The following is a 72,089-nucleotide window of genomic DNA, read 5'->3' as shown; positions in this document are numbered from 1 at the left end:
CTCCGGATCGTCTAGAAGATCTGCGGAGAGCAGTCACAGATCTACTACAACAAGGAGTGGTAGTCCACGTTCCTTGGACAGAACGGTTTCAAGGGTTTTATTCAAACCTGTTTACAATACCCAGGAAAGAGGGCAAAGTGCGTCCAATTCTGGACTTAAGAGCACTCAACTTTCGTCAACATAAGAAGATTCAGAATGGAGTCCATTCGCACGGTAGCAGCCTTCCTGCATCCAGGGGATGTCTTAGCGTCCATAGACATCAAGGACGCCTATCTTCACATTCCCATTTTCGCAGGACATCAGCGTTTTCTACGCTTTTCCGTAGAGGAGAACCACTATCAGTTTGTGGCGTTACCTTTCGGTCTCGCCACGGCTCCGCGGGTCTTCACAAAAGTGTTGGCCCCTATGTTGGCACTTCTGCGCCAAAGAGGTATATCGATTCTAGGTTACCTAGACGATCTTCTGCTTCATGCAGAGTCTCCTCAGACCTTGCTACAAAACATAGAAATTACTATGATTTCTTTACAGGAATTCGGGTGGCTGGTGAACCAGCAAAAGTATTTTCTGGTTCCCACCCAGAGGCTCGAATATCTGGGTCTAATTCTAGACACAGTCAGGACAAGAGTGTTTCTTCCGGTAGGGAAACTTCGAAAGATTCAATCAGCAGTCCAGTTGTTACTGTCCAACAGCTGGTCTTCCCTTCGGACTTGCATGAGGGTTCTGGGGTTGATGGTGGCTTCATTCGAAGCAGTCCCATTTGCCCAGTCCCATACCCGAATTCTTCAGCAAGAGATTCTCCTCAGATGGAATCGGAATCCGGAATCCCTGGACAATCAGATACGATTGAGCAAACAGACCAGAGAGTCTCTGGTTTGGTGGCTTCGGTCTCCAATGCTCAGCCAGGGAAAGTCATTTCTGCCAATATATTGGATGATAGTGACCACGGATGCCAGCCTATCCGGATGGGGAGGAATTCTCGGTCAATTATCTGCCCAGGGACTTTGGTCCCCGGAAGAATCCAGATTACCGATAAATGTATTGGAACTGAGAGCGATCAGACTTTGTCTGATTCACTGGACCGAGCAGCTCCAGGGCAGCCCGGTTCGGATCCAGTCGGACAATGCCACGGCCGTGGCTTATGTCAATCACCAGGGGGGCACCAAGAGTGTCCGAGCGGCCAAAGAAGTGGCTTGCATTCTTCGCTGGGCGGAACGATTTGTTCCAGCAATCTCTGCGGTGTTCATTCCGGGGGTGGAGAATTGGCAGGCAGATTATCTCAGCCGTCAGACTCTGGATCAGGGGGAATGGTCCCTCCATCCAGACATTTTCCACCAGTTGTGCCTACGGTGGGGCACACCGGATGTGGATCTGTTGGCATCACGATTCAACAGGAAAATTCAGAGATTCGTGGCTCGCTCCCGCGATCCTCTAGCAGAAACCGCAGACGCACTGATCGCCCCGTGGGGGCAATACCAGCTAATATATGCCTTCCCTCCTCTCGCGTTACTGCCAAGACTTCTTCGCAGGGTAGAGGAGGAAGGAATCCCAGTAATCCTGGTAGCTCCGGACTGGCCTCGTCGAGCTTGGTATGCCGACATGGTCAGACTGGTGGCGGACGTCCCGTGGAGACTTCCTCTCAGAGAGGATCTACTGTCTCAGGGACCGATCTTCCATCCTGCTTTACGATCGCTGGCTTTAACGGCCTGGCTATTGAGACCCAGGTGCTGAAGGACAAGGGATTGTCAGCTTCAGTTATTCCTACTCTAGTTGAAGCAAGGAAAGCGACTTCCAGAAAAATTTATCATCGCACATGGAAGGCCTACATTGCATGGTGTGAACCTTTGGGGTTCCGTCCTCGGTCTTATTCGGTTAGTCGAATATTAGCTTTTCTGCAACAAGGGGTTGAGCAGAAACTGGCCTTGAGTACTATCAAGGGTCAGGTCTCAGCATTAGCCATCTTCTTTCAGAAGCCTTTGGCTACTCATTCCTTGGTGCGGAATTTCATCCAGGGGGTGCGACATCTGGCTCCGCCAGTGCACGCGCCGTTACCCCCCTGGGATCTTAATTTAGTGTTGTCGGTTCTTCAGAAACCTCCCTTTGAAGATATTAGGGAGATTCCTCTACCCACGTTGTCCCAGAAGGTGGCCTTCTTGGTGGCTATTACTTCTGCACGCAGGGTGTCAGAACTGGCCGCATTATCTTGTCGTTCACCATATCTGGTGGTTCATAGAGATAAGGTGGTTCTTCGTCCGAATCCATCCTTCCTACCAAAAGTGGTTTCAGAATTTCATCTGAATGAAGAAATTGTATTACCTTCCCTGTGCCCTAAGCCCAGTCATCCTCGGGAATTTGCTTTGCACTCCTTGGATGTGGTCCGGGCGATCAGGGTATACTTGAAAACGACAGACTCGTTTCGCAAGACGGATTCACTTTTTGTGATCCCAGATGGACCCAAAAAGGGGTTGCCTGCATCTGCCGCGACCATTTCCAGATGGATCAGACAGACGGTAGTGCAGGCTTATTCTATTAAGGGTCGGGAGCCCCCGTTCCCTGTTAAGGCGCACTCCACTCGGGCACTTAGTGCGTCATGGGCCTTTCGCCATCAGGCGTCAGTGGTCCAGGTGTGCAAGGCGGCTACCTGGTCGTCGGTGCATACCTTCTCTAAACATTATAAAGTTGATGTAATGGCATCGTCTGATGCCTCATTTGGCCGCAAGGTTTTGCAGGCCGCAATTTGAGGAGACCAGTGGTCTACCTCGAGGGTTTTTTCCGTTGGAAAATTTTTCTTTAGTCTCATTCTTTGTTTATAATGAGCCTTTAAAACTTCTAGTTTGGCACCGGTTGGGCCTTCTAGATTGGATTTGATTTAGTCAATCCCACCCCTCATTTGTGGCACTGCTTCTGGATGTCCCAGCTCTTGAGAATCAAGAAGACTACGTCTGTCAATGAGCGATAGAGAAAAATGGATTTTTGTAAGAACTTACCGTAAAATCCTTTTCTCTTAAGCTCATTGACAGACGTAGTACCCGCCCCTCTATCATTGAGTTGGGTTGGGTTAATTTCTCTGTACTGCTTTAAACAGAACTGATTCCCTGTAGCAGAGAGAGGGAGGATATACCCTCAGGGACTGCCCCCTAGGGTGGAGCCAGAACGTTTTGTCATTCTGCCTAGTCCTACTCCTGCGGAGACAACATAACCCAGCTCTTGAGAATCAAGAAGACTACGTCTGTCAATGAGCTTAAGAGAAAAGGATTTTACGGTAAGTTCTTACAAAAATCCATTTTTTTTCTCTTATTAAAACATGGATAATGATGTTTTTGTAAGTCAAACTAAAAACCATGAAACATGCATACTGGCCAAATCATTCACATAGCAACAGAAGACATTAAAAAATATTATTTAACCACTTCCATTCAGGGCAGTTACACCCCCTTCCTGCCCAGACCAATTTCCAGCTTTCAATACTCTCACACTTTGAATGACAATTGCTCAGTCATGCTACACTGTAACCAAACCAAATTTGTATCATTTTTTCACACAAATAGAGCTTTCTTTTGGTGGTATATGATCACAACTATTTTTTTTTTTTTTTTCGTGATATAAGCAAAAAAAAAAAAAAGCAAAGATTTTGAAAAAAAAACACTTTTTTTTAGTTTCTATTATAAAATTTTGCAAAAAATTAATTTTTCTTCATACATTTGGACCAAAATGTATACTGCTACATATCTCTGGTGAAAAATAACCCAAATTAGTGTATATTATTTAGTCTGTGTGAAAGTTATTGAGTCTAGAAGCTATGGTACCAATTACTGAAAATTGATCACACCGGATGTACTGACTGACTATCTCCTTTCTTGAGGCCCTGAAATGTCAGGACAGTACAAATACCCCCCAAATGACCCCTTTTGGAAAGTAGACAGTCCAAGGTATTTAGTAAGAGGCATAGTAAGTTTTTTGAAGTTGTAATTTTTTCCCACAATACTTGGGAAAATTAAGAAAAACATTTTTTTTCTTTTTTTTTTCCCCACAAAGTTGTCAATTTATAAGCTATTCTCTAACATATAGCATGTACATAGCAAAAATGACACCCCAAAATACATTCTGCTACTCCTCCTGAGTATGGTGATACCACATGTGTGAAACTTTTACACAGCCTGGCCACCTAAAGAGACACAACAACCAAGTAGAACCTTCAGGCTTTTTAGGAACATAAATTACACACATCGTTTTCTGACTAACTATCACACTTTTGAAGGCCCTAGAGCACCAAGACAATAGAAACACCCACAAAATGAACCCATTTTGGAAAGCAAACACTCCAACGTATATTCTATGAGGCATTATGAGTCTTTTGAACATGTCATTTTTTTTCCACAAGTTTTTGGAAAATGTGGGAAAAAAATGAAAACCTATTTTTTTTTTTTTAACCGCTTCCATACAGAGCAGTTAGACCCCCTTCCTGCCCAGACCAATTTTCAGCTTTCAGCACTCTCACACTTTGAATGACAATTGCTCAGTCATGCTACACTGTAACCAAACAAAATTTTTATCATTTTTTTCCACACAAATAGAGCTTTCTTTTGGTGGTATTTGATCACAACTGGGGTTTTTTTTTCCGTGATATAAGCAAAAAAAGAGCAACAATTTTGCAAAAAAAACACTTTTTTTTAGTTTCTATTATAAAATTTTGCAAAAAATTAATTTTTCTTCATACATTTGGGCCAAAATTTATACTGCTACATATCTCTGGTAGAAATTAACCCAAATTAGTGTATATTATTTAGTCTGTGTGAAAGTTATTGAGTCTAGAAGCTATGGTACCAATTACTGAAAATTGATCACACCAGATGTACTGATGGCCTATCTCCTTTCTTGAGGCCCTGAAATGTCAGGACAGTACAAATACCCCCCAAATGACCCTTTTTTGTAAAGTAGACAGTCCAAGGTATTTAGTAAGAGGCATGGTGAGTTTTTTGAAGTTATAATTTTTTCCCACAATTCTTGGGAAAATGAAGAAAACATTTTTTTTTCTTTTTTTTTCCCAAAACGTTGTCAATTTATAAGCTATTTCTAACACATAGCATGTACACAGCAAAAATGACACCCCAAAATTCATTCTGCTACTCCTTCTGAGTATGGTGATACCACATGTGTGAGACTTTTACACAGCCTGGCCACAAAAAGAGACTCCACGTCCAAGTAGCACCATAAGGCGTTTTAGGAGCATAAATACACATAAAACTTTCTTACTACCTATCACACTTTTCAAGGCCCTAGAGCACCAATACAATGGAAAAGTCCACAAAATGACCCCATTTTGGAAAGCAAACACTCCAACGTATATTCTATGAGGCATTATGGGTCCTTTGAACATGTCATTTTTTTCCACAAGTTTTTGGAAAATGTGGGAAAAAAATAAAAACTTTTTTTTTTTTACACAAAGTTGTAAATTTATAGAATATTCCTAACACATAGCATGTACATAGCAAAAATGACACCCCAAAATACATTCTGCCACTCCTCCTGAGTATGGCAATACCACATGTGTGAGACTTTTTCACAGCCTAGCCATATAGAGGGGCCTAAACATCCAAGGAGCATCATCATGCATCCTAGCCACTTGCCTAGGCCTATTTTTGACATTTGGTGTTTACAAGCTAAAATCAGTTGTTTTTGCTAGAAAACTACTTAGAACCCCAAAACATTATATATTTTTTTTTAGCAGAGACCCTAGAGAATAAAATGGAGATTATTGCAATATTTTTTATCACACCGTATTTGCGCAGCGGTCTTCCAAACGCAATTTTTTGGGAAAAAAATCACTTTTTTTAATTAAAAAATAAGAAAACAGTAAAGTTAGCCCAATTGTTTTCCATAATGTGAAAGATAATGTTACGCCGAGTAAATAGATACCCAACATGTCATGCTTCAAAATTGCGCACGCTCACAGAATGGTGACAAACTTTGGTACTTAAAAATCCCCATAGGCGACATTTTAAAAATTTCTACAGGTTGCTATCTTAGAGTTACAGAGGAGGTCTAGGGCTCAAATTATTGCTCTTGCTCTAACGATCGCGACGATACCTCACATGTGTAGTTTGAACACTGTTTACATATGTGGGCGGGGTTTCTGTATGCGTTCGCTTCTGCGCGCGAGCTCGCGGGGACAGGGCGCTTTAATTTTTTTTTTTTTTTTTTTTACTATTTATTTTATTTATTATTTTTTATTTTTACACTGTTTTTTAAAAAAAAAAAAAAATGATCATTTTTATTTCTATTACAAGAAATGTAAACATTACTTGTAATAGAAAAAGGCAAGACAGGACCTCTTTTTTGTGAGATCTGGGGTCAAAAAGTCCTCAGATCTCACAAGTACACTAAAAGATAGAAAAAATAAAAAAAAAAATTAAAAAAAAATTAAATAAAATGAAAAAAAAAAGGGACCTTTAAACTGGTTGCTAGGCAATGACATTTGCCGTAGCTCCGGTCCTCCAAGACCATAGAGTCAAGTGAGGGCAAGCTTGCCCTCACTCGACATCCTGTCTGTGAGGATCTGGGACCGGATCGTTTTCCCCGCTGCCGGCGGGTCCGGTAAACGGGGAAAAGGACCAGAATGCAGCGGGAGGGGGGGGGGGGCACCTCTTCCGCCACCCCGGAAGGGTGATCCCGCGGCGAATCCGCCGCTGGGACCACCCTTATCGGAAAGCCAACCGTCCACCGTTTAAAAAAATACCAGGGTTATGGCAGCTATCTGCTGCCATAACACCGGTATTTAGGTTTAAACGGACGACGTATATAAACCTTTTTGGACTTGGACATGGTGGCTGTATGAAGGGTGACAGGTACTCGGGTACTTTGCTGGGCAGGTGACAGGTACTCTGGTACTGATGAGCAAGTGGCAGGTACTCGAGTACTCCGATAGGCAGGTGACAGGTACTCGGGTACTCTTATGGGCAGGTGACAGGCAGGTGATAGGTACTGATGAGTAGTACTGATACTGATAGGTGATACTGATACTGTACTGATGATGGGTACGGATGATCAGTACTGATACTAATAGGTGATAGGTAATGATGGGTACTGATGAGTACTGATGAGTAGTGATGGGTAATGATGAGCAGGTGGCAAGTACTCGGGTACTTCAGGTGTCAGGTACTCTGATGAGCAGGTGGAAGGTACTCGGGTACTCTGTTGGGTAGGTGACAGGTACTTGGGTACCCTGATGGGTAGGTGACAGGTACTCGGGTACTCCGATGACGGGTACTCAAAGTACCAGAGTACCTGTCGTCAGAGTACCCGAGTACCTGCCATCAGAGTACCCGAGTACCTGTCATCAGAGTACCCGAGTACCCGTCATCAGAGTATCCGAGTAGCCGTCATCAGCGTACCCGAGTACCTGTCATCAGAGTACCCGAGTACCTGTCATCAGAGTACCCGAGTACCTGTCATCAGAGTACCCGAGTACCCATCATCAGAGTACCCGAGTACCTGTCACCAGCCCATCAGAGTACCTGTCATCAGAGTACCCGAGTACCTGTCACCAGCCCATCAGAGTACCTGTCATCAGAGTACCCGAGTACCTGTCATCAGAGTACCCGAGTACCTGTCATCAGAGTACCCGAGTACCTGTCATCAGCCCTTCAGAGTACCCGAGTACCTGTCATCAGCCCATCAGAGTACCCGAGTACCTGTCATCAGAGTACCTGATGGGCTGGTGACAGGTACTCGGGTACTTTGATGGGCTAGTGACAGGTGCTCTTTATTGGGGGGGGGGGGGCAATCAGTGTGTTTGGGGTGCACTGTACTTGGTAACTAGCTGTTACCACAATCTCCTCCTCACACAGGATCAGTGTGTGAGGAGGAGAACACGGTGACAGCTAGTTACTGTGTTCTCTGATGACATTTGTGACCGGCTGTGATTGGACACAGCCGGTCACGTGGTAAAGAGCCAATTTCATTGGCTCTTTACCTAGATCGGGGATCGACTCTGTCCGAGGGACGAGCCTCGTCCCCGATCGCCGCGCTGCGCGCCCCCGGGGGCGCGCATTAAGGAAGTAACGAGCGGCTCGCGCTGGAGCCGCTCATGTGATCGGCTGTGATTGACACAGCCGATCACGTGGTAAACAGCCAATTTCATTGGCTGTTTACCTTGATCGGGGTTGGGCTCAGTCCGAGGGACGAGCCTCACCCCCGATCGCCGCGCTGCGCGCCCCCGGGGGCGCGCAGTAGCGGGGAGATCCGGGCGCCGTCATATGACGTCCGCCCGGATCGAGAAAGGATTTGTGCCGACGTCATTTGACATGACGCGGTACGGAAGGGGTTAAACAAAGTTGTCAATTTATAGGATATTCCTAACACACAGCATGTACACAGCAAAAATGACAACCCAAAATACATTCTGCCACTTCTCCTGAGTATGGCAATACCACACGTGTAAGACTTTTTCACAGCCCAGCCACAAAGAGGGGCCCAGCATCCAACAAGCACCATCATGCGTTCTGGGGACATAAATCCCACAGAAAACTCAGGTGACAGGTACTCGGGTACTGATGAGCAGGCGGCAAGTACTCGGGTACTTTGATAGGCAGGCAGCAGGTACTCTGATGAGCAGGTGGAAGATACTTGGGTACTTTGATAGGCAGACGGCAGGTACTCCGATGAGCAGGTGGAAGGTACTCAGGTACTCTGATGGGCAGGTGACAGGTACTCGGGTACTCTGATAGGCAGGTAGAAGGTACTCGGGTACTCTGATGGGCAGGTGACAGGTACTCAGATGGGAAGGTGACAGTTACTCTGAGGGGCTCACAGATACAGTAGGTACTAGGATCAGCTGGTGACAGGTCCTCTTTATTTGGTGGGGCAATCAGGGCACAGTAGTACAGGGTAACTCACTGATTCCAGATCTCCTCCGCACACTGGACCAGTGTGTGAGGAGGAGAACCTGGTAACAGTGAGTTACCCTGTCTTTGTTGACATTTGTGACCGGCTGTGATTGGACACAGTCGATCACGTGGTAAAAAGGCAATTTCATTGGCCCTTTACCTTGATCGGAGATGGGCTCTGTCTGAGGGACGAGCCTCATCCCCGATCGCCGCGTCATATGATGGCCACCAGGATCGACAGAGTGTTCCTGCCAGCATCATTTGACTATTGCCCGGTAAGGAACTGGTTAAAAAGACGTATCCTCATTATCACCAGCAGCAGTTTCGTTATTGCCACATTAAACAAGATGCTAATGTTCACTGTATATAGAGCTTGAATTAGCTGCGAAATGAATGTTCTTTCTTGAATACATTTGCTGTTTTTCGTACCCAACTTCTTCTGGGTAGTTCTTTGAGTCCGATCATGCGTGTTTGTAGATTTTATTATAACAAAGGGAAATCCTCGCGTTTATGGATAAATAAAGTGCTAATAATGTGTATAATTAAATAATAAATGAAGCTGCTGCTGACAAATAAGGTGCAAGTGCCTTTAAATTGACAGTGTGTGAAAGTCAGCGCTGCTAAATAAAACCACTTATTACAATGAATCACTTATTAATCATCAAATAAATAACTATATAGTGCTCAATGCAATTCGTGCCAAATATAGTGCATAGTTGTCCTCCAGAAAAAATGAATAAATGTCCTCAAAAAATTCAGTATGTGTTGTTCATAAGTGCAAACTGTGCCACAAAAGTGCTTCTGTGCTCCAATCAGAAGAAAGTGCTTGTGCTCATCCTCTGCTTCCCTACTCAGGTAACAGTATGAAATCCAAGCCTGTAAGACACTACAAGACTGTGCGGGGCTGCTATGCCCTCTTTGGGATGTCCTTTGATCCAGAATCTCTGTCCCAAACGCTGTTCCTGTATAGATGTGTGGAAGTCTGCTAATGGGTAGTGCTGGCCGTGATCCTCCTCAGTGACACATGAAAATAAAGCTTGCCATGGTGAAGTATGTAAGCTGGAATTGTAATTGGAGCTACAGATGACGCCCAGGGGGAGGGTGAAACGTGTCTAGCGAGGCAGAGCGCACAACGTCACATCCGGCCGATGGAACGCACGCTGCGGGAGCAGTAACCACCGGGCTGCATAACGCTGTTTACTAGATTCTTATTGTAAGTGGATTTTTTATAATTCAATAAAGATTTGCTTTACATACTTCACCATGACAAGCTTTATTTTCATGTGTACAGGCAGGCTTCACCAAAGGCCACTCGGCAACAGCTAATATCCGCAAGGTTCTGGCTGTTCTTTCCCAACAACAAATGAATCCAAACTTCCTCTCTCCTTCCAGGGTAGATGTCACCTATTTGATATGGTCAGCTTTCCCAAATGAATGTATCTTATGAAAACGCTACCATTACTTATCAAGCACATCGACATAAAACGACAACAAAAATCTCTCTCTGTGTTTCTCTGGTCTGCCAAAAAGCCCAGAATTGCCCTCCATAAATTGTTCCCCTCCCAACACAATGGAGGTGTTAACCTCCCCGATATCAGATTGTACAATATCTGTTGTCTGCTAAGAGTGGGTATGGATTGGATCAATGGCACCTCCGTATTCTCGGACTACTCGATGGAATCTCAATTGGCTCATCCTTTTGATCTGGCAGCCATTCTCCATTGCAAGCAAAAAGACCTGCCTCTTACAATGCGCCAAAATATTCTGCTGAGAGACACTCGAGTAGCCTGGAGAGAAAAAATTGTGATATCCCCAACTTTTATCATACCGTTTACCTATCAAGGGTAACCCAGCTCTCCAACCACTGGGCCTGGAGCCAATATATGCCTTATGGGCTTCCAGGGGCCTTAAAAACTTTGCTCAATTGTACGATCCTGCATTAGGAACTCCTCTATCATTCCAGACTCTTCAAGAATGGTACAAAATCCCATCTAGCCACTATATCTACATATACAAACTCACTGCCCATATAAATTCACTGTGTTCGAATGACTCCACTCGCTTTGCCTCCAATGCTTTGGGCTTAATCATCCGGAAAGAACCCCGCTCACTCTCTTACCTCTACCGTCCCGTACAAACTTTGCTTGAATCCATCACGAAAGATTCCTTGCATACCTCATGAGACAAAGCACTATCCTGTACTGGATCAAAACCATTTAAAATAGCGGGCTACAACTCTACCTGTATGTTTATCTGCAACGAATTCTGGAGGGAGCAGCAGCCAAAGATAATGCACCATGCTTATGCACCTTTCTCCTCCTCACCTATGCATTCGCCGTTTCAAGGATGCTCGTAGTGCTTGCAACAGCGCCCCACACTCTATCACCGCACACAATATATATGTTTTTGATTGTATATAGGATTGTTGGCATCTGATATGGCATTAAAAAAACATGATATCTTGGCATTCATATAATTTGGTGGTTCTGTGCCCACTTTGTCAGGAGTAGGATGTAATAGAGATTGCTAAAGATATAATAAAAACAATATTAGAAAAAATTCCCTATGCCACAGGGGATGACAATAGCTCCCTAAAAATAGGTAGGAGGGGGATAAAAAGGAACAAGAAAAAAAAAATATTTACCTACAGGTCAGCTCAGAAAAGCAACCAGCTCCAGGAAGAATGGGGGCGTCAAGCATATGTCTCACCCGGGGCTGAGGTGGGAGAGACCAGCCCCAGCCATAGAGAAACAAGCCAAGGAAAGGCCAGGTCAGTGAGACACCATTTCCCAAGTAAGGATATGTAGAAACTAGTATCATCCACGTTTGTCTAAGAATATATAAATTTATATGAAATGTATGTCAAGCTTTAAATTATGCACTATGAGATAAAGAAAGTGACTGCAAATACTAGATGAATAGTAAGAAACACAGGGGTACAAACGGGGACCATGAAAAGAAAAACACACCGATCCGACAACAGATGGGTCAAGCATGCAAGCATGACGCCGATGCACTGAAAGATAACCTCACCACCACCCAAGGTGCCATTGGCAAGGATGGGGAGGGCACGTCCAGCCATGCATCGCAACCCTGGGATTGGACAAGCTCAAAACACCCAAATCATCCCTAGTGCTGAATGCTTTTCCTGACTCATGTAAAATTACAATGTAACACTTATAAACAACATATTAATGGATAATAAACAATATTTAACAAATCATTTGATGAACGCAGTTTGTGCATGACAGAACATGTAGAACCCAGGTGTCTTCCACCCAATATCTGCATAAATAGAGAATATTATGTCCTGCAGCACACCTACATATTGGAAAAACAGGCCTCCATCCCTATTTGTATACAAAAATACTTTTCATAGGTTAGCGGGACTTTAAATGTGGCAAATTGATCCTTGATTATATGAAACAAACATTTTAATGTTTTAATAAAAATAGACCATTATTGGCCATCCATTGTAACAGTAGATTATAAACCAGGAGAAAAGGTCTACTTCAATTCATAATAAATAAATATACAAAAAAAAGGGGAATAGAAAATAATAATGATTATACATTATAAGGAATACACCATAATTTAGGTAAGTCAAATTACAATTAAAACAGGTAGATATGCCGAGAAGAGCTGACATGTTAGAGAATTCATTCCTGCATCACACACAATATATATTTTATATGTAGAAACTAGTCTCATCCACGTTTGTCTAAGAATTTATAAAATTATATGAAATGTATGTCAAGCTTTAACCACTTTACGTCTGCTCACAGTAATACTACTGCGGCAGAGTGGCTCGTTATCGTCTGACGACGTAGTATTAACGTCGTCAGACACTCCCCCTTCTGGGCGGCGCTTGCGCGCCGCCGGAGGCTCGCTCCCGCTGTTTTCATTCACAGCGGGAGTCGGGCCAGGGGAGGAGCAGCGGCGATCGTCGCTGCTCTTACCCGATCGTCGGGGATCGAGTCTGGAGATCCGCCCGCTGTGTGTAAACACAGCGGGCGGATCTCCATAGTGACAGGGAGTGACAGATCGGACTGTTCAGCATAGCTGGACATCCGATCTGTCCATGACTCACTCAGTCACCTCCCCCCCTACACGTCAGTAAGCACCAGGCATACATTAACCCCTCCCTCTCCAATAAAATTAACCCCTTCCCTGCCAGTGTCATTTTTACAGTAACAGTGCATATATATAGCACTGATTACTGCAGTAATGTCACTGGTACCCCCAAAAGTGTCAAAAATGTCAGTCAAGGGTCCAATCTGTCCGCCGCAATGTCGCAGTCCCGCAAAAAAGATCGCAGATCGCCGCCATTACGCGTTAAAAAAAAACACCAAAAATGACAGAAATCTTTCCCTTTGTTAGTAAACGCAATAACTTTTGCGCAAACCAATCAAAATACGCTTATTGCGATTTTTTTTACCAAACATATGTAGCATAAAACAAATTGGCCAAAATTTTTTAAAAAAATTGGTTTTTACATCTTTTTTGGGGGGAATTTCATATAAAAAAATGTTAAAAATATTGTTATTTTTTCAAAATAAACGCTCTTTTTTTGTTTATAGCGCAAAAAGTAAAAATCGCACAGGTGATCAAATACCACCAAATGAAATCTCTGTTTGTGGGAAAAAAAGGACGTAAATTTCGTTTGGGTACGGCGTCGCACGACCGCGCAATTGTCAGTTGAAGTCGCACAGCGCCGAATCGCAAAAGGTGGCCTGGACGGAACACAGCAAAATCCTCCGGTGGTAAAGTGGTTAAATGATGCACTATGGGATAAAGAAAGTGACTGCAAATACTAGGTGAATAGTAAGAAACACAGGGGTCCAAAGGTGGACCATTAGTAAACAGAAACCAAAACTTGGATACCAAAGACAAACACCAAGACCAAGAAACCCAGTGTTAGAAATGAAAAGACAAGAACCTTACTTGGGAAATGGTGTCTCGCTGACCTGGCCTTTCCTTGGCTGGGGGTGTGTAGCTGTGGTCAGTCAGACTCTATTTCTATTTAGCTCTTGGCAGGGCTCCGCCCTTGTCCTCTGGGGCTATTTAGCTGCGGTCAATCAGGCTCTCATTCTGGACAGCTCTTCGTGTGGTGTGGATTTTGGGAGCACCTACAGCAAACTCTTTACACAACTGGTAAGATCTTTGTGGGGTTTTTGTCACCCTCATTGCACTATATTTTTGCACTTTGTTCCCATTTCCTGATCATATTTTTTGGTCTTCCAGGTTAGGTTTTGTTTGTGTTTTTTTTTCACCATGCACCATGGTCTTTACCTCCATTTCATCCTTTGGTCACTGAGCACTGTTTGGTGTCTTTCACGGATCTCCCTCAGTACCTTTTGAATTTCCCATGGCTTTGGTGAACACACTATTAGACACTAATCTCTACCTTTTTACTTATTAGCATATACTTTTCACTTTTTAATGCTTATATATATGTAGCAGGATTTCCAGGCATTGGGCCTGATATGGGTCTGCCAGGCTTACTGGTAACGCCAACAGCCCCTTTAAGCTGATTCCCCAAGTGTAATATCTGAGGCGATGAACAGTCCGGCATCTTTGGTTTGTTTTGTTTATTTTGTATAGGGATAAGAGAAAGGAATGAGTGGGATACTCCTCTGGCTCAAATAGGTACAACTTGGGACACTCTGTGAAAAATGCCTGCAAGCGCTGCTTTGACGCTGGCAGAATGCCGGTCAATGCCCGCTTGGAAAACTGACTTGCTGTCTGTGAACTTGAATCCGTCTTCTGATACTTCCTCTCAGCTCAAAAGTCTTTCAAAAAGAGCGCCCTGTAGTCTTCACTGACTGAGGTAGCCTTCTGTACTGTTACTGCTGCTGCAAAACTCACCTCTGTGCACCTTGCACTGCACACTCTGCACTGTACACACTGTACTTCAGGGCCCAACCACTGGCACCACCTCTTACTCTTCAGGGTCAAACTCTGGCACCCTCTTTACTCTTTTCTCTGCACTGGCTAGCTAGCTCCAGGATCCCTCTGACCTTCTCTGGAGTGGTCCCCTCTGCTAGGCAGATCCCCCAGGGACAGTTCACAGTACTCACTACTCAGAATGCTTTCCTGGAACTCGACCCCCACAGCTCCGCTGGTCCTCAGCACACTGGATCCTTCCTGCGCCTCAGTTTAGCCCTGTATCCCCTCAGGCAAGCCATCTTGGGTACCCGATTCTTCCTGACAGGAGGAGAGACAGCCGCATCCTCCTTCCTGGGACTCTGCTTCCCGCCAAAGACCCCCTGTCATGTGCTCCCCACAGACCTATACCCCCTCCCAGAATGCTCTGCGGCAGAATCTGCCCTTCCAGGATGGATACAAGCCCTGGTGTGCTATTGGTTAGGTTTCCTCCACTGCCCAATGAAAGCTCTCATTGGGACACAGTGGGGAGACTCCCCAACACAACCAGCACACCTGGAAACACATGACAGCCTGCTGAAAACATGGCCTTACTGTTAAGCAGACATGGCCCAACTATAGTTTACCTAGCACCTACCCTGGAGGGTGCTACATATATACATTTTGTTTTAGATTAGCACCTGTCTACATGTATGTTCACTTCTCTTGGAATGGTTCCTCATGTCCTGGTGTGCCCTCCAGCTGCCTTCCCATCTCTTCCCTCCCCTCCCCCTTTGGACTGGGTGGTTCATTCTTGCCACGGCCCCGGATCAGACGTCTGCCTTGGTGCATTCATTTTTGTCCCCCCCCCCCCCAGATGCTGGGCTTATTTTTGATCCTGACATGTGTAAGTGATGCGGCATTACAGTTTTTTTTTTTATTCTTTTTTTTTTTTCCAGTTTTTTTTTTTTGTGGAGATTTTGTGTATTTCTATACAAACCTACATATTATACATTTACTGGTAACCCTTTGGTTTTAAGCTCCTGATGAGTGGACAGGGTTCCATGAAACACGTAGCGCTACTTAAATGCATAGATGCAACATTTAGTGATGACCATGTACTTTTTTACTGAATATATCTTACTATTATAACAATGTTTTTGTTATATGCATTTTTTGTGTCAGCCTTTTCTGCATACATGTCTGCATCATATTTGTTACTGATGTCAACATTTGTATCAATGACTGTATGTACAATAAATTATTACATTTATAATCTTATTTTGTATATCTTAGTTTGTGACCTGCCTCATTCAAAGTCCCACGACCTCTGTTTTCTGTTTGCTTTAACCAATAGGGATGGAGGCATGTCAATGTGTTTGCTTGGATCATATTCCTCTATACTTACATCTCTCCGTCACCCCTTCAAGCTGTAGTGTGTCTAGGACAGTGAATGAGAGGAGCTGTTTTGGACCCTCATTCAGTAGAAATCAGCTGACATACGTCACAGGACAGGAAGGGAGAAGCGGGTCCAACAACGGTATAAGGAAGTCGGATTCAGTAGCGGTATTCAGCAGCTATATTATAATGTTGTCGGCCAGAGAGAGGAAATAGTACAGAGCTGGGCAGAATGGAAGAAAAAAGGTGAGTTTGAGTGACACACACAAGAATGAATGTGATTCGTTCTTCATTCATTCAATCACAAAAGGTGATTCATTGGCTCATAGACACAAATGCGAAATTTAAGATTTTGATTGGAATTCCACTTTAACTAGGTCTTCTAGTAAAGTTGCTATTTCCTGTTGTGAAGTTGTTGCCCTGCTTATTTTTTTAATCATTAGCATACACTGAGAATGAACTATTAATTCCAACCTCTATATTGTTCATGAACAAGTTAAACAGAATTTTTCCTCGGACCAAGGTCCTTTTCCACAAAAAAACGAAATATTATGTTGCCAATCCTTTGAAGAAGATGATTCATTTTAAGCTTTTCCTTTTTAGTAAGCATGTTCACAGTGTTAAACAAATAGCACTGTGCAAGCCAGCGTGTACTTGCCCTGATTTTGCTTGCAGCCAGCTTCAGCCTTCCCAGACCACCACCAGCTCCTGAAATGTGGCATGGACATTCTCTTTAAGCACCGGTTCACACTACTTCAGCACAATCCCAAAGCCACACATCAGTGCAATTTGCACTGCCAATTTCATTGCGGCTTGTGACTTTATACAGCAGAAGTCATGAAGCAGATATCCTACAGAATGACCTGGACAAAATTACAGAGTGGGCAACGACATGGCAAATGAGGTTTAACGTGGAGAAGTGTAAGGTTTTGCACTTGGGGACTAAAAACATAAAAACACAATACACGTTAGGAGGGGAACCCTTGGGGGAATCGAAAATGGAGAAGGATCTGGGAGTCTTGGTTGATGATAGATTAGGCAACAGCATGCAATGTCAAGCGGCAGCTGCCAAAGCCAGCAGAATATATTAGCATGCATAAAGAAAGGGATGTATTCCAGAGATAAGACTATAATCCTTCCACTTTATAAAACTCTGGTCCGACCGCATCTGGAGTATTCTGTCCAGTTCTGGTCGCCAGTCCTCAGGAGGGATGTGTTGGAGCTGGAGAGAGTCCAGAGAAGGGCAACTAAACTAATTAGGGGATTGGAGGACCTTGACTATGAAGAGCGTCTACAATCGCTTGATTTATTCTCCCTGGAGAAGAGACGTCTGAGGGGGGACATGATAGCAATTTATAAATATCTTAATGGGGATCCCAGCTTAGAAAAAAAGCTGTTCATTCGAAGGGATTGCATGAGGACTCGAGGGCATACAATGCGATTAGAGGAGAAGCGTTTTAACCACAGGCAACGTGGGGGGTTCTTTACTGTTAGGGCTACAAGATTGTGGAATTCTCTACCACAAGAGGTGGTTTCTGCGGGTAGTATGGTGGCTTTCAAAAGACTCTTAGACTTACATCTCAAGGATCAGAACATTCAGGGGTATGTGAGATGAGTACAGCCACACACACCTACACAGGTTGAACTGGATGGACTATTGTCTTTATTCAACCTCACTTAATATGTAACTATGTAACTATGTAAGTCTATGCAAGTCGCAATGAAATCTGCAAAAAGTAGTGCAGGAACCTTTTTCTGAGTCGCAGCTATTTAAACCGTTCCATTGCTGACAATGGGGTGCAATTTTGAACTGTCAAATGGCATTAAAAATCACACCAGTGTAAACGGGGGCTTATTGCATGGTTGATGAAGTCCCACCCATTCTGGACGTAACCCGTACGGGGGACGTCACGTGACCCGCGGCCATTTTGAGACTCCTTCCTGCTTGGATACCGACACGCATGCACGCTTGCAGGTTCTGCAATAATGCTATGCTTTAACATCACAAACCTGAGTGTATTACCTATATTAATAAAGCATATTCAAGTATATACAGAGAGCATTAGATCTTCTTTCTCTTTACCATGTATGCTATGGAGACGCCTTTAGGAAGATCTTTCCAAGTTTATTGAGGACTCCAGCTATTATTGGTGATTTGAGGTCTGCAATCTATATGCTTTGAGTGCTGTGTATTAAGGAGAGAAGCAGTGGAGGTGGAATATATTTGCTCCTTTGGATACTACATGCTGGTTTGACCCTGTAGGGTCACAAAGATAAGGTGAGAGGCAGAGAATGACAGGTGGTGGGATCTTTTGAGCACCTTTTTGTCACATCAAAGGATTGAATGATTCGCTCTAGGAGTATTACCATCGACCACTTGGACAGTTGTCTTTCTCTATCTGCACCTGCACCTGAGCTTTTTGGGACTTATCTTGAGCATGCCTATATGAGATATTATTAGGATTGCCCTGCACTATTATTATTTATGTAAAATTATTGTAAAGACACATCATATACTGTAATGTGTATTTGAAATCTTCTTACATAACCTAAAGTTATATACTGCTAACCTATTTATCATGACTGCTAAGGGTAATTGTTGTGAGAGATGTTAGGCAAGTTTTTCATTTTTCAATTTAAAACCAAGGTCATGTGAATTACATTAGGTAGCGTGTTCAAATTATAGTACAATAACTTTTACTGAAAGCTTCAGATGTAATCCTTCCCAAATAATAAACCCATCATATCCTAAATATTCTGGGTAAAGATAACACTGCACACAATTCATTTGATTGAATAAAGTTTATTGATTAGAGAATAAAGTTAGAGTTAAGAGTTTTGTGGCACATGGAAATGTAAGAAAATCAGAAAGAAATTAATAATTTGATTTTATATTTTTTTTGTATTTTTCATTCTTGCTGTCCTATTCGCTACGTTTGAAGTTCAAAATGCACCTAGAAAAAAAAATAAAAATCAGTCATATCAATAAACAAGTAAATATAATGCATTTAGTACTGCAACATTAGGAATATTTTGTGTGCATCTCTTATCTGCACATAAACACATGACAAAAAGTGTATATAGATTTAGAGATGTGACTCTGGGAAGTGTTTTGATCAGTAATTAGATTAAATTCAATGCATTTAAAAGTGGAGGTCTTGTTAACAATATACAGTAATATGTATAATGAGAAAGAACCTCTTAGTCCTATAACACTGCTTCTATTCATATGGAGGCAATGGAGTCTATGCATTTTTGTTGGCAACCACAAGTGTGATGTGTCTGATGTGTTGTGTACCTGAGCTTATAAAAGACAAGAAACTGAAAATCTTTATGGTCAATGGCAACACTAATGGTATCCAAGAAGAAAATCATGAATATTTAGTGTCCTCCTCCATCCTCCATCTCTGCTCTACTCATCCCTTGCTGTGGTTCTCCTATTCTGACCACCACATACTCATCAGATTTGTGTCATTTTCTCTATCCTATGAAATTACCAGGCCTTTCTGCCTCCCTGTTCCTTTCTTTTATCATGTAAATTGCTGTACACTCTTCCTTTTTACCCCCCCCCAAATGTCTCCTCTTACTCCTCCATACCATGAAGCATTTCCCAGACATTATTAATTTTCTCATATTTTGTGCCGCCCTGATTAGAAACCAAATCTGATACACCAAGTAAGGTTACCCTGTTTGCCCAGGTGCAATCCTCCCACCCAAATCCAGCACATCCCCAAGTCCTGCGACACTGGAATCACCCAGAGGAATGAAGGATTTTTTTGCTTTCTGGTTTCAAATGTCTCTTTCTTTGAAACCTGCCCTGGCCTGATGTCACAATGTCATAGTCTGGTGGCTTTCCTGCAACTTCAAGCACAAATGTATGATGTTCTCAATGAAGATGACTATTGTGGAAGTATGAGACCAGAATAAGAGGGAAGAGAGCCACCATGTGCTGCATATGCAGTCTGCTCACCAATACTGCTGCCACTACTTCCCTCACCATGTTTGGACATTTGGATTGTAAGTAGTGTGAACATTGGCTCTACCTCTGTTGTGGTCATTTAAAAAATATATTTTTGGGCAGCATAGTAACTAGCACCGATCTCACAAACAGAACAATGAGTGCAAAGTGTTTTAAAGAAATTCTCAGAACCTGGACCTAAAACAGTCACATAGGGTTGATTTACTAAAACTGGAGAGTTCAGAATCTGGTGCAGCCAATCAGCTTCTAACTTTAGCTTGTTCAATTAAGCTTTGAAAAAAATGGAAGCTGATTGGTTTCTTTGCAAGTTTGTAGAAATAAAGAACACTTTTTATCAATCAGTGCTGTTTCAAATATACTGGGTTCTCATGCAAAGTGTCAGCAATGGGCTCTAATACAGCAAGCAATGATAGAGGAACAACTATTTTTGCACGAATAGTTGCTTCTTTTAAAGCAATAAGTTTAAAAAGATTATGTCAGCTTTTAACCATAAAACAACCAGTTCATGACAGCCCTTGGTGGTAGAATATGAGAGTACTGGCTGGGTGCACTGCTGAGTGTCAGACTGGAACTCAGCTGGCTGGGAGAAATACCAGAAATCAACAGTCTAGATCACCAATACTAACTCAGACATCTAAGTCATGCACCTAAAGATGTCACTTTAAATAAAAAGTTGTTTGCACTAAGTTAATGCGTTGCTAACTGCATACAAATACCAATAACATTTGACATTTATTGATGGAATCTGAGGGTAAGCATTCATTGAAATAAAGTTTCAAACCTTGTCATGTTCTGATATTGGAATTTATGCCTGCAATACTTACCTCTGCTCCAATGTTGTCCAGGAACTCCCTCATCGGCGCTGACATATTCACCTGGTCTTCTACAAGGTTTGTCATCTATAAATACTTTGATTGGCTGGGCCAGGATGATGCACAGGAATGAATTCATTTCAGCACTGAGGAATGCTGGGTGAGTACACTGAGCTGTGCATTCAAAGGAAGTTTGTGAACAGGCAGGTAAGAATGTTTTATAGAAGAAGAGACATAGTGGGGGAGATTTACTAAAACTGCTATACACAGAGTCTGGTGCAGCTGTGCATAGTAACCAATCAGCTTCTAGGTTTTATTCTCAAAGTTTCAAGAGTAACTCTACATTTGTTGAGGAAAAAACATTCCCCTCTAACTTTGTTGCAGTTTCCTACCTTTTGTTGTTCTGAGGAAAATGATGTTTGTTTGTCTGTGTCCATGTGTACAGTGAATCTGTATGGGAGTGGTTTTATAATTATCAATCAGCTGCTGCATCTGCAGGGCTCTAATGTGGAGGGCTGCAGGGCCCGCATCCCTTTAGACGTGATTTCCCTTTGAGAGTATTACACCAAAAATGACATATTTGTTACAGGGGATGCTCAAAATCTAAGTTGTGTCTTAGTGCAGACTTCTGGGTAAATCAGTAAGCCAATCACACAAGCTGGAAATTACATTTCTGGGGGAGCGTTGTGTGCACCATCTGTGCACAGAACGCCTCCAGGTAGCCATATTGCATTGAATTTTACAGAAAATGTCAGTGCTGCAGTTTGAAAAGGAAAGGTAATTTTTAATAGCATTCAATTCCAATATGACTTGTGTCACAACTGTATATGCTATATTATTATTTATATTATTTGCTATTTTTTCCCCACAAAAGTGGAGTTACCCTTTCATTGAACACACTGAAATTAGAAGCTGATTGGTTCCTATGCACAGCTGCACCAGATTATGTGTACCTCAGTTTTAGTAAATCTCTCCCAGTATGTCTCTGCAATAAAATTCTGGCTGCTGGACAGAAAATACCCCGTGCTTCAGGTACGAGGGAGCATGTGACCTTCTACCAAGTGACAGTGCTTGGGTCTAGCAATGAATCATTATAGAGGGAGTGATGTCACTGCTCCCCCTAGTGTCTGACATGGAGGATTCTGGAGCCGGCTGTGATGGAGGAAGAAGTGGAGAGGGAGGGAAGGTGAGTATCTGTGTGTCAGGGAAGTCCCTTTGCACAGACATTGTCACTGTGTCCTGAATGGATATGGTGACAGTTTCTCTTTAAGTAGTATTTTTATTTTTATTTATTTTTTTACAGTTTGAGGGGAACAATTAGATGATAGTTCCATTCTAATATAAAATATTTAATATAACATATCAATAAATTTTGTCTGTAAAGATAATAGTACAGAAGCGGTCATTACTGATATGGGTTTAAAGGAACAGGCTCTGAAGTAGTCACACATTTGAATAAACATCCAACCGGTGTATTTTTAAAAGACAAAACTCAGTTCCGGCTTGTGTGCCCAAGGATAGAAATTCAATGGGTAGAGACTCAGGATAACTGCCCTGGAGCCTGCAGCTTAAATACCAAGCCAGCAGTGGCAATCCCCGTATTTCTGACCTCACAGGTTCCCTTAAGATGAAATGTCTGATTTTATTATAAGTCATTTCTTTTATTTTCTTGAAGTGAAATCCTGGTAGATGTATTAAAGAAAATAAATATAATAATAAACTTACCACATGGATATTAATGCAGTCAGTTGTTTCCAGCCTAAAATCACCCTATTGTATTTATACCTGGAACACCTGGAAGACCAGGGTTAGTCTTGGGAAGAAAAAAAATATATATACATTAGCTGTAGATAGAAAGCAAGGAACCATATTGCTTCATGTCAGGGTTGCAATATATGGACTGTTAAAATATACACAGTTACAGCAAACTGTTTTTTTTCCCTTTGGGATAAAGGTTTTACATAAATAAATAAAAGGTGATCATTGCATGCACCCCTGTCAGTGTTTTATGGGTTGTCTCAACCCTCTAACTGCTACATCTGTAGGACAGCTTTTTCTGTTGAAAAGCAACTTTCTTACTGGCAGGATCACTTGATGAAAATAAAGGAAAGAAAGTCTAAAAAAGAAAGCAAATGCAGCCATCACATCTAAGAATTGGTAAGCTGCAATACAATAAATGTTTTCTTTTGTGTTTATAACCATTTTAAGTCAGAGTACTAGATAGTGGCAGGCATGTTACTGAAAGATTTTGGCAGAATGATAGCACGGGCAGTTACATGACAAATTCATGTTATTATAGCATTAAGCAGATAAACCAAGGGAATGGCATTGCCTGTCATTGATTAAGGCAGTAGCTATGATTTATGGTTACATACAGAGGCAGGCAACAAAATGCTTGAGGCGTCTTTCACACTGGTGGCAGTGCATACTGCCCTCTGAAAAGCAACTTGCAGTGGATCACCTTTCAGAGGGTGGTATAGCAGTGACTGGCAGGCAATCCTGCTACCTCCTGAATGTCTGTCTGTTTTTGTATGCTAAACCTGAACAGAAACCTCATGTCAAGCATTGGGCCCATGATTGCAGAGGGCTCACATTGACCTCAACAAGAGAGTTTCACAGGTGGTGTCACCTGACAAACCCTGCAAGCTTAAAATTGCCACAGCCACAACATGTGTACATCCCCAATATGGCTGCAATGTTAGAATTTAGGTGGGGCTGGGAGAGTGGTTAAACGGCAGTTCAACAGTCTATTTTTACTGCTGCTCCTGTGAAAGAGCTATAAAAGACATGGAAATTCTTACAGTGAAAGATTGGACACTTGAGTATATTGGTATGAAAAAAAATTTAGAAGTAATTTAAATAAAACATTTAAATATTATAAAAGTAAAAAAAAAAAAAAAATGTGAATTGCCTTTTTATTATAAGGACTGTAGAAAGTACGAGGGGACATCTGCTGTGTATGGAGGAAAGGAGATTTTACCATCAGTTTAGACAGAATTTCTTTACAGTAAGGGTGTAAGCTGTGGAATGCTTTACTGCATGATTAATAATGACATGGAAAATGGAATTTAACCACTTCAATGCTGGGCCCTTTCACCCCCTTCCTTTTTGCTTTCAGCGCTGTCACACTTTGAATGACAATTGCGCGGTCATGCTACACTGTACCCATATGAAATTCAAATTATTTCTTTCATACAAATAGAGCTTTCTTTTGGTTATATTTAATCACTGCTGTGTTATTTATTTCTTTTTTTTTTTTTCAATAAAAGCTTTATTGAACAGCTATAATAACATGTACAGTATTAACAATGGCAGTATGACATTTGGGTATAACTGTACAACAGGTACATAAATTACAACATCATGTCATGTTGAATCAAAAATTAGTGCAACAACATTAAATATCTAAGTCAACTCAAGAGGTACAGTGAGGGTATCTAAACTAGATACCCTCCCTCAAATGAGACAGGACCAAAGACTGATGCCTGTCTCAAAGAAGGCCACTAGGGGGCAGGGAAGGAAGCGAAGATAGGAATTAAAGAAGATGAGTAGAAAGGAGAGAAGAAGGAGAAGGAAATGGAAAAAAGAGGGGGGAGGGGGAGGTAATGGAGTACTATTGACAAGTGGTACTTGATCAAGTAGCTCATTGTAGAAACGTAAACTAAAGGTCCAGGTGGGATATGAGAGTTGGTTATTACTAAAAGAAAAAAAAGACAGAAAATTTTGAAAAAAAAAGTTTTTCTTATTTTCTGTCAGTAAATTTTGAAAATAAGTAATTTTCCTCCTTCACTGATGTGCGCTGATAAGGGCGGCACTGATGGGCACTGATAAGCTGCACTGATGGGCACTGATGAGGTGACATTTATGGGCACTGATGAGGTGGCACTTATGAGGAGGTAATAATATGCTGCACTGATGAGCACTGATAGGCAGCACTGATGAGCACTGATAGGTGGCACTGATAGGCGGCACTGATTAGCACTGATAGGCGGCACTAATGGGCACTGAAAGGCAGCACTGTTGGGCACAAACAGGCGGCACTGATGGGCACTGATAGGCGGCACTGTTGGGCACAGACAGACGGAACTTATGGGCACTGATGGGTGGCACTGATGGGCGGCACTGACGGGCATTGATGGACACTAATGGGCAGCAGGGATGAGCAGGCACTGATGGACACTGACTGGCAGCACTATAGGCACTGATTGTGGGCACTAATTGTGAGCACTGATTGTGAGCACTGTGGACACTGATTGTGGGCACTGATGGGCACTGTTTTTTTACTTTACTGTAATCAGGGCACTAAAAATCATTGCCCTAATTACCTTTCCTAGACTCCCCTTTGAGGAGGAGCCGCTGATCGGCTCTCCTCGCCACACATTCTCACAGTGTGAGGAGAGGGGAGCCGGTAAACGGCACTTCCTCATTTACATGTGACCGGCTGTGATTGGACACAGTCGATCACATGGGTAAAGAGCCAAGTCATTGGCTCTTTTTCAAGATCAGGGTCGCGCCGTGTCCTAGGAACACGACGGGGCCACGGTCGCCGCAGTGCATGCCCTCGCGGGTACGCGAGTGCGGCCGTTCTGGGGGGCCATCATATGACGTCATCCCATAACGAGAGCTGCGCCGCTCCACCGTCATTTGACGGTGGGCCGGCAGCAAGTGGTTAAAAAAGGGATGAATGATATTTTTGCAATTACGAAAGTCCTAAAACTAAGGCCAGTAGAGCAGTATTTTGGTCCAGGGATTTGATCCAACTGCCCTTGGTGCATCAAGAGACTTTTTTCCTCCTCTGTGGGAATAACAACCGTTTCCCAAGGGGTTTTATTTTGCCTAATCTGAACCAAATCTGCAGGAGCTAAAAAAAACTTTGTATTTGATAGGTATCGGTATTGTTTCATTTAATTCATGGCCAGAGCTGTTTTTGCATTTTTTTGCACACATTCAAATCATTTTAGGCCTCAAGATTAGTTAAAACCCACAAAGAGTATATATTTTTTATAAACAGAGACCCTGGAGAATAAAATATTGGTAGTTCCAATTTTTTTTATGTCACTCAATATTAGCACAAAGGTTTATCAAATGCAAATTTTCTGTAAAAATACACTAAAGTTAATGTGGTTGTAAACGCTAAAGATTTTTCTACCTTAAAGAGGTTGTAAACCCTCTTGTATAACTTTTACCTATAGGTAAGCCTATATTAAGGCTTACCTATAGGTGCTATAAATATCTCCCAAACTAGCACCGTTTAGGAGATATTTACAGCGCAAACTGCCGATGACGTCATCGGCGCAGGCGCTCTGAGGGAACGGCCACCCGTGCCGTTCCTTCAGAGCTCAGTGCCGTGAACGGCGGCTTCAGCGCGCATGCGCGGGAGTGATGTAATCGCGCCTCCGGCCAATCAGATGGCCGGAGGACGCGAACCCGGAAGCGGGACGGCAGGACATGTCGCCGTCCTGTCGCTGAGGTGGCGGCACGGCGGGGGCTTCGTTTTAAGGTAAGTACTGCATAATGAGCTAGTATGCGATGCATACTAGCTCATTATGCCTTTCTCTTTACAGGGCTTTTTTTTTCTCGGATTTTTTTTTTGAGTTTACTTCCTCTTTAATGAATTCTCTGCTCTAAGGTAAAGGGCCTTTCATGATCATCTCCCCCCAGCCCTCTCTAAATACTTACCTGAGTCCATTCTTAATCCAGCGCTGCTCTCTATCTCTCTCTGCTCACAGGACTCAGAGGTAGCACCGGAAGCCTGTGAGGAGGGAGCGGGGAGCGGGCCAAGCTCTTCTGTGTATCTATAGATGTACACAGCATGGCTAGTTGCTGAGAGAACCGGCGGGGGGACCCCAGAAGAGGAGGTTTTGGCTGCTATGTGCAAAACCATTGCACAGAGCAAGTAAGTATACAGTAACAACTTTTTTATTTTAGGAAAAAAATTAACCTTTGCAACCCAATTTAATTTTAGGGCACACAAATGCAATATATTAGCCAATCTTTTAGCAAAATATAAAATATTTGATGTGTGTGCACACAAAACCCCCTGCTGATACTGACATATGCCCCATGTCGTTGGCAATAAAGTGATAAAACATGAATATAAAATGAATCTGAATTTTTATATTGAACGCTGTCATTATGTATATTAAAGCCAAACTTTAGCCTTCTGTCACTTTAAATCAGGTTGGTTCAAACAAATTACCTTCACTAACAGAAGGGCCAGCTAAAAGTCCTGTATAAACTGTATGTAGCATCAGATTCATGCAGTATACAGTGCTGTGTTTGGGCAGCGGGACAGGGACTTCCCATCAAGCTCCTGGAACAAAATTGAGTTGGGCTGAGAACTTCTTTGTGTTTTCTGATTGAGTACAAAGCTCCCTGTGATTGGTTGGGATCATTACATCATTGGCCTTACTCTCCACCTCTGGCAATTAGAGAAAGCTTTCTATTCATTTAAAAAATACAAAGCTTCCTGTGAATAGCTGAGCAGCACTCATCCCAACTCAATTTTGTTCCGGGAGTGGGATGGGAAGTCCCTGTACTGCTGCTGGAACACAGCGAGTGAATCTGTTAGTGAAGCTAATGGTTTGATTAGAGCTTCCTGGTGATGACCTGTTTAAAGGTTGAAACGCGTTAAAGGCTTGAATGCATCATCACAACGACACTTCCGCCTATGCCACTCCCAGGGACCATGCCTAGCCGTGATAGAATGTGAGTGTACAAATTTTACCTTCTCTTCTCTGTAATAAATCATATGGTTTTATGCTATGAGGTTTCCCTCTGTCATCTGTCTCCCCCCTTTATATCTGAGGAGTAATCAGAAACCAGCCAGGGGATATTTCCCCAACAAGCGCAAGAGACCACACTAGAGATATAGGCGGTCAGATTTCAGGGTGAGTGTACATCCATGTGGGGCACTTGTTTTGAGCCAAAATACTGTTTTAGAGCATCGTTTGTTTAAAATACAAGAGCACGAGCACTTTATAAAACACAGCACTACGGAATTTTTATCTATTCATTATAAGCTGTCACAGTTATGGACTATTGCTGATATTTTATCAACCAAACACTAAACATGGAGTATTTTTCTATACATGTTCATGTTATATTGCAAGTAAGCTTACAGCAGCACTGCAGCTGGTGGAAAATTGCTTACACATTGATTCACTAAATATTATTTTTTCTTGACGCTAAGTTATATTTTTACAATGGTTTGCTTAGGCCTGCTTGATCCAAACAAACTATTTTAAAGTGAGAGAAACTGGAGTTAAGCTTTAACGCTTAGCTGTTATCACTATAGTCATTTTCATGGCAGTATTCTTTTCATGACCCAAATGCAGGGCAGACACAGACAATAAACCCTTGTGAGGAGTCTGGTTTAGGAGATCAGCATATTTGTGTATTAGTAGATAGCACAGCTTTAGAAATTAGAATTATTGACAGCTTAACTTCCAACTTAACTTCTAACTTAACCATAACTTCTACAGAGTTATGGAGAAAATTTGGTTTAGACCAGAGAAGTTATGTGTAGGTGTAGTGGAATGTAATAGTTAACATAAAGGTTGGACATTATTATTTTTTCACCCTCATTAACAATGAAGCTATGATTGTTAGAGGAGTGAACTTTGTCTTTGATCATATACTGTTGCTGTACATAAACTGTACTTAAAGAAATGATTATACTTTTATATATGATTTAGCCAAACCCAATGCAGAATCTCAAAATAATATTATTTGAAAGATAGCATATGCAAAGCTGTATTTACTAAGGAATGCATTTCAAAAACTTACCACGGTACATAATAAATTGTTAGCCACTTCAACTTTCTATAATAAAGATAAGATAAGATAATTAACACACTGTGGTAAAGCTATTTAATAATATGAATATTGTTTTAAGTATTTATACTGTTACATTTTTGCAGTTGTAAACAACATAATAAAGAGGTTACATGTTTTTATTTTTCTTTAGCTGTAAAGTAGTTAGGTGGAAAATTTCATTTTAAAAAAGTGTTTTTCAATTCCTGGCTGCTTTTCTGAATCCCACTATACAGTTCACCCAGTGTAATATTAGCTGTATACAGCAGAATGAGGAATGCATATTTAAATCACAAACCAACAAAACATTTTACCCCAGTAAGACCGAGTATGTTTCCAAGCAGTCCCTGAAGAAATTCTTTGCCAACTGATTCCAGTACATTTTCCTTAAATAAAACAAAGAAATTAGTGAAATCCTAAAACCAAACAAACTGTTTTAGAGGTTAATACAAATACATTTTTATTATTTAACATGTTTATTGCTTTACATCTTTGCTTTATATTTTAGTTGGTTTTATAATTGCTATGCTCTTTTTGGAGAAATTTTTTACAGCATTGACTTTGGCATTGTTAGTGCAACGGTCCTCTGTCTTGGTGCTTTTAACACTTATAATTCTTGCTGTGACATTAGAAGAAAGCTTGTTAAAGAATGACTAATGAACATGGGAGGACTGGGCCAGGAGGAAGGGGGGCAATTGCCCCCCGGGCCACTCTGATGCCTCATAAAAAGGCTGCACTGCTCCTGCCACAGACCTACCTAAAAGATTCCTGGGGAAGAGAAGTAAAAAGTCCCCACTGCTGACCTACTGAGTGTGGGATGAAGACAGGGAAAGAGTGCAGGCCTCCCCCCCAGCATGGATGGTGTAAACTGTGTCTGAGCAGAGTCCAGTTCCATGCCCCACTGGAGAATCTCCTCCTCTGGCCAGCCCCGACCAAGCTGTCCTAGCTCCCCCCAACCCCCCTGGTGGCCAGGTTGGGAACCCGGATTCGGTCAGTGAGTAGAGAGTACCTGGAGCAGAGCTTCAGCCTGGAATGAGGGTCAGGAGGAGGCCAGGAAGAGGGGGAAGAGGGCTGAGTCGCTGCACCATGGGCCTCTGCTTTGTACTTGCCCCCTGGGCTGAAAGTTGCCAGTCAGCCCCTGCTAATGAAGGTAAAGATATTTCCCTTTACTCTACTGAAAAGTACTAGGGGGAGGGAGAGTGAAAAAGACAGTTCTGTCATTTACAGAGACATCTGAAAACTGTCATTTTAACAATCTGCTGGAGAGAGCAGTTAGGTCTTTTTAATGTTGCTTGCCATAAGAGATTTGCTAAACGTTCACATTAGTCCCCGTTCACACTAAGGCGACCTTTGAGGCGACCTGGTCGCCTCACAGGTCGCCGTAGGTCGCCTCCCATAGGGAAGCTGCGGACCCGTTCTAATAGGAGCGACACAAGTCGCTCCGACTTAGAAAAAGGGTCCGGAGCTTCTTTGGGGCGACCAGGAGGCGACCGCCATAGACTTCAATGTTATGAAGTCCGTGGCGGCCGCTCCGAGGTCGCGGCGCGCTGCTTGCACCGCGACCTCGGAGGTCACGGTGCGAAGTAGCGTCGCTTGTATGTGAACGGAGCCTTACTTCCTTGTTTTGTTTTTGTGTTTATTTTTGATAGGATACATTGAATCTTTGCCTATTGCTCACTGTTACATTTTATCTTATATCGATTACAAAAGCTCTTGTTTTCTGCATAGTCACCACAAACCATGGCTTTGGACAGCAATGCTTCCGGGGTCAGCACATAGACACCCACACATCATTCTGCTGTCAATAACACATTCTATTGTTTCATAAAAGGATCCATACTGCTGCCCTGCATACAGGTACAAGCTTTTTGGTTGATGGAATAATATTGTACAATGTGTGACAATTTAATTTCTGAGAATGGACCAGAAATAACCCTACAGCTCTGCATTCTTCAAAAGATCGGATTAAATTTGAAGACTCTTTCTGATCTTCTGTCAAGATTTGAGGCACCATCATTACAGACATCTTTTTCACTCCCAAATCCTCCATTGGAATCTGCTGCTCTGTTTCTCTGTTCATGTTCAATTCTTCTTTCATCATTCGCATGCTCAATCTTCAATCTGAGTGTACGAGGATTCTCACTCTGTCCACATTTGCATCCGTCCTTTGTGTGTTTGGCTGCCCACTTCTTGTGTCATTGTGGACATTTTCCAAACCCTCTTTAAACTGCCTATTCCATTCAAAAACACTTGATATCTTTGTGGAATGTTCACCTTTTGTAACAGAGTTACATTTTCATTTGCATTTTTTCCAATTTCTATGCAAAATTTGTTGTTAATCCACTGCTCCAGATTTCTGCCACTTATTTTCTGCCAACAGCGCAATGCGCACATGTACTATTTCTTCTACTACTCTGTAAAGACTGAGTCAACTGGTCTGCAACCCAGGTGAGTGCAAGTTAGAACATGTCAGAAGACGCTTGAGTGTGAATGGTTGTGTGACTCACCACCATAGTGCTATGCCGCAGGTATTCCGGGAATTAAATTGTCACACCTCATACTGTGTGCTTACCATTCATCCACATTGAGCCTGTACACCTAAAACTGAACTTCTAGCAGAGCAGGGTGAGCATTTTCCCCATCTTCTAATCATCAGTTTTAGGTGTACTGTGTGGGAATATGTCTTATTCATCTTCTCCACTCCTAGCCTCAGTGTGACTTGTGCATCTATAGGGTCAGGTCTTGTTGGTATAATGCTAAGGTTAGTCAGTCATTTGCAGTAGGTGGGCACAAGATAGTTGGCTTAGGGTGGCAGAAAGTATAAATCTCATCCTGGCTCTTTAGAATAATCTAAAAAATGTGATTTCCTCAGTTTAGAGCACAGCTTATCAACCAGTTCCATATGTACCCCAAGAGATACTTCAAGCATTGTCAGGGGATACACCCGCTTGTAAAAAAATAATCCATTACTACCAGCCCAATGTTTTAGCAAATTAAGTCATATATAAAACAGATCTTACCTTGTATTTCTAAAAACACAATTTATTGTTTGTAAAGATTTATACACAAAGGATACCAATGATCAATGTATACTTGTCAAGGGGTGCAGTACAGGAAACAGTAATGATGAGGGGGGATGGTGGGAGGATCACTAAGTGCAGTTGAGGTTACAGGAAATGGACACTCCCAGAAGTTTCTTTTTAAGAAGGAACTTCACCTCAGGATTTCCCTGCAGAGGAGCAGTGTTCGGTGTTTATGGGCAGCAGGAAAGGTAAGTAATTTGTTTTCTTCCTTGCAAGCACAGACCTCTTTAAGCAGCATTTGGTTAACTACTTTAGCCCTGGAAGGTTTTATCCCCTTCCTGACCAGGCTCTATTTCACAATTCGGCACTGCGTTACTTTAACGGTCAATTGAGCGGTCGTGCGACGCTGTACCCAAACAAAATTTACGTCCTTTTTTTCCCACAAATAGAGCTTTCTTTTGGTGGTATTTGATCACCTGTTCGATTTTTATTTTTTGCCCTATAAACAAAAAAAGCGACAATTGTGCAAAAAAATATATTTTTTTTTTCACATTCTGCTATAGGACATTCCCAAAAAAATAAAAAAAATACATATTTTTTTTTAACATTTTAGGCCAAATCGTTTTCTGCTACATATTTTTGGCAAAAAAAAATTGCAATAAGCATATTTTGATTGGTTTGTGCAAAAGTTATCCCATCTACTAACGATGGGAAAGATTTATGTCATTGTTATTGTTTTTTTTTTTTTTACTAGTAATGGCGACGATCTGCGATTTTTAGTGGGACTGCAACATTGCGGAGGACAGATCGGAATCCTAACTGCCATTTTTGACACTTTTGGGGGTACCAGTGACATTACTACAGTAATCAGTGCTACAAATATGTACTGTTACTGTAATAATGCCATTGGCAGGGAAGGGGTTGACCCTGTGGGTGATCAAGGGGTTAAATGTGAGCCTATGTGCTTACTAACTGCGTGTGTGTGTGTGTGTGTGTGTGTATGGGGGGGGGGGGATCTGTCCCTGCCTGTCTCACAGAAGATCCGCCTGCTTTGTTTACATAAGCCGGTGGGTCTTCTCTCCATTTCCCGGATAATCGCGGGAGGAAGGCGGCAATCACCACCTCTCCTCCCGCGGCCCGCCTCCCGCTGTGTCTAAATACATGCACTCCAGTCACATAGTGCTACGTGACTGGACGCAGCCAAGCCGCTCTGCCACAGTAATATTACTGTGGGCGGTCGGCAAGCTGTTAAAGTAGAACTAAAGGCAACATTTTTTTTTCATTTTTGATAGAGTGCGTGAGGATTATAACCTCTGTCAGTATTTTTTCAATATGTGTCCCATTGGGGAGATTTCCCTTCACTTCCTGTCCCATAGACAAAACAGGAAGTGAGCAGAAATCTCTCCAAAGTGAGGGAATCTGAGTGTCACCAGAACTAGCGTCCCCATTGGAAGACTTCCCCTCTTTTTCTGTTCTGGTGTCAACCCAAAATTTGGAAATTTCTTTTACTTTCATTTTCAATAAGAATGATAAAAAAGGGCAAATAGAGAGGGGGAATAAACCTGACAGGGGCACAGACAGCAATAAAAACCCGACAAAAAAAAACTGTTGCAGTTAGTTATACTTTAAGAGTCACTTTAAGCTGAATTGTGTTATTGCAGTACTTCTAAAGCCTGAGAAAATGCCCATTGCTTACATACCTACGTTTTTTAATCTATAGTTTAATTGCAACAGAACCTGCTGGAGAGGTTTCAAGAATGGAATTGTAAGGATGAACATTCATTTAAAAACACCTTGGAGAACATTCTTACCAGTGTTTGATCGTTTTCCAGACCAAGCTCCTCATCCAAGACACATCCAAGTTTTTTCTGTTTTAAAATAGGTAAAAAGGGATTTCATACATGATGTGTGTATATATATATATATATAAATAAATTAAGCTCACATGTGACACAGTCCAAAAGAAAACTAAGTATGGTAAAACAGAAAAGCATTAAAATATAAATAAAATGTCAGCAGCTTGCAGAAAAGTTACTATAATATATGGACTCTTGGCCCCCTCTGGCAAACAGTCACATTTCAACCTCATGACATTGGTGACATGGTGTCTGCCAAATTGGTTTGGGGACTGATGTTTAAGAAGTGACAGCAGTTTAAGGCTCTTACTAAAAAGTGATCTGTTCCACCTGCAGAGACAATCTGTCCAATGCATCAGCAGATATACCTTGTTCAGAAGTTTGGTAAACATTGTCTATTAGACCGCATTCACACTGCAGCGGCACGACTTCTGCGCGACTTTGGGGGCGACCTGTGACTTCGGCGCGACTTGCACAGACTTCATAAAATGAATGTCTATGCAAGTCGCCTCCAGGTCGCCCCGAAGTAGTACAGGACCCTTTTTCCAAGTCGGAGCGACTTGTGTTGCTCCTATTAGAACGGCTCCTGTACTACACAGTGGGAGCGTGAGGACCGCGACTTGTCAGGCTGACAAGTTGCCTGACAAGTCGGATCAGTGTGAATGGAGTCTTACACCTTTATTTGTATTTCAAAACTACACTGCAATGCTGACAATTCGCCTTATGCTGGCCATACACTAGCAGAAAAATCGGGCGTGTGCGTTTTATAAAATCGAACGATTTATCGAAATGGCAAAAGATACTACCATCATGGAACCATCAAACTTCGAAAGATAAACGTTTGTTCCATGAACATAAATTAACCATTTTATCGTTAGTTTTCATGAAATCAGAAGTTTGTTTATTATTGCAGAATTTTGGTTGGTTATTATATACTCTATGCAAAAGCTAGCTGTGTGCCCTTGTTTGATGAGTTTAGCAATGAACGTTCGTGGAAATGAAATGCAGTTTATACAAAATGTTTTTTTTGTGGATCGTACATGTCTATTATTATGTTCATTCTGTAATATGTTTACCTTCTGGGTTAAAGGTTTTGGCACATGCGCAAGAAAAGTCGCACGATTGTTCTCGAGCGAGGCAGCCAAAAAACACAAGACTGTCGTTAGATCAGCAAAAGTATTTCCAATTTCTCAAACTATTTTTTAAGGCCAAAAAGTTGAAAGAGATTACCGTTCGTTATCCACTAACTATAAGAAAATCGGGCGAACGATCGTCATTATAGATTTTCAACCAATTTTTCTGCTAGTGTATGGCCAGCATTACTCTTCATATTGCCCAATAAAAATATGGCCTCTTCTTTGTCTACAGTGTTCATCTCACCAATCCCTACTGATTTTACTCAATGTAATATTTTACCAACATGAAGGGACACATAGCAGCCAATTATAACTGGTTTTACTAATTTCAGGATGGACAGGATGCTTTATGATTGGTTGTTACATTATAGCAAAGCGTTTTAAGACTTTTTGGAATATATTATAGCAAATGTTCAGGATTAAAACTTGTATTCTTCAGTTGTCATTTACCATGGCAGGTTTTGAATTGAATACATGGGATCAGTGTATAGTTGCCAAGCCCTGTGTGCTTATTCAAGAAGACACTTCAAGTAGAGCAAACTGGATGTACAAAATGTATCTACACCTAGCAATCAGATTTCAACGTATTCCCATCAGTTAGGAAATGATTGGTAATTGGTTTCCATTCTTTACAATACTTTGCAATTACATTACAAAAGGTTCTTACCAGTAATTCTGTTAGTTTAGCAGCAGCATCAGTTGCACCGCTTCCCTTTAACTTTAAAACAGAAAATAATACATGTAAATTAATATGTTATCCAACACAGTGCTTATGGCATTCAAAATACTGATTATAAGATTTCTATTTTGTTTGCTGGATTTACAAAGCAAATCAATTGTTACAGTTAACCCTAACCGGACCACATGTTCTTACTGAAATGCAGACATCAACACATACCTTTCACCTTTAGCTGCAACTTATTTAAAGTGAAAGAGGAAAAGGAGGATTCTGGAAGGAGGCCAGTGGTGTTGAGACCCCTTATGGGTCAAATTTAGAGGCGAGCGTGGTATGAGCACAGAGGGTGATACACCCGGAAATATTTCTACTTGAAGCATGAGAGCACTTTTACTTGATGAGCACCGGAGTCGGACTGATCTGTTGTATTTTTATAGATTTTGATGTTTGTTTTGCATACGCTAGTTTTTAGTGATATTTATTAATATCGGTTGACACAAACAATTTTCAGCATGCGGGACAGTTTTATGTTATTTCCTATATATGAATTTACATTTTTTTTTTTTGTTATTTATAACATGTGATGCACTTTATGAATTAACATTCAACAGACAGAATCCTTAATTTTCGGAGGATTTGATTGGAAAGATTTTTATGCTGGTGTTGCAAGGCTTTACACATGCCCTGGCTGTTTTCAGCCGGTTTGACAACTACCTCAGCTATTGAATTTCATTTTTTTTTTTTTAATGCAGTAGGGGTTTTAGCGACACACAAAGGACTTGAGAACAAAATGGGATAGAAGGACTACTGCAAGAAAATGAGTCTATAAATTATGCTGAAATTGTTATATTATTAATGAGTTTGGATTAAAAAAATATATTTTTTTTAAAATAAAAAATAAATTGCAGTTTGAGATAGTTTATAATATTACCTCACAATAAAGTTTTATCAGATCAGCTAATACTCCCGGAGCAACAGTCTGAAATGAAATACAGCAGTTCACATAACAACTTATATTCACATGACAAACATTGATTGAAAAATCAGAAACAATAGCAAAACTGTTTATATCTACAAATATTTCTCTGACTACTTTATGGCATGCTTTAGAACTAAGCTCCAGATAAATCTATATACTTTTTCACCTGCCAAGAGATTTGTCATTGTGTTCATGAAGTTTTGTGATGAAGGCAACCTTAGTAGGCCTGATTTTTCTCAACAGTTTGGTCACTAACTTTCTAGCTGTCTCTGTCAAAAAACATTTATGAATTGTACTTACTGAATGCCTGGATCAAATAGTTTTTGTTCTATCTGCATGGGGTTCATCTTGATTAAAATAGCATGAAGATGTATTATAATGTTCATAATCCTCTGTGATAAATCTGTAAAAGTCTCTTCAGTAAAAATCCTAGGCTGTGTTTAGTATTAGACAAATATCCAATCCTAATGCTATGTAAAAGTTCAGATTCTGGTCCCATAGCAACCAATAATTCTAAGTGACATTATACAATTTATTATTTCTGCCATTTCTAATTTACAGATGATATTATATATACATACCCCAAGGGCTGCCTTCCAGCACTCTGATTTTAAAAGTTTCTCCCCCTATTGCAGAATGATATTTCCAATTAGTATATATAGGTATTTCACATTTTACATAAAAAAATCATGTAAATATTCATATAATACAGTAAACAGAGACATGCATAGGTAAAACACTATTTATTTAATACAATATGAGAAAACATATTTGTGACGGATCACCCTGTCCCTGGATTGTAAACCCCCTAATTGCATTCTCCTATGAGCTCAGGACATTGCCTTCTATTTCATTTTATGTTCACTTTATTCATCTACCCAACAAACAACCGAACAGTCGGACCCCTAGCAGATTGCTAATATCACCAGCTCAACCACCTGTCTTCCACACATCATTGAATATGCTAATACTAATACTCACCTGTTATCTATTGGGGGTTCTGTGTTTACACTTCTGATAATGTGTATTGTACTTCAATGTCAGAGACGGATTCTTCCTATTGTCTGTGTATTGAGTTGTGATGTGGATTCTGTTAAGCCTTTCTGTCCAAATTGTTAATTGTTAATGAACTCACATATTGTTTCTGTCCAGATGGCTAGATAATTAGTTCAGGTTAATTCTATTTCTGTAAACAATTTAATCTGCATATGATAATGGAATCAGATTCACCTGACCTGATAGTGTATATAATGTGTGTGAGTGGGTTCCAAAAATAGTTCCTGTCTACCCTCAACATAGAGTCTCATCTCATGTTTGTGGGAGAAGGCTATACTAGCTCTCTCACTCTTCTGCTTGGATCGCTAAATCACTAGCTCTTATAAGAGCGGTTCCTGCTCTACTCTACAGCATCCCTCCCACTAGGGGGAAGAGAACATCTCTGGAGGCGCAACTCCTCTTTCCATAGGGGTGGCCGCTACAATATTGCTTCCTCATATTGTTGTATTTATTTAACTATATAAGTTTTACATGAGCAGTGTGGCTGATTTCTTCTTCAAAGGGTTGTGATGGTCTAATAGATAAAATGCTCATTTTTGTTATAGTCACACATAGGTGTCCATTTATGAAACCCAGATGATCACAGCTCATCTCGGATCATTATTGATTTATGAAACAGAGATGATCGGGGGAGAACATGTTCATCTCCACACACAGAGAATCTGTCATCGACTGGCACAGAAACGGCCAATTTATGAAGCTGCGATCTCCGCACTTCACTGGCGATCTGGGAATTCACACTCCCAGATTCACCAGCCCAGAGGTGGAGCATTGGAGAGAGAAGACAGAATCTGAGGACAACTGAGGGGGAATAAGGAAAACTATTGACTTCCTTCTTCCTCGATCAGACCCCCGAAGACAGTAAACATGTCCCCCTGCCATATATATATGTGTATATATATATATTTTTTTTTTTAAATGTGGTGTGTAGTATATATATTTATATATAAAATTTGTGTGTATATATATATATATATATATATATATATATTTTGTGTATGGGGACTAACTATTTTATTAATATGAGGTGGGGGTCTCCTCTGAGGATGCCTGTGTACTCATCAGTGGTAATTTACTACTGCTTAATCACTTCCTATCCAAGGACGTGCCTGTACGTCCTTGGATTTCAGTGGTTATACGGGGATGATGCCAGCACCCACAGGCATAAACCCAGTACCGATAGTTTCAGCCAGTGATTCCTTACAAAGTAGAAGTAATCTGATTGGCTAATTAGCCACTCGATCAGTCCTGCGTGTGACGGAAGTGGGTCCCACACCCTCCCGCTGCCACCGCCTCTCCCGGGCTCTCCGTCCCATTGCATGGCTGCCTGAGACAAAGAGAGAGGAACTGACATCATTCCCCTCTCTTTGTAACCCTGGAAACCGGGAGCGACAAGTATTCGTCACCTCCGGTTCTGCCCCTTTGTTTACCTGGACACCAGCGGCCAGAGAAGCAGCCGATCTCAGTCCGATTGGCTGCATTGGGGGCCAGAGGAGAGAATTTTTTTTTAAAAAGTGTAAAAAAAAAAAAATGTTATATAAAAGAAATAAATAATAATAAAAAAATGTTAAGCACCCCCGTCCCTTCGTGCTGATGTGCAAACGCGAACACATACGTTACTCCCGCACGCATATGTAAACAGTGATCGTACCACACAAGTGAGGTATTGTCGCGAACGTCAGAGTGAGAGCAATAATTATAACCCAAACCTTATGTGCCACTCTAAACTGGCGTTTAAAGCGTCACCTAAGGGGAATTTTAGGCACCATAGTTTTCCGCTATTCCACAGGCAGGACCAATTTTAATGTGTGACATGTTAGGTATCTATTTACTTGACGTAACATCATCTTTCACATTATACAAAAAAATTGGGCTAACTTTATTGTTTTGTTTTTTTTTTTTTTATTCATGAATGTATTTTTTTTTTTTCCAAAAAAATTGCATTTGAAAAGCTGCTGCGCAAATACTGTGTGACATAAAAAAATTACAACATACATTCTATAGTGTCTCTGCTAAAAAAATATATAATGTTTGAGGATTCCAAGTAATTTTTCTAGCAAAAAAAAATAGATTTTTACATGTAGGAGTGAAGTGTCAGAATAGGCTTGGGTCTCACAAGATTACAGGCAGCCCACCCACTTTTACATGGATCTTGGCCATTTTCAGAGGAAAAACTTCTCCCTGTGGGAAATTAAGTTCTCCGCTTCATAAACAGGAGATCATTTTCCACTGAGAACTGCCGAGAAGTGAACTGAGAAAATAATTCTCTGATTCATGAACGTACACCATATTTCAATGCAATAATGTACTACATTTTATAAAAAGTCCCCTGTTACTTGCCTAACAAATATTATTTACTCAGTAATGCATTGAAAAATATTATGATATTTAACATAGTAAACAATATAAGATGTTGTCAATATACAGTTTTAAACTTACCAATGCACAAACAGCCTTCAACGTGGCTTCATCTAGTCCCAGTGAGTTCTAAAAAACAAAAGCCCAAAAAAGATAATTTGTACCCCAATCATCCATTTGTCCAGCTTTCCAAGTGTATGTCAAGGCTCTTTGTCATCAGTCTCAGATTTATTATCTTACTTTCTTCTGACAGGTTCTCTTTATATTGGAAGACAAGGAAAACTGAGGGGTTTGATTTACTAATGGAATAGAGACTGTTTACATAGCAAATTAAATGTTGACTTCGCTTAAAGTGGTTGTAAAGGTTACATTTGTTTAAAATAAAATAACAAACATGGCATATTTACCTGCTCTGTGCAATGGTTTTGCACAGAACAGCCCCAATCCTCCTCTTCTTGGGTCCCCCGGCGATGTCCCCCCCCCCCCCCCCCCCCCCTGCTCAGTGGATGAGTTTCAGATGATTCCTGCTGAAGTGACCAAAATTCAAGCAATGGGTGGCCTTGTAAGTACCACCCAGCTCAACAAAAGTCAATCTAAAATTTAACTGAGTCAAGTAGAAAATGATCAGCCCAGCAGTGTCTGCACCCTATTAGATGCAGTCACTCTTTGGGTATGCGGGCAGCCTCATAACTGCTGAATTCAATAGCCAGCAATGAAGATTCCCTCATCCATGGTGTTCAGCTTGGATGGAGGAATAGATGGATTTCTCTATTACAGCCTATGGGGCTGAATGAGATACATCAAGTGATGTATTGGTTAGCCTTAGTAAACTAGATGAAGCTTTGTTCACTTTGGATGCCATTCATGTGCAATGGAGATAAACCGACAGGATTTTTGCCTGCATGTGATTGGATGATTAAAGTGAAAATTACTTCCTTATAGCTAAGTTAAGTTGTGAGTCTATATTCCTTTAGGAAACAAAGGATTAGCTTTTACTATAGTAGAAAGAAATCTACCAGAAATCTTTATTTAAAATCACCTGTTCACCTTCTCCTATTCCTAGGACTGTGGCACTCTGGAACCTATTGATAAATGTATTACTCCACTCTTTGCTTCCTTGCAGGTCCGGTAAGCAAGCTGTCTTTGGCAAGTGATATTTTGCAGTGTTTTATCCTTTTGGGAGTAACGGCTCATATACTGAAGGACATATTTGTAAAGCAGTGAATATGACATCAAACAATAATTCACTGCAGGTGAATATTCCTAGTGAATTTGTTTTAATATGCAGTAAACTATTCACCACCAGTGAATTTTCAGTGAATGCCACCTTCATTACTTCATAAAAATGCCACTAAATGTTTTGAGATGATGTCATTTATGTTTTTCATTTCATACATTTTCATTTTACTCCCTTAGGGCCCGTACACACACAAAAACCAGCCGACATTCAGCTCGTGTGTACGGCAGCCGGTCCAACAGAAGTCGGGGCAAACATCCATCTTCTGTCGAAGGGGCATGGCCAAAAAAGGTCTGCCAATTGTCATCTGATCAGCGCTCTTGACCGGTGTGTTCTACTGTGGGCCAATCCCCCTGTCAGAACACAAGAGCTCAATGGGGAGATCACTGTACTAATATCGCATTGTTAGTACAGGATCTCCTCCCGAACTATTCTGTTTTTGTTTTTCGTTCAGCCCACTGGGTTGAATGGAAAAAAAAAAACTGATAGTGTGTACTAGGCTTAAATTGGTACTAAACCCACAACAATAAATTCAGTCTGTATATGCTTGCTATACTCACTGTGGAACCTAAGGGGTTAATCCTCTGCATTGTGTATAAAGGCTGTTTGATCCTGTCTCTCTAATCCTTCTCTGCTTTCACTTTCATAACCTGATATTTACAGAGTCGGGGACAGGCTGCACATGCTCAGTTTGGTGTGTATTGCTAGATAGTTTTTTTTTTCCTGGGAGAGTGCATGTGATCAGCACAGAGCCAATCAGCACTGTCCAGACATTTCCAGACAGAGGATCAGGGGGAAATGAAAACTCCTCCTACAAGCTTTACTAGGAATTGCTACAAGTCACAAGGCTGCTATATACTGCTGATAAGAAAAGTTATTATCTGTTTATATTTAATATAATAATTGCATTTCCATGTTCTGTGTACTATGGGAGACCAGATATAGTGAATGCAGGATCCTGGGTTTAGTAACATTTTACAGGATTCTGGGTTTAGTAACACTTTAAGTCACCCAAAGAACTGATGTCTCAGTTTTTGTTTTGTTTTTTAATTATGTCTATTCTAATAAAAAATTTTTTTTTCAGAAATGTCCCTGAAGAATAAGTAGCTCTTACTTTATAGTCCTGAGGATGATTTACTAAAGGAACTGAGAATGTTCACACTATAAATTGTATGAAGATTGACTTCAATTATCTATTCATGAAAAAAGCAACTTCCGGTTCATTTTTTTCATCTGCACATTAACCACTTTACCACCGGAGGATTTTGCTGTCTTACGTCCAGGCCACTTTTTGCGATTCGGCGCTGTGCGACTTTAACTGACAATTGCGCGGTCGTGCGACGCCGTACCCAGACAAAATTTACGTCCTTTTTTTCCCACAAACAGAGATTTTTTTTGGTGGTATTTAACATTTTCTTATATGAAATTCCCCCCCAATGTAAAAATCTAATTTTTTTTAAATTTTTGGCCAATTTGTTTTCTGCTACCTATGTTTGGTAAAAAAAAATCACGATAAGCGTATTTTGATTGGTTTGCGCAAAAGTTATTGCGTTTACTAACTACGGGAAAGATTTCTGTCATTTTTGGTGTTTTTTTTTTTAACGCGTAATGGCGGCGATCTGCTTTTTTTTTTGCGGGACTGCAACATTGCGGCGGACAGGTCGGACCCTTGACTGACATTTTTGACACTTTTGGGGGTACCAGTGACATTACTGCAGTAATCAGTGCTATAAATATGCACTGTTACTGTAAAAATGACACTGGCAGGGAAGGGGTTAATTTTATTGGAGAGGGAGGGGTTAATGTATGCCTGGTGCTTACTGACGTGTGGGGGGGGAGGTGACTATGTGACACAAGGACAGATCGGATGTTCAGCTATGCTGAACACTCTGATCTGCCACTCCCTGTCACTTAGGAGATCCGCCCACTCTGTTTACACAGGCGGGCGGATCTCCTCACTCGATTCCCCAACGATCGGGAAAGAGCGTCTACGTCGCTGGACGGGAACGACTGGAGGTAAAGTGGTTAATGGGTAATTGAAGTGAATATTCAACAATTTATTGTGTGAACATTCTCAATCAGCCTCAGTATTTCTGACCAGCTGTTATGTACAAACAGAAATGAAGCGAGGGAACAAGAAAACTTACCAGAAGCTTTACAACAGCCTCACCAGATTTGCTTCCAGTTTCTCCAACCCCCTCCAAAAGTTCATCCTAAAAACAAAATGCAACAGAATTGTGTATGCATGCATGCCAAATATCTCACTTAATACCTCTAAGGTGCAGCTTTACAGACTACAAATGACAAACAAGTTAAAATTTCTGTAAAATTAACCCATATTTAAAAATAAATAAATAAAAACATTTTGGGCATTGTAATTGTGGGTGTGGTCAGTGCTCATTTATGTTTTGAGTGTTGCAATTTTTTTGCTTTTTAGATTATTGAATACATTACTTTTACATTATGAGATTACAAAGTGACCACATCTACATTATTCATAGTAAGAGGTCCCAAGCATTAAGAGGTTTCAGCATTAAGAGCTTTGATGTTTAATGATCATGGGCACACACAGTTTTTATATGTCTTTATATTTTCAGCGTGTGGACATTTACTGTTTTTGAAAGCTTGCAACTTCTGATATCCTGTATATGTATGTGAGAATGGAATAGTTTGTATCATATATAACTATATAGTTATGTCTGTGTGTGTGTGGTGTGTGTGTGTGTATATTATATATATATATATATATATATATATATATATATATATATATATATATATATATATAGTGCTGGGAACTCCCACCTCCAATCCAGTCCTCATGAGCGCACACATTACATGAGGTATACCATCTGCTCCCATATGTAGATATTTTACGATACTAGTTCTGCAGCACCTGAGGTGATAAATTCAAATGTTTGCAACATCCACAAACTTCACATGGGAAAAATCTGTATAACAGTTGTGAGCCGCTCACAATCCTTCCTCAGGTAAAGTATGTATAAAACTGAAACAGATCATCTCCATCTTATATGTTAATTGCAACCAGAAACATGTAACACCTGTGCACACATCCTTCTACTACCTTGTATCAGAGAAGCGCTCTTATAGGGAATGAATTAAAAATCATATAGGACACTATAGTTAGGGCAGATATGTTTCTCCCTCAACTACAGGCTTTGACCTTTTTAGGATCTAAACAAAGTGGACCTTTTCCATGTTTGTCCTGTGTACATTGTTCTACATGATTAAGGGTTCATCTTTTACACACAGGAAGAAATATAGACATAAACATCAAAGGGTACAATGCATGTCAGAGCCCTTTTGTAGTTTATGCATTAAAATGCCCCTGTGGTTCGCACTATATCAGGGAGATGACACCGAGGATGAAAGATAGATTATCACAACATAAATCCTCAAGGGGGCAGATTAGCCAGAGCTTCCTGTTCCCAAACATTTTTCTATGCAGACATTCCATTTCCCAGCTTAAATTTATAATCATTGATCATGTTCCTAGACCCCAGAGGGGTGCCAACAGGGAATGCAGTTAAAGTGTAGAGAGGTTAAATAGATAGCTGAACTGGACACTATACAACCCAAAGGGTTAAATGACGACTTGGATTTATTCCTTTTCTTGTACCCACTGTCACGTTTGGTGGGCACTACTGCCTACTGAACGTGATGTATTCAAGTGAATGGAGCCAGTCTACAATTGCCCCACATCCACATGTAATACACATGGTTGCAGCACAGTGGGTGGCATTTAGGAGGTTAAAACATATGGTAAGGAGGTGAGCTATTTCCTTATCACCTGTCAAACTCTTCATTCTTGTTGCTCTATAAGAGCGGTTCTTTGATACAAATTAGTGGAGGGATGTGTGTACAGGCGTTATGTGCTCCCGGTTACAATTAACATTTAAAAGGAAATGGTCTGTTTCAGTTTTATACATATTTTACCTGATCAAAGGCCATGACAGTTCAAGAGATTGCATGGATTTATCACATACGAAGTTTGTGGATTTTGCAAATATTTAAATAAATCACTCGATGTGTTGCAGAACAGATATCATGAAGTATTTTATATATATGAAAGTATTATCTCTCTCTCTCTCTCTCTCTCTCTCTCTCTCTCTCTCTCTCTCTCTATATATATATATATATATATATATATATATATAGATAGATAGATAGATAGATAGATAGATAGATAGATAGATAGATAGATAGATAGATAGATAGATAGTTACACATACATATATGTACACTACTGTGTTTGTATATTTATGTCTAACCATGGAGATAATCAGAAGTTATTTAATTTCTGTCATTAATCAAACGTGTTGCCCAGTAGTCACATTTGTTTGCTCTGAATGCTGTAATTCAATTCAATGTGATTGGTTAGCACAATTACTGCTCTTTGTGCATCTTCATTGGTCATTGAACTGGTTTACAAGGGTTGATGTTTTTCACAGAGCAAAAAATGCTCACATTAAATGCCAAATAATGTGGAGAAGCATTTGAAAATAAAATGAAAATGTTGCCTTGTGCATTATTGGTTAATTCACATTGCATATTTTATATCAAAAATTATATTATATCAAAATTAGATTTAAAAAATGTAAGTAGATGGAGAGAGTCTTACAAAATCATGACCCTCGCCAAGAAGGTTATCAGCATGGCAGCCTGTACACTTCTGCAAAGAAAGTACAAAGTACATTATGAGACATAATAATAATACTAGTAATAATAAAATACCTAAATGAAAATGGTAGATGAGGGAATTCTATTCCTGTTTGGGATTTGGGTAGTATCTTTTTCCATGTCTATAAGCTGTAGCATTAAAGCTGAGGGCAACCAACATCAAAAACAGATAAATCAGCACAAAGGACATAACTTACAGATAGTAGGATGTGCACCTTGTGCTGATTCCTTTTTCTTCATCCTGCCCCACCCAACCCCACCCCTGTAACCTTCTAGCACAGTAGGGGTTAATACAATGAAGGGGCTGTCACAGGCTCAACTATTCTCACCATTTCTGCCCAGCTCTGCCATTCACAGAAGACATATTAGAGCTTCTATAAATGAAAACAAATGGAGGACAGACAGATGATTGAACAGGTTGACCAAGGTTGTTTCCAAGGGTTAGGTATGGGCCATACCCCCCCCCCCCCCGTTGAGAAGTTCTGCTGCGAACCTAACAGGGGGGGTGTTCGGAGCATCCCTATCCCTTAGTAACAACCTTGTTATTAGAGTGCAGCTTACTCATTGTAGTACTGTGAAATTCATACCCCCAAGGCTATTATAGGCCCAGGTTCTTTTTCTATACCATCCTAAATATGCACCCTTTTATGAATAACTTCAGACCAGGCTCAAGGAAAAGTTCTAACCCGAATGGCAAACCCCATTGAAATCTGAGGGAGCCGAACATGAAAAATCAAAAGTGCCTATTTTGAGGGCTTGTATGCAAGTAATTGGCCATAAAAGTGGTATTGGGTTTTAACATGGGGCCCCCATGTTAAAAGGGACTTCCAGATTCTGATACGCCCCCCACCCACAGACCCCGACAACCACAGCTCAGGGTTGTTGGGAAGAGCCTCCCTGCCCCAGAGCACTGCCCCCCATGTTGAGAGCATGTGACTTGGTATGGTTAAGGAGGGGGCTGCTCGCTTGTCCCCTCCCCTTTCCTGACCTGCCAGGCTGCGTGCATGGATAAAGGTCTGGTATGGATTTTGGGGGGGGGAAAGCTGTTTTTTTTTTTTTTAATTATTCATGGACTGGGGGGGGGGGGGGTCGAGGTTAAACTACGCCATTTTTTTCTTTACATTTTTAATAGCCGGCATCCGACAATTGTAACCGCGAGTCATTTTAAATGTGATTTGACCCATTGACAGCTGATGACTCATCAGTTGTTAAGGATGCCGCGGCCACGTTCCCGGCCCCACTCCTTAAAAACCAGCTTATAGTACGCCCTGATTGGGCAAAGCTTTACCCAATCAGGGCGTAGCATTGCAGGGTGTTCATCTGGGCGAACACCCTGAAAATTTGTATGTTTGGCAAATGGCGGAACAGGCAAATGTTCGGCCCAAACATGCTCGGGACAAAACGTTCTCCCATCCCTACTAAGGGTAACTAAGTAAATTCACAAAATTACAAGCAACCAGTCAAGGTGTGGCACCTTGGTAAGGAGTGGCTTCCTCTGGTCATGAGAGGGCACCAGTCCAGCTCTCTCCCTAGCAGTCCATCTCCCATAGCATAGCAGGCCCATCTCCCATAGCAACCGGGAGCAGACCAGCATTACAGGGTCCCTATCCTGACCAGTAGGTACGGTACAGAAGGAGTTATTACAGGACACACATGAGACCTGCACTATGTGTCCGGCGGGATTTCATTCCATAACTGGGAGTGAGGTAGTGGAGGTATTCTGGCTGGTGGAGTGGCATGGTTTGGCTCCACCCCAACTGCAACACATGTAATGCACTGAGATTATAGCATTGGGACAGCTGTTGGAAGAGAGGAATATGGCTTTATACTACTTGCAGTGTCTGCTCATCTCTGAGTCTGGAGACTGCCAAAAGGTTAGACTTTCCTCATCATGGCACTTCTCGCCTGGCCCTGGGCATTGATGGGTGCACCTCTGGCAAAGGTTACCCTTATTGCACAGGCGTGTAGGCTCCCTCTGACAAAATGTCATACTCAGAGACAGTATCAGTATCCAAATCCTCCACCACTCTACATATGGCTGACCCTCTCTCCCAGATGGGTTACCCTCTGAGTTATCAGGGAATTACAAGAGATTTATACAAAGTCAAATTTAGGTACTTGCACTTATTCATTTTAAAATAGATTTGCACATTTTCTTTTACTGAATAGGTTTTAGTAAACAGATTTCTATGTTCATGGTGGCCATAGAAATAAAAATATATATTATTGAACAGCTAATCTGTACATAATATCTTTAAATTAGTACTTCATACCAGTATAGCAATAAGTTCTTTCAATGCAGCTTCATAATTCTCTTTGTTTTGATCCTCCTAAAAAATAAAAAGTCAAACTTAATAAAAGGAAAGTGAATGCATTAATCATATAATACACAGCAAATGTTTTGTATAAAATGTATTTTGTTAGATAGAAAGATTATTTTAGAGAAGGTTAAAGTTATTGTAACTGCCCTATTAAAAGCAGATCTCTTAAAGCAATCTAAGCAAACCAATAACACTTTAATGAAAAGTGCCATGGCAAATTCAACTTAAAAAAAAAGTGTCCTAGACACCAAAATGCTTTCAGAACATCTAATCAGATCTGCTGGCGGTGATTAAATTGTTCATTTATGAAATCAATATATGCAGCGATAGTGACTATCACTTATCTCCACTGTACAGCAGTTTATGTGGCTGTGATGAGGAGTGGAGACGTTGTTCTGTCTCCCACTGCAGCAAAATGAGAGAAATGATCTCCCTCCCTCTTTCTCCACCTCAGAGATGGTAATAGCAGGGAAAGAGAAGAGATAAACAGTCACAATGTGATGAGGAAGCAGATGAATGTCACTGCTTGGCAGCCCCAGTAAAATCATTCAGGTTGTATGTATATATACACATACATTGTATTACAGAAAGTATTGGGGCGTCTGCCTTTACACCCACATGAGATTTAATGGCATCCCAGTCTTAGTCCATAGGGTTTAATGTTGAGTCAGCCCACACTTTGCAGCTTTAAAAGCTTCAACTCTTCTGGGAAGGCTGTCCACAAGGTTTAGGAGTATGTCCCTGGGAATGTTTGACCATTCTTCCAGATATGCATTTGTGAGGTCAGGCACTGATGTTGGAGAGAAGGCCTGGCTCACAGTCTCCACTCAAATTCACTAAAGGTGTTCTATTGCGTTGTTGTCAGGACTCTGTGCAGGCCAGTCAAGATACTCCACCTCAAACTCGCTCATCTGTGTCTTTATAGACCTTCATTTGTGCACTGGTTAGGAACATGAAATTGGCCAAAATGCCTTGGTATCCTGATGCCTTAAGAGTTCACTTCACAGGACTTAAGGGGCTAAGCCCAACCCTGAAAACCAACCTCACATCATAATCCCCCCTTCACCAAATGATTTGGACCAGTGCACAAAGCAAGGTCCATAAAGACATGGATGAGCGAGTTTGTGGTGCAGGAACTTGATTGGCCTGCACAGAGTCCCAGTGCACCTTTTGCAGCTATAACAGCTTCAACTCTTCTGGGAAGACTGTGCACAAGGTTTAGGAGTGTGTCTATGGGAATGTTTGACCATTCTTCCAAAAGCGCATTTGTGAGGCCAGGCACTGATGTTGGAGAGAAGGTCTGGCTCGCAGTTTGTGCTCTAATTCATCACAAAGGTCTTCTGTTGGGTTGAGGTCTGGACTCTGTGTAGGCCAATCAAGTTCCTGCACCACAAACTCGCTCATCCATGTTTTTATGGACCTTGCTTTGTGCACTGGTCCAAATCATTTGGGGGAGGGGGGATTATGATGTGAGGCTGGTTTTCAGGGTTGGGCTTAGCCCCTTAGGTCCTGTGAAGGGATATCTTAAGGCATCAGCATACCAAGGCATTTTGGCCAATTTCATGTTCCTAACCAATGAACAAAGCAAGGTCCATAAAGACACAGATGAGCGAGTTTGGGGTGGAGGATCTTGACTGGCCTGAACAGAGTCCTGAAAACAACCCAATAGAACACCTTTGGGATGAACTAGAGCACAAACTGTGAGCCAGGCCTTCTCTCCAACATCCAACATCATCATTTTGGAAGAATGGTCAAACATTCCCATAGACATTGTGCACAGTCTTCCCAGAAGAGTTGAAGCTGTTAAAGCTGCAAAAGGTGAGCCAACTCAATATTGATCCCTACAGACTAAGACTGGGATGCCATTAAAATTCATGTGTGTGTAAAGGTAGGCACCCCAAAACTTTTGGTAACATAATGTATGTGTATATATACAAATAAAAATATACAGTATATACAGGGGGTCCTCAAAAGGTTTCTACACTTTTGTGAATATATATATATATATATATATATATATATATATATATATAGTTTAAAGTGCAGAAGAACTCTTGTATATATGGCGTTTTTTTAGGGAGAAATATCTCACCGTGCCCCCTATGGCTTATAAAAGTTGGGAACTTTTACCCCCTAAAAAAAGTCCTAGCGCTTAGGGGATCATGTCCTTTATATTCCCTGGGATCTAGTGTGGGTATATTCTCATACAAGACCTCAGTATATTCCCGTCCTGTATCTGGACATTAAAAATAACAATAATAAAAGTCCTATTGGAGAAGGACCATGCATGAATAATTGTGTTTTTTTTTTATATCAGGACATTCCTGTGATAATTGTACCAGAGAGTATTTGTAAAGCCATAAATACATCCAGTTACAAGTGTCACAGGAATGTCTTGATATGAATAAAAACACATTCCTGGATATTCCCAGCCCAATACATCTTTAATTAACAATCCGTTTTATTTTTAACTGTTATTTTTCCTGCTTTCCCTGATTATTTTATTGAAGAAAATTTTCTCCTCACTTCTAATACACATCGCGACGATTCACTGCGTATTCCATTCACTTTTAACAATTGTTAATAAACACGCTCCCCTCTGAGAGATGTATACGCGGTGAATAGACATGATGTGTAAAAGCCAGATTGCACCTTGTTATATGGACACCTAAGAAAACAAGCAGCGCAAATTAATTGCAAACATTAAAACCATCATGACCTTTATTTTTCAATTTGTTCCCTTTTACCTCAACCTTCTGAACATCTTTGCTCTTTGTATTATTTTCTGTATTTTGTAAATGGTATTAAAGGTTAAGAATTTTATGTATCAGTCCAAAACACAAACTCTAAAACGGGTCCTGGAGAACTTTTACTTGTTAAGCTAACACACTATAATAGCATATCGGTCTATTATGTAATAAATCATAGATTTTGAAATAGTAAATTAGCATTTATTTGAGAGAACCTTTGGGTTCAGCATCATAAGCAGTTGTTCAAGAAACATATATACACAATCAAAGGATGGTGGTAATAACTATAAAATTTAACAAGCAATCACATTGTAAAAACAAAATCCCTTCACTTCCACTATGGTGACACTGAACTACTCTGATGACGGTATTTAAAAAAAGAAAGAAGTTATATTAAATAAAAAAAAAAGTTGAAAAAAATTGATTAAAAAAACTTTATTTTTTTTTAATACTGCTAGCAGTCAGTATCCCAGAGTACTGCCACACCAAACATTGGATAACACTGTACTGCAATGGTGACAGTATGTTAAAAAAAATCTTGGAAAAAAAAAACAAATTTTATTTAATTTCTTCTTTTTCCAGAAAATTGTGACAAAAAATTAAAACTGCAAAAAACTTGCCATGCCTCTTACTAAATACCTTGGACTGTCTACTTCCCAAAAGGGGCCATTTAGGGGATATTTGTACTGTCCTGGCATTTTAGCAGACATGTTGGCCTACATTTATGAAGAAAGATTTATTTTTTTTTTTAAAAACTAAGAAAATTGTGGGTTTTTCTTCAAAATTTTTAATATTTGTTTGTTTATATAGCAAAAACTTAAAAACCCAGTTATGAATAAATACCACCAAAAGAAAGCACTATGTGTGTGGGAAAATAAATATATATACATTTAATTTGGGTACAGTGTTGCATGACCAAGCATTGCCAATTGAAGTAGCACAGTGCTGAATAGCAAAAAATGCCCTGGTCATGAAGGTGGTAAAACCTTCCAGAGGTCAAGTTGTTAATGGACAAAGACATCAGACAAATCTGTGGTTTTCTGCTTGAATCAGCTTTAAAGGGTAAGCTATCCCAGTGTTAAAAAGAGCAGCAAAGGACCTGATGATGGGGGATTCTGTCTGACCCCTAAAATGCATTGGCTTTTTTTTGGCTATGAACCAGTTTTATTAATAAAAGCTTTGGCTGTTTGTTTGGTGCTCTCATTAGACTATATATATCTTTTATCATTGTGTCCCTGATCAAAAGTTTCACCTTCCCCGTTTGTCCCGATGACCATTGTCGCAGAACATAAAATAATGCAAAATGTTACAGTTGTCGCCAGGAAAGGAGTTGAGATTAAATCTTGACATGTTGGGACACCTGTTTCTATAACAGCTGTCTAAGAAGAAAATTTCCCCTATTTTATAGAGATTTCCTCTCACTTCCTGTTGCACCTCCAGGACAGAAATTAAATGGAAATCTCCCCATTGGTACACAAACTGCAATAAAGACAAGTTCAAACAAAGTGCAATGAGTATATTATATTACAAAAACTATGAGATATGAACACATTATGTGCTTATTTAGATATATCTTTATTTTTTTCCTTTTTTTTTTTTTTTTAATGATTTTGTTTACTGTCTTGCTGTTAATAGAATAATCTCAAGTAAGCTGAGGATGGTGAAATTATTATTTTTTAGAATTAGTAATATCCGATTTACCAAGAATAACATCTCCTTCACAAAACTCACATCTCAGCTTCACTTATTCTCAGCTCTCTCCAATGTTTTACAGAAACTGCTTCATGGGAAAATATTCTAATTATTTTATACCTAGTAGTAGGTAACTAGAGGTGAATGTGACTAACTATGACTAGGTATACCATGGCCTGGATAAATGAGATGCTCCACAGACATTATTTTTGTATGGTGTCTCTTTATAAACAGTGAATTCAAGATAGGGTTATTTTGTAACATTTTGTTACAGCACAATAAAATGTACCTGAAATCGACTGTATGCACAAGCGAATTTGCCTAAAGCAGGAGGAAACTCCGAAAGCTCCTGAAAATGAATGACATATGTTAGAGATTAATACATCCAACACTATTAATAAAGAAATGCATTGTAATAGTACAGGGTAATGACAGTTTATTAATCAAGAGGAACTAATGAAATGAATAGAGCTGACTTACAAAAGGAATAGAGACGGTTTACTTAGCAAGGTGAAGCTTAGTAAAACAGTGGCGCTATGTTCACTTCAATCATGCAGTCACACTTAGTTATATATTGCGTGTACTAAACATAAACACAATTTTTCCTTATTCACTTTTCTAAGTGAACACCCTCTCCATTCCTTTAAGTCAGGTTTTGTTTTATAAAACTCAGCATGACAAGTTAAAATTAAAGATACAATATATCTGTAGATGACAAAAATGTAATACAAGATGTAAGATCGTTTAACAAAATCAAGCAAAATGCAGATATAACCAAGAATAGTTCTATACCATGGTATAACTGGGCTCCATAATCCATTCTACATTCCAATATTAAAATAAAATTAGGGGTGACATAACAGTATGATTTAGTGTTTGAGCAGTTGTACTGGAAGCCACTTACCCATACAATACATTATACAGATTCCTATTGAACTAAATTAAAAATTGTGGGCTCTACCTTGTCTTGATGACAAATTCAGCAAATAAAAAGAACTAAAAACAATTGTTTATTTTCACTTTAATTACCACTTTACCTTTACTGCTAGTATCAGACAATTATCGGCGTCTGGGTTAGCAGGAGTCTTTGGTTCACAGACATCTAGAATGTGAAGGTAAAACACATACATAGTTTAATACTACCAGAATACAGTTTAAAATGTGTCCACATTTTTCTATTAATATAATATAAATCTTATTTAATGATTAATAGTGCTTACCCTGACAGAAGCTCAGACCGAACAGTGAAAAAAGCAGGATGACCTTCATTGTACTGATTGTTGATTTCAACTCAGTGGGTGGTTGCCTGTACATCTCAGCTCCTCTTTTATACTTGTTAAAGTCAGTGACATCATAAAACACGTGACATAGTGCCACACACACAGGCACGTGTCCTAGACATAAAAAAAAAAAAAATCCACGATGATAAAACATCCAATCAGATTTGTTGGCAGCAGTTAAGAAAACAAGCAGTGCTTGCCAAGACTAAATGTAAACATTGAAGACGTGACATTTTTGTTTTAATTCTGTTTCCTACTATCTCATCTTTCTGCACATCATGGCCTTTTTACTATTTTTATTTTATTTTCTGATAATATTATTAAGGGGTAAGAATTTTCTATTCCAGGCTAAACCATTTGTCTTGGCACTTTCTTTGTGATTCATCCATTGGTGTGCATAGCCTATTGCATTACGGTGTGCACCCCAAAGCTCAAACGAACATGTGTGTGTGTGTACACCCCTCACATTTTTGTAAATATTTTATTATATCTTTTCATGTGACAACACTGAAGAAATGACACTTTGCTACAATGTAAAGTAGTGAGTGTACAGCTTGTATAACAGTGTAAATTTGCTGTCCCCCCAAAATAACTCAACACACAGCCATTAATGTCTAAACCGCTGGAAACAAAAGTGACTACACCCCTAAGTGAAAGTGACCAAATATCCCCCCCCCCCCCCCCCAGTGTCATGTGACTTGTTAGTGTTACAAGGTCCCAGGTTTGAATGGGGAGCAGGTGTGTTAAATTTGGTGTTATCGCTCCTAATCTCTCATACTGGTCACTGTAAGTTCAACATGGCACCTCATGGGAAAGAACTCTCTGAGGATCTGAAAAAAAGAATAGTTTCTCCACATAAAGATGGCCTAGGCTATAAGAGGTTTGCCAAGACCATGAAACTGAGTTGCAGCACAGTGGCCAAGACCATAAAGCAGTTTAACAGGACAGGTTCCATTTAGAACACCTTGGTCGAGCAAAGAAGTTGAATGCATGTGCTCAGCGTCATATCCAGAGGTTGTCTTTGGGAAATAGACGTATGAGTTTTGCCAGCATTGCTACAGAGGTTGAAGGGGTGGGGAGGTCAGCCTGTCAGTGCTCAGATCATACACCGCACACTGCATCAAATTGGTCTGCATGGCTGTCGTCCCAGAAGGAAGCCTCTTCTAAAGATGATGCACAAGAAAGCCCGCAAACAGTTTGCTGAAGACAAGCAGACTATGGACATGGATTACTGGAACCATGTCCTGTGGTCTGATGAGACAAAGATAAATGTATTTGGTTCAGATGGTGTCAAGATGGGAGCTACAGTTCATTGAGGGAACTGTGAATGCCAACATGTACTGTAACATACTAAAGCAGAGCATGATCCCCTCCCTTCAGAGACTGGGCCGCAGGGCAGTATTCCAACACAATAACAACCCCAAACACACCTCCAAGATGACCACTGCCTTTCTAAAGAAGCTGAGGGTAATGGCATGTCTCCAGACTTAAACCCTATTGAGCATCTGTGGGGCATCCTCAAATGGAAGGTGGAGGAGCGCAAGGTCTCTAACATCTACCAGCTCCGCAATATCATCATGGAGGAGTGGAAGAGGACTCAAGTGGCAACCTGTGAAGCTCTGGTGAACTCCATAAACAAGATGGTTGAGGCAGTGCTGGAAAATAATGGTGGCCACACAAAATATTGACACATTGGGGTATACTCCCTTTTGTTGCCAGCGGTTTAGACATAAATGGCTGTGTTGAGTTATTTTGAGGGGACAGCAAATTTACACTGTTATACAAGCTGTACACTCAGTACTTTACATTGTAGCAAAGTTTCATTTCTTCAGTGTTGTCACATGAAAAGATATAATAAAATATTTTCAAAAATGTGTGTGGTGTACTCCCTTTTGTGAGATACTCTTTATATACACACTGTATATAATTTTAGTACACACTCCCTCTGATTTCTTCTGCTCAGTACTCACGTGACACACCACCAGAAGAAGGCGAGCCAGGTGCGATATTCAAGGCCAGGTACATCCCTTTCCCACCCACTCAAACTTAATTGCAGTACTAGAAGAAAGCAAGGAGGTGGCAGGGTCCATATTAAGGATGTTGCTGCAGTCCTCCAGAGAGCCGGGAGCACCTAAAACTGCTGGGGTAGGAGGTAGGGGGAGGAAATTTGTTCCGATATTGTGCATAATTCAAGACAGTTGGCAACTATGGGTGATTAGGGTGTACCTAGGCACACCTGGCACACCCTATGTGCACGCCTATGGATTTAACCAAACTTAATTTCTTTATTTGATGGGGAAAATATATTTGGGCCCTACTATAAGGCAATCACTAGAGTTGGGCGAACGGCTTGGCCCAAGATTGAGTTTGGATTTAACATTGGATGTTCGCCCATTCGGCAACCATCCGAGTTGTCAGGGCGTTAGTCCAATTTTCGGTCTGCCAAACGACCAAAATGTACTGCTCCGCTGCACAGTACGTTATAAGCTCTGATTGGCTGAAGCAATGAAATTTGCCTTATCAGGGCACATAGCATTGTCAAAGCCATGATTGGACACTGTCAAGAAAACTCTATCCAATCGTGGCTCATTTCTCTTTGTCCCAATCAACACTATAATCTCTTCTCATAGCAAACATTGGCAGTGTGATATTGCGTGGAGAGAGATAGAACAGGGCTCTGTTTAGTGCTACTAGTGAGTTAGTTTGCTATACAGTAGTGTGCTATTGTGATTATATTGTGTTGTGAGTGTAGAGTATCAGTTTAGTGTGAATCTAGTGACAGTGCAGTGTGAGTGTAGTGCGGCTGTTCATTTTTACCTTAGTGTCAGTTTATTTTGTCAGGGCAGGTTTCCTGCAGTATATTTCAGTGCATTAGTACACATTTAATGGGGTATATTACAGTGCATTAGCGCACGTTTGACGCAGTGTATTTTAGTGCGTTATTGTGCGCTTACCACAGTATATTGCAGTGCGTTAGTGCACATTTATCGCAGTATATTTCAGTGCGTAGGTGCACATTTAACACAACAAATTGCAGTATGTTAGTTAACGTTTAACACAGTACATTTCAGTGGATTATTGCATGTTTACAGCAGTATATTTCAGTGCACTAGTACATGTTTACCGCAGTATATTGCAGTGCATCAGTGCAGTTTTACTGCAGTATATAGTAGTGTGTCAGTGGAGTGTGTCAGTGCAGTAAGTACTCAAGTTAAAGTGCACCAAACACCACTTTCCATTGATTAAAGTGCATCCACGTACACATTTCACTATCTTTGTTACATTTTGTTAATATGCCTCACCCCCCCCCCCCCCCCATCATGTCTGGGATGCTGGCAGCATATGTGTCCACAGGAAAAGGTGAACGTGGTCTGTCCTCAGGCAGGGCATCATTTCCTCTGTTTAGTGATGTTGCCCATGCTATCCAGCCACAACATGCAGAGGAGGTGGTGGACTGGCTTACTAAACAATCCTCCTCATCCTCCATCACCCAAGCAGAGACTGGTGAACAGTCCACCGCAGCTGCCTGAGTGGCTTATTCTGCTTCTTTGTCCACAGCTACTCCTGCCATAGCCCCAGCATCAGGCATGCAGGAGCACGCTGAGGTATTTGAACACAGCGTCAGCCACTTGCTCCTTGAAGATGCACAGGCATTACTTAATTCATCAACAGTACCTCTATAGGGTTACTGTGTGAAGGCACCACCAACACCGAAAGCCCAATTTTTTCTGCACCTGTTACTTCTTTCCAAAGTCTGCAAAACAGACAACAGAATTTAACCAAACAATCCTCTATTCTTGTTCCGAGTGCACTAAATTTTGACCTCATCACACAGACTGGCCCCCCAAGCCATTTTTTTTTTTTAAATAAAGAAAGCTTGCAGGGAAAATATCATTGTTTAGGGCTTTATAAATGTCATTATTGCTACAGCAGGTTCTATATACAGTACATATGTGCCGCCTTACAGGCAGACTAAGGCACTATATTTAAAGGAATTTTTCATTTTTTTTTTATTATTTCTCATTTTTATGGTATCACTTTAGACGTCAGTAAATCACTGCTCATTTAAAAATTGATAAATGTTCCCCAGGGCAGTACCCAGAACCCCCCTAACCAATGTATGGCCAACACCAGCATATAAGCCTTCAAAATGGGCACTTGATTTTTCCAGTTCATTTCCATAGACTTTAATGGGGTTCGTTTTTCGGTTCTGAACTTTTGCGATTTTCAAAAGTCCTGCGGCGAATCAAACAGGGGGTTGTTCGGCCCATTTATAGTAATCACCAACAGAAGATTCAAGAGCAAGTACTGAGATACATTTTTGTATTAAATATTATATGGTACATATCTTAGAAAGCTATATGGATAGTTGTTAGCGACATCCTACTACCCTGCAGTCTTTACGTAGCCATGATAAGCAATGCATCTCACCATTCTCACCAGGGTAAGCTTGTATTTGTAAATTTGTGCTAACTAAACCCCTGTTTTTATTGCAAACTTTTAGACAGGTTATTTGATTGGTAGCAGGCTGGCTGGCAAGTTGAGTTGGTAATTTTTCTTTGGTTTAGTTTTACATCCCCTTCCATGTGCTCCTTGCTGTGAAGGCTGGTTATAGGTGGAGACAGTGGCTCTTTGTAATTTTGAATGCTGGTGAGGGAATGCACTGGACACCTTTTGCTGCCATTGTGCTATATGCTGAGTGTCCAGTGCACCTCTGTGCCTTTAAGGAGGGGTAGGCTTCTTCCAGGCTCACTTGCCTTCTGCCTATCCATTACTATATAATGAATGTGTTCTAATATAGAGGCTCTCAAAAATGTATAGAGTAAGGACTGTGGATAATTATGGGGTGCCTTGTCGCGGCCTCCACAGCTTACGCATGTATTTGCAAATGTGTGCTAAGTAAACCCCTGTTTTTAATGCAAATTGTTAGACAGATTAATTTGGTTGGTAGCAGGCTGGCCGGCGAGCTGAGCTGCGAATTTTTCTTTGGTTTTGTTTTATATGTGTTGCCCTTTTATGTGCTCCTTGCTGCGAAGGCCAGTTATAAGTGGGGGCAGTGACCATTTATTTGTACTGTTGGAATACTGGTGAAGGAACGTATTCGACACCTTTGCTGCTATTCTGCTATATGCTCGTTATGTGGTGTACTTACTCTATACATTATAAAATTATAGAGGTGGACTGGACCAGTGGCCTCCTGTGCCTTTATGGAGGGGTGGGCTCCCCTTCTGTGCCTTTATGGAGGGGTAGGCTCCTTCCAGGCTCACCTGCCCTCTGCCTATCTATTATAATGCATATGCTTCCAGAGGCGTAACTAGGGTCTCCAGCGCCCTTGGCCGAGAAAGAGAGAGAGAGCGTTTGACAGAGAGAGACAGAGGGGAAGATTTGACAGAGAGAGCGGGTGACAGAGAGAGAGAGAGAGAGAGAGGAAGGGGGGACAGAGAGAGAGAGAGGGGGTGACAGAAAGAGAGAAGGGGTAACAGAGAGAGAGAAGGGGTGAGAGAGAGAGAAAGAATGGGTGACAGAGAGAGAGAAGTGGTGACAGAGAGAAGGGGTGATGAAGAGAGAGAGAGAAGGGGGTGACAGAGAGGGGGTGACAGAGAGAGAGAGAGGGGGTGACAGAGGGAGAGAGAGGGGCTGACAGGGAGAGAAAGAGGGGGTGACAGGGAGAGAGAGGGTGGGTGACAGGGAGAGAGTGGAGGGGGGGCGACAGGGAGAGGGGCAACAGGGAGAGAGAGAGGGGTGACAGGGAGAGAGAGAGGGGGGCGACAGAGAGAGAGAGAGAGAGAGAGAGGGGCGACAGGGAGAGAGGGGTGTGACAGGGAGAGAGAGGTGGGTGACAGGGAGAGAGGGGTGACAGGAAGAGAGAGATGGGGTGACAGGGAGAGAGAGGAGGTGACAGGGAGAGAGGGGGGGGGGTGACAGGGAGAGCGGGGGGGAGAGAGAGAGGGGCGACAGGGAGAGAGGGTGGTGATGGAGGGGGAATATATCCAGGGAGGACACAAGTTCAGCACAGCTCCCCAGGGGGAACACACAGCGGCTCTCTGTACCTAAGAAGCTCCTGGAACTCCTGGTAGGACAGGATCGGAAGCAGAGGGTCAGACGGCAGATCGGCCAGTCCTAGCTCCCCGCCCCTCACCATCTTGGTAGCGACCGCAAAACAAGCCCGACTTCTCCCCTTCCCATCACCACACCACACCCTTTGCAAGAAGCACAGGATGCCTGCCTCTTCCATCTGCAGCCTGGAGTGGACACAGGGCTCGGGGATTGGAGCTGCACGCAGGCTGAGCAGGGGGGTAACAACCCTCGCTAACACTGACAATTTTTTTTGCGCCCCCTCCCCAGCCTGTGCCCCTGCCAGGCGCCGGTCTGGCCAACCCCTTGGTATGCCCTGTATGCTTCTAATATGGAGGTTCTCAAAAATTTAACGAGTTAGGACTGCAGATAATAAAGAGGTGCCTTGTTGCGGCTTCCGCAGCTTTCGCATGTATTTGCTAATGTGTGCTAACTAAACCCCTGTTTTTAGCACAAACTGTTAGACAGATAATTTGGTTGGTAGAAGGCTGGCTGGCGAGTTGAGCAGGGAATTTTTCTTTGGTTTTGCTTTACATGCATTGCCCTTCCATGTGTTCCTTGCTGTGAAGGCCAGTTATAGGTGGGGGCAATGGCCATTTGTTTGTACTGTTGGACTTAGAGCATCTACATTTTTAAACAAATATGCTATAAAATAATGCAATTTATTAAAGGCAATGTCAGAAAAAAAAAACAATCTAAACACACATCCAACACACCAAAAACTCTATGAACCAAACCCAGTGAAACTAATAGGTGAGAGTGAGAGTGATAAGCACTCTACAAAAATCAACTAACTAAGCTAACTAACTAATTATATACAGATAGCAAGGTAAGACTAAAGCACTGTCTTCAGTATCAGAGCCAGGGTCAAACACTAAAGATCAAGCCGAAGAAGCAAGGAACAAGTCAGGACAGGGAGAGGGTACACAGTAGCAAGTTTATGCAGGCGGGCAAATAATCAGGATCAGAAACAGAGCAAGAGGTTATAAGGCACACAAATCAAGAACACAGAGGCAAAATACCAAGGCAAGATGGAGTACCAGAGGAGGGACTAAATACCCTTCCAGAATCCAGCACAGTGATAACTGCTAGGAACTGCTGGTTGCTGAGAGACACCTGCTGGTGGACACTACTGACAGTTCTTCCCTCTACAATGTGAACCCTGGACACCCCAACCAGCCTTAGTTTTACAAGTCCATAAGAGATATCAACCTGCAAAAAAAGTCCAAAGGAGAAGTTTCTCATAGGCCCAAGAAGTGCCAGATTCCCAGCGAGATGTCCTGCTGCCAGGATCAAATAACAGGTTAGATGTTCCTCCGCCAGGGTCTGACAACTGATTGGGTACAGCAACGCTAAGGTTTGGCAACTGTCTGGGTGTCCTGTTGATTCTCAGGGAGGTACAAAAATTGATACTTCAAGTCCCTCAACACAGCAGGTGCAGCAACTCTGGGGTACCACAGGTTACCCACAAACTTAACCATGGGGTTATTTGACAAAACTGGAACTCTGACACTGGAGTGTCCTCTTTTAATTGCGTAGCTTGTCTGGTTCCCAATACTTGTTCTGCACATCAATGGTTACTCAATCATGGTCTCCTAGTGCACCTGGAATCATGGTAAGTGCATCTGGGTCATGGCAAGGCACGGATAGTACTCTTCCACTCCCCAGGTGCTCACCACTACCAGGAACATGAAGGCAAATGAAGTTACTGGTTAAGGAGGGAATCTCTGGACCACCAGGCTTTGGCAACAAAGGAGCAACACACTGCAAGAGGGACTTAAACAAGGCAACTATAAAAAGAATCTCAGATCAAAGAGGCAACTCATACAAGGTATGTGGCAATAATGAAATCTCAGAAGTTGCTCAGGCCCATCAGCAGGTGGAAGTTTAACCCGTGCACTAGCATCCAGCTGGACAGCACATAGAGTCAATGGAATCCAGCTACGCAGTAGGAACAGAGTTAGCAGAATCTAGTTGGGTTGCAGGCAGAGAATTGATAAAGTGGTAAACAGACAAAAAAAGCAAAGTGTGCAGACGAAGTGTAGTGAGTGTATAAACATTTATTAAAGGAAGACAATTAGCAACCCACATAGCAAATTAAGCATATAATGGTTCTCAAAAGCATTCCCAGCTGGGGAGGACACCAAAGAAACTGTCACAATGGATACAGTTTGGATGGCCCCTGCAATAGCTAAGAGAGACAGCAAGGGAGTGCCAATCTACTGTAAGTGCAGCAAGCTTGAGAGTTGGACACAGCACACAATAATTGGCAACTCACAGTGTGTGTGGATGATCTCATGCATTATATTCTTTGGTGCATTTGCATCTGCAGGAGGCATCCAGGATCCCAAGATGAAGCTTTTGTTGCAATGGGTGGATGTCTCCTCCTGGAAGCTACAGATGCACCAATGACTGTAATGCATAAGATCATCCACACACTGTAGTATGTAGCAATTTTGCTTGTACAAAAATACATGCAAAAACAGCTGAGCCAGACGCTGTTGAAAAGGGAGAGGAGGAGGAAAAAGCAATGTTTCCGGGATTTATGAAACCCCCTTTCTCAAGAGCCTCCTACCTGGCTCAGCAATCCTTTTCATTGACTTATTCTGGATACTTAATTCCTGTATGTATCTCTGAACCTTAGCCCTTATACGTTTTATGTGTAGCTCACTGTACCTATATTCCAGCATGTTTTTTTGTTGCTGTGATTCAACAGTGGAGCGAATAATTTTGCTGTCTTATGCTTAATGTGATATGATATACTTGGATATTTGTACCTATTTTATAATTGCATGCATATGTCTAATTCAAATTTATTACTGACGCATTTTGGTTATGTGGTGTACTTACTCTATATATATGTAGCACCCTCCTAGGTAGGTGCTAGGTAGGTAAAAGCCTAGTGTCTCCATCTGCTTATCAGGGGAGCCTGATTGTTAGTTTGGCCTTTTGCATGTGTCCATGTGTGATTCATCTGGCCTGTGGGAGTGTCCCCACTGTATCCAATAGGGGAGCCTGTTGGACAGTGGAGGAAACCCAACCAGTGACACACAGACTTTTGTAACTATGCCAGTGGGTTGGCACAAACATTGGTGCATCCTGGGATATGTTATAAAGCCACATGTGATAGGGGGTCTTTTGGCAGGAAGCCAGGGCCCGGGAGGAGGGTGACGGCTGTCTCTCCTCCTGTTTGCTGTTGATGGTGGTCACAGGCGGTGGATAGATTCAGTGGACGGGTGGCAGCACACACAGGCAGGGGAAGTAAAGGGGGTGCCAAGTTAGAACCCTGAAGAGAATGATTAAAACAGGAACTTTCTAAACTATCTTCACTTCTGTGGCAAAGTGAAATAGCGGCCTTGCCGCACTCTGCAGTTATTTGTCCTCAAGATTGTGCATAGTTCATAGGAGCTAGGAGACCTGAGGTCCAGCACGTCTGACATCACATCTGGTTTGCGCTAAACTACAGTGTGGAACACAGAAGGAAGGAACAGTCTCCTAGCGGTTCCCTTCCCTGTCATATTTACATTGCCTGTGTCAAGTGCCTGTGTGGCACCAGAAAATGTGAGTTGTTTTCTTCTATTTATTTTAATTTTAATAAAAACATACTGCACAATGAGTTTTTCTCCCTGTATTTTCTGAGTCACCTGGAATCTGAGCCATCCACACAGGAGCTTTGAGCCATCTATATCTATATAGAAAAAACCCCATTCCTGAATCTTCACCTAGGAGGAGGGTGTCGCTGAAAGATCTTTTAAAGTTCTACCTCCATAGGTCCTTTGAGGCCTGGGTGCATCTGGTAAGTGACCTCAGCTCACTGGGTGAAGGATCAGATACCCCCTACGTCACTTTGGCACCCCACTAAGAGAAGAAGCACTTTAAGGAAAACGCACAAGAAATTATCACTTGCTTTGGAACGTTTATTATTTATTTCCTATGGACTTTTTTGGCAATTTTGCAGTCTCGTAAATTTTATATGGTGTGTCACTTCCATATTTATGTTTTTATTTGTGTTTAACACATATTCACCTATATATAATTCACACCTTCATCCTTCTTTTTTTGTATTGGAGTAATTTTTTCCTTATATTTTTGATTGCATGAAGCATATATTTATTTATTTATTAACATTAGTGCACTTAATCACAACACATGGATTGTTTACATGAAAAGGATAGAGCACCAGCACTTTATTTATATATGTATATTATTTTTCACCATTCGGTGAAGTTTATATTTACACTATCATCTATATTTATAGGTAATTTATTTCTATTTTGCACACATATTAAGCACTTTGTGGTGATTTTTTATTACAATATCTATTGAGGTTGTGATTTTATATCTCCTGCATTTATGTGTTAGCGCCTCATTATTTCCTTGATTTCCATTAAAGTCGATTATACTTAAATTGAGAGCAGCTTCACATTTCTTATTGTTATTTACAAGGGAGGCGCCAATACTCTCTATATTGCTTTCAATTTAATTTAGGTTATGATAATAGTGGGGATAAATATGTGTTGCTTTTGTGCACAAAATTTTAACACAACAGTATGCTGTAAACAAAGGAGAACTTTACCTGTTTCAGCAATAAGTGTATATTGTGGGCCCCAAATATAAGAAAAGCGCTAGCAAATAAGGTAAAATATACCCAAAATAATATATAGCCCACCGCACTGCAACCCATATTAATTTATCACAATATAGCACACTATATTACTGTATTTAGCACAATATAGCACACAATATTACTGTATTTAGCACAATATAGCACACAATATTACTGTACAGCAAATAATTCTCCCTATACACATTAGGGTTGATTTTCTACAGGCAAATACTGTAGACTGTGCACTTTACAAAGTGCAGTTGCTCCAGAGCTTAATAAACGAGATAAAGCTTCACTTTGCAAAGAATACCCGATCACATGCAAAAAAAATTTTAAAAAAATGCTTTTTTTCTTGCACATGATTGAATGATGGAAGTCAGCAGAGATTCCCCTCATTTACTAAGCTCTGGAGCAGATGCTCTAGCAGAGGGCAACTGCACTTTGCAAAGTGTATAGTCTATTTGTCTTTCAATCAACCCCATACTGTCAATTCTCCCTGAACTACTGCAACACACACTGACAAATGGCTGCTTGGTACCCACCCGTTTATAGTGAATGGGTTGGCACATAACAAAGCTCTTATTATTGGCCCTAAGTCACCTGACCTAAGGTCATGCTGTGCATTATGGTCACAAACTGGTGAATTCCTGTATTATTTTGCCAGACCTATGAACCCCAAATACACAGGATTTCCAGCAAACCCATGGTAACACCGAACCCTATCCCTTTTACTGTGCTCTGTAATGATGTGGGGGTAAGTAGGAGGAACCAGTGAGAACTGTGGGGGATCCAGAAATTCAACTATCCTGAAAGTGTTGGTTTCCATGCAGACATCAAATGAGCTTACAGCTAGTATTAGATTTTAGTGATTGGGTTTATATACAGTATACTTTAATATACTAAGGTTTTGCCCATACATCAAGTCATACAGTAATTTGTATCAAAAAATGGTCACAATGTGCAGGGGTTAACCAATTCTCCATGTTGCTTTAACTAGCATGTATACATCTCACAGGGTGGGCCATAAAGGAAGCCGGACCTGCTAAGGAAAAACCCATTAGTCGTTCAGATGTGACATTTATATTATAAACAAATAAAATGAAAATCGCCTGCAGTATTTGTTTTAATCAATGTTCTGTACACAAAATGTTAATGAGAAAGACGAGGAAGGACATCTTGGTGGAACATGAAAGATGTTGAAGCTTCTACAATCCGGATTCATGGCAGAAGTGGCATGCAAACATCCTGGAGAGATGCTGGCAGAGGTAATCACAAAATGTATTTTTGTTGCATCAGACTTTGTTAACTGAGAGAACATTTCCATTATTATAGAGATGACAGAAGAAAAGACAAGATCTTACATTTAAAATAGAGGTTTGTGGAAAAAAAAAAGAAAAAAATGAGTGTGAAAATCATAATTTCAGAACTGATCCAGATAATGTAATATACAGCTTCCTATATTACAAACTACTTTAGCCAATATTGAGTAATACGGTAGTTCTACCCAGAATTGTAGCCTGAGGGGTCCAATCCTAGGTAACCCTTCTACAGTATACTGATGTAGCACCCTCCTAGACAGGTGCTAGGTAAAGCATTTGTTTTGCTCCATCTGCTTATCAGGGGAGCCTTATCTTTTAGTTAGGCCTGCAATCTGTGCTCAGTGTGCATTAATTTGGTCTGATGGAGTGTCCCCACTGCATCCAATAGGGAGGCCTGTTGGGACAGTGGAGGAAACTTGGCCAATGATGCACAGGCTTTTGTGGGGGTCCTAGTGGGAGGGCACCACCGCAGTGCATCCAGGGATTGACCTTAAAAGGCAGGAGCACATGAGGCAGGGTGTCTTTGGTGGGAAGCAGAGTCCCAGGAGGAGGGTGATGGTTGTCTCTCCTTCTTAATGCTGAGAAAAGTGGTCACAGGCAGTCGGCCTGGTGAGCCAGGTGTGGAGCTGTGCCTTTAGGGTCCTGGAGAAACTAACAGTGGAGTAGAAGGCAGAGCTACCTGGGAAAAACTGTGTCCGTGAGTACCAGGGGGCTTGCCAATGGGTCTGCCCAGGAAGGGGACCACTCCAGTGAGGTCAATGGACAGAAGGTCAGTGTACACAGTCAGAGAGAAAGGAGTACCAAGTAGAACCCTGAAGAGTAATCTATCAAGTACTTCTACCATATACTTCACTTCAGTGGCAGGGTGAAGCAGTGGCCTTGCCACATTCAACATAGATAGAAGTCCTCAAGATTGTGCATAGTTTACTAAGTTGGAGTATCCCACTCATCCCTCAAAACAAAATAAAACAAATCCCCTGGACTGTTTACTGACTGAGCCAAGAACCTAAAGTACTAGGAATTTGCAAGTCATTGTTATGGGTAACCCAGGGGAATCTGCTTCAAGCAGCTCCCATGGGAGTAGTGCTACACTAACATGAAAATAACATTGTAAAAGGAACCCATAATCGTCAGATCTATTGTGAATTACATGTACTGTATCTTAGTTTGTGAGTCAGGCTAGAAATATACAGCTTTGATTTAATTAAATTCTTGATGATTTTGCCAAAATTCAAACCACAATTGGCCCTGTGGGCACCACCTGGCTCAAGAAACTGGGATTAAAAAAACTGAGAAAGCCAAGTGGAAAATTGACAGTTGAACTGTGACTGCATCAAATCAAATGCAGTCACTGTTTGGGTATTCAGAGGCTGACTGAACACAATTGCAGATTCGCCCATCTATGCTGTAAAGTGTGGATGAAAGAATCAAGTGGACTGTAGAGCTAGAACTGTATAGTGTATATCTAGAAGTGTATAACAAGAATAAATCATACGGCCAGGGGATAAGGTAATAGTGATTTACTGGAGGACTGAAATGCTCATAAACATTCATCACTAGCATTCAATATCATCACTTTGAAGAAAAAAGTATATTTTCACCTCCATATGTGATGTTCAGAGTCTTTTCTGACAGAATTGTAGAGATGGGGGAACAGTTTGAGTCAAACAAAAGTTCAGCCCGAACATTGCCTGGTAGCCAATTTGGCAAACACCCGAATTTGGGGGGGATGCTCGGTGGGATGTTTGCCCGCCGAGACCCCACAATGCGTTGTATGCTTCACAGTGTATTCTAGGATTTGCCAATTAGTGCGCAGAGCACTGTCATAGCCCAGATAGGACAAAGTGATGATTTCTTTCTCCAATCATGGCTTAGTGCTCATAGTCCCATCCCATACTATATAAGGTTCCTTCCCATAAAAGCATTTGCAGTGTAAAATTGGAGATATATAGAGTAGGGCTCAGTTTGCTACTAGCAAGTTAGTGTGTTCAACTATTGTGACTCTGATTGCAGAGTGTTAGTATTAGTGTGTTAGTATTAGTGTGTGTGTATAGTGTGTCAGTATAGTGTAGTGTAGTGTCAGTGTAGAGTGTTAGTTCAATGTGGGTATAGTGTGTCAGGCACTGGGGAGAGGTGTCAGGCCGGTGTCGCTCAGGGGTGCCTGCCGGCGCCACCGGGCCGGTCCGCATCTCCATGTGAAGGCAGCTGCAGTAGCTGCTCCTTCAGTCCATTCTGCTCACAGGGGGTGGGAAGAAGGTGAGTGCCTGAGCAGCCTTCCTGTGTGCCTGGATAGGAGGAGTGGTGGGGCAGCTGCATATAGAGGAATTGATATTTTCATATTCCTCCTGCAGCCGCTGAATGCCTGATTCTCTTCCTCTCCCTCCTGCAGGCATTCAGCGGCTGCAGGAGGATTATGGAAAGATCAATTCCTCTATATGCAGCTGCCCCACTGCTCTTACTGGCCCCCCAGTGCTGTCCAGCCCCCCACCCAAGTGCTCTTCCGACCCCCCCTCCAATACACTCCCTGCCACCCACATGCCGATAATCTAAATTCCAGCTTGTCCAAATGAAAATCAATTTAAATGTAATTTTTTTTCTTTGTAAATGTCAGTTTTGCTGCAGCAGGTTCTATACACGGTACAGATGTGCCACTTTACAGGTAGACTAAGGAGACCCCTGCAGGAATTTTTCATTTTTATTGTTTCACTTTAAGCATCATAAAATCACTGCTCCTTTAAAAACTATCTTTTTTAAATGTTTTTTTTTTTGCATTGGCACATTTCCCTCAGGGCATTAGCCAAGCCTCCATACCCTTTTTATGGCCAATAACTTGTATATAAGCCTTAAAAAAGGGGACTTTTGATTTTTCAAGTTCGGGTGCCATAGACTTCAATGGGGTTTACTGTTTGGGTCCAAACTTTTGCAATGATTGAGAATTCTGGCGCAAACTGAACCGGGGGGGGGGGGGTGTTCCACCCACCTCTACAGAATTGTTTACAGCAGCAGTCCCCAACCTTTTTGGCACTGGAGACCGGCTGCATGGAAGAAAATTGTGCCAAGGCCCGGGGGGTGTATGCAGTTTTTCAATGGCAATTTGTTAGGGCAATGGCTGATGTTAGCGTTTCAATTATCACGCCACCATGGTTGGTATGGTGTCAGGATGATTGAAGTACATTATTTCTATTATTTTATTGTAATATAAATATGAAGGTTGTCACTTGCCACCGGATGCAGCTTGCCACTTGCCACGTCGCCTGCCACCAGATGCGGTTTGTCACTTGCCACCTTGCCTGTCACTAGATGCAGATTTTCGCTTGCCACGTTGCCTGCCACCAGATGCGAATTGTTGCTTGCCATGTTGCCTGCCAACAGATGCGGATTGCCACCATCCTGCCACCAGATGCAACTAGTCACTGTTGCGGCCTGCCACCAGATGTGGATTGTCACTAGCCTGCCACCAAATGCAGCTTGTCACTATCCTGCCCCCAGATATAGCTTGTCAGTGTTGCAGCCTGCTACCAGATGTGGATTGTACCTATTCTGCCACCAGATGTGAATCGTCACTATCCTTCCAACAGATACAGCTTGTCACTGTTGTGGCTTGCTACCAGATGTGGATTGTCACTATTCTGCCACTAGATGTGGATTGTCACTATCATTACACCAGATGTGGAATGCCACTATTCTGCCATCAGATGTGGATTGTCACTATCCTGCCACCAGATACAGGTTGTCACTGTTACCTGCCACTAGGGATGATCGAACTTTTGAAAAGTTCGGTTCGACCAGAACACCCGAACTTCACGAAAGTTCGGTTCGGATTTCAGAACCCCATTGAAATCAATGGGACCCGAACTTCTGTAATCAAAAAACACCATTTTTAAGCCCTAAAACCCAATAAATGCCCCTAAAAAGTGCCTAGGGTTCTGGGTCATGCCCCAGGGACTATTAATCACACAAAAAAAAGTTCTTAAAAATTGTCGTTTTTGATAGATAGCCAATTATTGAAAAAATTAAAAAAAAAAAAAAAAAAGAGATTTCTTTGGATTTAGTGTCTGGGGGTTCTAAAAGGTGTACCTGTGAAGTTTCAGCTCTGTAGCATGTCCAGAACCAGAATTACAGCATACCAAACCTTCAAAAATGACTTTTTTGCTTAACCGCACCTTTCTTTTGCTCCTAATCAACGGCTCAGCCAATGTGTATGATGGGGACATAATGCAGTGCACTGGGAACAAGATTAGAGGTTTTTTTGGAAAAAGGTGCTGTCTCTTTAAATGTGCATATAATTAACGGGTGTATTTCCACAATGGGGCTTTTATTACCAAATGTTTCAAGAAGTCCAAAGATGTATGTAATTGCACTTTATTTCATGTAAAATGGTGTTTGGTGCACTTTAACTTGAAATCTCACAAGAAACAGACATATATGCACGGATACATTGAGGGTTAGGGGTAGGGGCCACAATGTAGTGCATAGTGAACAAGATTAGAGATGTTTTGGATGAATACTGTTGTCTCTTGACTTTGAATAGAAGTAAAGGATGCTTAAAAATTGGGCATTTGGTGGTGCGGACGATGCCTTGACACCATATCCCTATGAAAGTGCTGGTAATGAAAGCAATAATTGCCTTTGTAAGGAAAAAAATTACAATGATATGCATCTGTGTGACAGGTGCGCAAAAATTGTTGTTTGGGTGTTGGCGGAGCCATACCACTGTAAGCCCAAAGAGCTGGTGTTGAAGAAGGCGTAAAAATTATGAAGGTGTGCACATGTGGAACAGGTGCGCAAACATGGTAGTTTTGGTGTTGGCGGAGCCTCCCCACCATAACCCCAAAGAGCTGGCTTTGAAGGAGGCCCAAAAATTGTAAAGGTGTGCACCTGTGGAACAGGTGCGCAAACATTGTAGTTTTTGTTTTAGCATAGCCTCCCCACCTTAACCCCAAAGAGCTGGCGTTGAAGGAGGCCCAAAAATTGTAAAGGTGTGCACCTGTGGAACAGGTGCGCAAACATTGTAGTTTTTGTTTTAGCATAGCCTCCCCACCTTAACCCCAAAGAGCTGGTGTTGAAGGAGGCCCAAAAATTGTAAAGGTGTGCACCTGTGGAACAGGTGCGCAAACATTGTCGTTTTTGTTTTAGCATAGCCTCCCCACCTTAACCCCAAAGAGCTGGCGTTGAAGGAGGCCCAAAAATTGTAAAGGTGTGCACCTGTGGAACAGGTGCGCAAACATTGTAGTTTTTGTTTTAGCATAGCTTCCCCACCTTAACCCCAAAGAGCTGGCGTTGAAGGAGGCCCAAAAATTGTAAAGGTGTGCACCTGTGGAACAGGTGCGCAAACATTGTAGTTTTTGTTTTAGCATAGCCTCCCCACCTTAACCCCAAAGAGCTGGCGTTGAAGGAGGCCCAAAAATTGTAAAGGTGTGCACCTGTGGAACAGGTGCGCAAACATTGTAGTTTTTGTTTTAGCATAGCCTCCCCACCTTAACCCCAAAGAGCTGGTGTTGAAGGAGGCCCAAAAATTGTAAAGGTGTGCACCTGTGGAACAGGTGCGCAAACATTGTCGTTTTTGTCATAACCAAAATGAGGTTCTGTGAACGTAAAGAGAATGAGAGGAGGGTTTGAGGGTGGCAGCATGGTCCAGGCTTAAACTGAGGCTCAACTGCCACATCACAACGATAGCCTAGTCTACAAGGTCTGCATCAGGTGCATCAAAGCTTGATATCCACGACTGATTCATCTTAATGAATGTCAAACGGTCGACTGAGTCGGTGGAGAGTCTAGTTCGATGGTCTGTGACGAATCCTCCTGCTGCGCTGAATGCCCGTTCCGATAGGACACTGGAAGCAGGGCAGGCCAACAACTCCATGGCATACTGGGCCAGTTCTGGCCAGTGGTCTAATCTTAAGACCCAGTATGCCAGTGGATCGGATTCGTCACATGAAAAGCCCTCTGTGTCACTTTGTGCCCTCACGTAATCGTCCACCATGTGATGCAGACGGTGTCGATGCGATGTGGCAGCTGAGAGGCCTGGGCGGTGAGGACTAAAAAAAGACCGAAAGGCATCCGTCAACCGCACGCCTTCTCCAACGCTCCTCTCGTGACCACCAGTAGAATCCATGGTAGGTTGTCCCCGCCCCTGCACCCTACGGGAGTCGGGGAACATATTCACCAGATTCCTCTTGAGACTGTCCTCAAGGGATTTGATCCTGTGGACTCTCTGGGTGGATGGGAAAAGCTCCGAGACTTTACACTTGTACCGGGGGTCAAGAAGGGTGG

General features: G+C 41.6%; 1 long non-coding RNA gene across 1 annotated transcript; it reads right to left on the bottom strand.

Annotated features, from left to right (window-relative positions):
- Positions 1-37,019: 37,019 nt before the first annotated feature.
- LOC309543761 lies at positions 37,020-45,796 on the bottom strand. Its single transcript, XR_014224814.1, has 4 exons — positions 45,715-45,796; positions 43,220-43,285; positions 39,917-39,964; positions 37,020-37,047 (listed from the first exon to the last, which is right to left on the bottom strand). It is a non-coding gene; the product is annotated as an uncharacterized lncRNA (long non-coding RNA).
- Positions 45,797-72,089: the final 26,293 nt, after the last annotated feature.

This window comes from Pelophylax lessonae, assembly GCF_965119305.1.
Source record: "Pelophylax lessonae genome assembly, contig: HAP1_SCAFFOLD_345, whole genome shotgun sequence".
In the NCBI taxonomy this organism is placed as follows: domain Eukaryota; kingdom Metazoa; phylum Chordata; class Amphibia; order Anura; family Ranidae; genus Pelophylax; species Pelophylax lessonae.
The sequence above is the reverse complement of the archived record's forward strand: the minus strand, read 5'-3'. Positions and strand labels throughout refer to the sequence as shown.